At 51.6% G+C, this 70,149-nt stretch overlaps 3 long non-coding RNA genes across 4 annotated transcripts; 1 reads left to right on the top strand and 2 right to left on the bottom strand.

The window, feature by feature from the left end:
- Positions 1-15,182: 15,182 nt before the first annotated feature.
- On the bottom strand, positions 15,183-20,741 carry LOC105101011 (uncharacterized). Of its 2 annotated transcripts, none has more exons than XR_004140072.2 (3): positions 20,515-20,741; positions 19,789-19,915; positions 15,183-15,525 (listed from the first exon to the last, which is right to left on the bottom strand). It is a non-coding gene; the product is annotated as an uncharacterized LOC105101011 (long non-coding RNA). The 2 variants fall into 2 exon arrangements; XR_010382936.1 differs by lacking the exon at positions 20,515-20,741 and adding an exon at positions 20,247-20,508.
- A 12,554-nt stretch (positions 20,742-33,295) lies between these two features.
- LOC135322394 (uncharacterized) lies at positions 33,296-39,414 on the bottom strand. Its single transcript, XR_010382937.1, has 2 exons — positions 38,877-39,414; positions 33,296-38,437 (listed from the first exon to the last, which is right to left on the bottom strand). It is a non-coding gene; the product is annotated as an uncharacterized LOC135322394 (long non-coding RNA).
- Positions 39,415-39,510: 96 nt separating this feature from the next.
- LOC116156323 (uncharacterized) lies at positions 39,511-49,409 on the top strand. Its single transcript, XR_010382935.1, has 4 exons — positions 39,511-39,698; positions 43,761-43,818; positions 47,942-48,003; positions 48,344-49,409. It is a non-coding gene; the product is annotated as an uncharacterized LOC116156323 (long non-coding RNA).
- The last annotated feature ends 20,740 nt before the right edge of the window (positions 49,410-70,149 follow it).

Genomic DNA, 70,149 nt, shown 5'->3' with positions numbered 1-70,149 from the left:
CCCTGAGGGATGCAGTGGGAACAGGTGATGCAATTCTTCCCCTCAAGAAGCTTGGACTAAGGACCCCAGAATAATTTTCCTCTTCTTTTCCCGGCTCTTCACTTTCATTCTGTGTGACTTCCTAACATGGATTCTCTTCTTTCCCACTTTATGCCCTAGATTTTTCCTTCCCTCCAAACCTTGCTCCAACCTTTTCTTCCAGAACTCTCCCCAGATCACCTTGGATGGGAAGATAGCTCAGGCCCCAAACCCAGGGATCAGTCATCTTCATTAACTCTCTTTTCCTCACCGCTCATACTCAATCCATACGCAAATTCTGTCGGCCTTGTCATCCAAATTCCAAATCTGACCACATCTCACAATCTCCACTTGTACAATCCTAGCCAAGGCACCGACTTGCCTGCACTGCTGGCCACAGCAGCCCTCTCACCTGAAGCTCCACACCCTCTCCTGAGTCTGTGTGCTTCTTACTATCCCTGTGCCCTTCAAACCAGTCCCCTTGCTGTGGTCACTTTCCCCCAGGTGTGACCTGTTTTCTCCCCTGTCAGCCCTTGGGGTGGAGGGTGCTGGAGGGGTGGGGCTGTCCTCCATTCATGGGGGCCTTGAGGACCCCTGTTGTAGGTGGCCATCTGCATGGCACTGGGACAGGGGGCATTCTGGGAAGGTCAAGAAGTAAGACTGAGTGTGTCTCTGGAGTGGCCAGGAGCATTCAGGGAGTCTGTCGTGGACTCACTTTTTCTCATTTCCATCTTCTATATTTTCCTGCGTTCTCCCTCATTCTCATCCCTCCTTCCCTGCCATCTCACTGACTGATTCCCTGTCTTTGTATTGGGAGGTGGGAGGAATCCCTCACCAGCCTCAGGATCCTGAGAGAGTCTCCAGTCGAATGCACCCCTACTCCCTCTGCCCCCACAACTCTGGGAAGCTGAGACAACCAGATGGGGGACACTAATCTCATTCTCTCCAGCCTGGCCACTGGGGTCTGAATCATTTCATCCCCAATGCCTAGCACAGCACTCTGCACCCAGTAGGTACTTATTAAATATTTATTGAAAGGATAAATGAATGAATAGTTGAATACTTGAGGCATTCAGCTTCTCTGTTGGGCCCCTCACCTGGCCTTTCTGGTTTTTAAATGAGGGCTTTCACACTTTAAGGTGTACACCTGGGGACCTTGTGAACCTGGAGAATTGGATTGGCTGGGTAGGGTCTGGGCAGGGGCCTCAGAGTTTGCATTTCTAGCACATTTCCAGGGATGCTGATGCTGCTGGTTCTGAGTACATTTTGAGTAGCAGAGCTCTAAGGGGAGGTGTCTCTCAGGAAGAAGGAGCTCCCTGCCTAATTGAAAGAAAGAATGATGATGACTGAGAGAGACTGAGTGCTAGTGACAGATAGAGGGACCAAAGGAAGGAAGGAACCCCACTGCCGCTCATCTGAAGGTCCCAGAGTCCCTCAGAAGCACCCTTTCCAACCATCTCAGGAAGCCTACAAGCACCTGTAGCATCTCCCGTAGCAGCCTCCATCTCCCCAGGGCCCCTGCTGGCTCAGGGTAGTGGGGCTCTGGGGACCTCTGCCACCTCCGTGTCCCTGATTGGCTGCCTTCCTTCTGAGACTGCTGTGAGTCCCAGAAAAGAAAGCTTGGCTGAGAACAGCCTTGGAGTTTTCATTCAATTCCACAAACATTCCCCAGACTACCCCTCAGTACCAGGCAGGAAGGTGAACAAGAGCCAGGAGGCCCATCTCGTGGGGAGGGAGACAACCGACAGGAGTGAAAGAAGGTGGGATTTGCATTTGGCCTTGGAGGAGCGTGGGGAGAGCTTTGGTGAGCATATGGGAGCCTGGGGAACTGGTGGAGAGGGCATTCCAGGTGACAGGGGCTGGAAGCGGGATGGTTCAGGGCTGGAAGCGGGATGGTCCTTGAAGCCTACGGGGTCCAGCAGCTGGGGAGAAGGGGAGGTGATGGGGGAAGGAGAAATTGTAGGAACTCAGTATGGGTCTGTATTAAGGAGCTCTCTAAATGCCAATTTGAAAATCTACCTTCACTTAAAAAAAAAAAAAAGCCAATTTGAGGAGACAGGGCTTTGGTGTGAAGGCAGGTTGATTCTGTATGCATTAGGGAACCATGGAAGGGAGTACCGTGTGTTGGAAGAGATGCTTTGCCATCTATTGGTTTACCTGGCCTACCGGGGAGGGACCCTGCTCTGTGAGTTGTCTTGTTTGTCTCTCTGTAATCACTGGAGGCTTGGGCAGGCTCTGAGGGTGAGAGAGTGGTGCCTGGGATTGGGAGCTGGCAGTGGTGTCGTTTTGTTCCCCACTGCAGGAAAGAGCTAATTTTGTTGTGTGGGAAGTTTGATGATTGACTGCCTGAGCTCTAGGTTCTTTTAACCCCGAGTCCCTGAGGAGGACAAACTATGCTTCAAAAAAGGGAGAGGGAGGCAAAAATGAGGTCAGTTTTTTATGGCGGCCAAGCAGGTGAAGCCTGATGGCTCCGTGCTGGGGAACGCTTGGACCCACCTACCTGCCCAGGATTGAGCTTCAGTTTTCAGCCCCACCAACCATTTCACACACCCCTCAAAGCACTTTAAGATGTTGGAGTGGGTGCCTTGGGCATATCATCAGTGCCATATGCTTGGAAGCTTTCCTCCTTAGGTACCTCCAGTGCTGGCCTGGCGAGGTAGCAGCCTTCCTATGAACCAGCTTTTAAGTTTAACACATGTGTATTTCACCCACAGGCACATACAGGTGTAAGTCCCTTTTTTTTTCTGGCTGCTGGGGAAGGGGCAGCATTTTTGTGATTGTGGGAGGGAGCCCGCCCACCAACCTGGGTTTTTTCCTGATGGGGGTCCGTGTCTTCCCTCCCTGCCTGCCCCTGTCCTCTGTCACTCTCACTTGCAGTCGCCTTTCCCACAGACTAGAAACTGTGCCAACAGGGAGGGCAGATTTTGTTTCTGTGGGAGAGCGTGGGATATTGTTTTCGTCTGATTTATTTTGGTTCCTGATGATCCCCATGCTAATGTGCTAATGAGCAGAAGTAGCCAGGAGCAGCCGTAATCCACATCGCATGCAATGTGGCTAGGTTGACGGGCAGGCAGGGAGCTTGCCCCAAATAGGCCACTCAGGAGAGGGCTCAGCGGCAGGGAACCGGTCCGAGGGCTGCAACTGACACGCCCCAGCCTTGGTTTCTCAGCTCTGGGACAATGCTGGGTGGGCCCTTCCTCTCCCTGTGTCCCGTATCTCCGACCTTTCCAGTCCTCACTGCTCTCCAGCTCTTTCAGCCCACCTTCCTGTCAGTTCTTCTGCAGCAACCGTGCCCAGCACACCTCAGGTAAAACCTCCTCGAGCTTATAGTGAAGGGAAAAGTCTATGTCCTTGGTATTTGTTGATCACATCTTTGATCGGGGCACCCAGTAGGTGCTTGGTCCATGACCAATGAACAAGTGCAGGGATTCTGGTGGAGGCGAGGACGATTTTAACTGCTCCCTGGTTTCATTTATTTTCAGTGCTCAAGAGCTGAGGGCTAAGTATGGGGTTCCTCTGTAGTAACTCTCCATCCTTAGGTTTCCTTTCTGGGGGATGTGCTCTCACCCCTACTTGTTAATCTTGTCTTACTCTTTCATGTGTGTTTGAATGGTTCTGTTCTATCTGTGTTTTACATGTTAGATCATCTCAGATCTTTGGGGGAGGAGAGCGGGCGAAAAACAGTATCTCTGAAGACATTGTCGTATTTCACTTCCACCACCATTTGATCTCTTTTTGGTTGCTACCTGCTATTTAGCCCCCCAGTGAAGGGGCTGCCTGTCATATGTAATCAGACCAGATCCTGCCTGTCACGGGGGAAATGCCTGGGGAGTTGAACAAAAAGCCGATTTGAAGTTTAGTGAGGCAACACAGTTGGAAGAGGAGAATCAAGGGAGGACAAGAGATGAGAGAATAGGAAGAGCGGAGCAAAGACAGGAGAGATCAGAGATGGGGCAAAGGGGCAGGGGCATAGGATCAAGGCCTCAGCTTGTCATCTGTAAAATGGGGATAATAGGGCTGTTGTTAGGAATAAGAGTGTTAGCACACGCTTAGCTTAGCGAGCAGTAAGCATTATAGAATCCTTGATGACAATGACAGTCATAAATGGGGGTGATATTGCCTACATCACAAGGGGTGTTGGGAGACTCGGGCTTGTAAAACACTTTGTAAATTGCAGAATGCTAATGCTTTAGCTGCTATTATTATTATTTCATTCTGAAGTTTCTTTTGGCCACTGTCATATTCCTGCTGATGAAGGGGGAAGCTGCCAGAAAGAGGGGTGGACCCCTGGGTTCTTTTCTGTTTTGGGGACTGTCTCCTCCCTCTTCTCCTCACCCCTGGAGAGCAGAGTCCAAGCCCCTCACCCTCCCTGCTGCCTCGTCTGCCCCAGACATGGTGCTGAGAAGGTGGAGGCTGGCAGGAGGAAGCCAAGCTGAAAATGAAAGCTGGGGAGGGGGCAGCGGAGCAGCGCCTGGAATCACGTTTGCGAAAGAGCTGCACTCTGGCTCTCTGTTTTTCCAGATACTGCTCTTCCTCCTTTGTCTCTCGGCCTGTGCTCCCGTCTCGTCTCTTTTTTCTTCTCTCATCTCTCTTGCCCCTGAATACTCCCCACAGGCCCCTTCTCCCCTCTCACCTCCCTGGCTCCTGCTCTGAGGCTCTGTATATTTGTCCTCCTGATCTTGTGTTCCCCTGTCCCGCCCCCGGGTTCTCCTCTCTCCCTCCATCTCTCCCCCCAGCTCTCCCTGTCCCTCATCTCTATATCTTTCCCTTTTCTTCTTCTGCCTCCAGGTCTCCCATCTTTGCCCGCCTACTTCTGTCTTCCCTTTCCATTTTCTGGCCCCCTTTCTCCTCCTTGACTCCTCTCCCCTCCAACCCCCAGCCTTCACCACCCCCCAGCTCTCTTCCTTTCTCTCCCTATGAACTTCTCTGCTTGGATTTAGGATCCACTGCGTAGCCCTCGTTCCCTTGATGAAATAGTAGTAATAACAAGACTAAAATTTAATGAGCACTTACTATGGACAAGGCACCACTAAACCCTTCAGTTATGTCTGGTTGCATGTAACTCTCTCAGTAACCCTGTGGGGTGAGGAGTATTCTTAGCCCCATTGGACAGATGACGATGGTCAGGTGCAGGGAAGGGAAATATCTTGCTGAAGATTTCACAGTTAATACGTGTTGGAACTCGAAGGCCAGCTTGTGTGACCAGGGAGCCTGTGCTCTTAGCCACAGGATTGCATCAATAGTGGCCTTGGGAGAAGCTATTCTCACTTTCTCCCAAGTGGGGTAAGGAGGGCCCTCTTTCTTTAAACATCACCGTGGCACTCCCAGTTTCCTCTAAAGGTCATATGGTCCCTTGTCCTTTCTCTGCACAAGTCCGGGTCTAACTGAGCCTGGAGAGTATATTCTGTGTAACAGTCCTGCTAACCATATGGTGTCAGGCACTGCTCCAAGCACTGTATGTGTATCACCTCATTTAATCAGCCCCATTTTACAGATGGGAAAACTGAGGCCCAGGGAGATAAGCAACTTGCCCAGGTCTCACAGTTCATCAGTGGCAGAGCCAGGATTTGAGCCCAGGTTCTAGAGAGCTTGCCCTCCTAGGTGGTGACACTGCTCCACCCAGCTCCTGGGAAAACTGGTTTTGGACTCCCGCCCATTGTTACTCACCCAGCTGCTCTGAGAAGTCCTTGTGGTCCGTCCTGTCCCTTGGCTGTAGCCTGTTTCTGTGGGCACTGCCCGCTGTGGTGTAATCTCGGCCACCAGCCCCAACAGCCCTCAAGATCTGGTCAGGCCGCCAGCCCTAATCGGTGCCCAAGGGGATTTATCAGCTGCCATCCCCAGGGAGCAGGGACAAGTGTTTTCCTCTCCAGCCCTGCTGTGCTGCCTCCCGGCCCGACAGCTCCCTCGTTCCGGCCCATCGCGGCAGCTGATTTACCTCTGTGGCTGGGGGATTTAGCTGCTGTCCCGGCTCCTACTATAAATTCTCAGGCAAATAACGGAGCTCTGCATCAAAGCAGCCGACAGGGGAGAGAGCGGAGCAGATGGCCGCTTTGGTTGTGGGGTGCGGAGGGCAGGGGCAGGCGGGAAGGTTCCAAGGGTTTCTCGCCCACCCCTGGCCACAAGGCCAGGCTGCGCCTTCCTGAGGCTCAGAGGTCCTCAACTTTCAGAGGCTTCGACCACCCTGTCCTGGCATCTCCCGGCCGCCAGTGCCCACAGGTTCTGGTAGATGTCCCGTCTTAGCCCCGCTGCCCCATCTGAAGTCTATTTGCCCGACATCACTGGGGAAGGAGAGAGCCGACTACAATCCCTGGGTTTGATTAGGCTTCAAAGAGTCAGGCATGGCCTGGTTTTTCTGGGGGCCTTATGGCACATGTTGGATGTAGGTTCTGCCCTCCCGAGAGAGAGGCTCAAGCTGAAGCCGGAAGTGGTAAGAACTTCCCAGTGGGAAGGGGTGAAAGACCCCAGAATGTAGGTGACCTAGAGCGGGGGCTGAGGGAGACCTGCAAAGAGTAGCCCCGAGTCAGGTTGGGTGAACCCCAAAGGGTAGAGGTACTTCCCGAAAGTGAAGGAGGCTTGTGGTAGCCGTGGTCAGGGCCCCGAAACCTGCCACACTGTGGCCCAGACTCAGGATGGCTGCCTGGGGTCCACACTGGAACGGGGGGGGGGGGTGGGACTGGATGGGGTCCTCCCTCTATCAGTGTCCCTCGGCTTCCTTGTGGCCTCGCCTCTCGGCCGCCCCTGCCTGCTCCCCTCTGCCCCTTTCCTTTGCCTTATCTTTCCCACGTGCCATGTCTTACACCAGGAAAGCACTTCTTTCACTCCGCTAACCAGCTGGTGGTGGTGGTGGGGTTGGGCTGAAGCTTGGGGCTCTGCTTCCGCTCCCTGGAACCTCCTTCAGCCTGGAGTCTGTCCCTGGTGTCCGTGCCATTTTGTTCTTAGACTCCTCATCCATCTTCCCTGGCCCCCCTCCCCGCCCCCTGCGACGGCCGCCTCCGCCTGGGAGATTACAGACACTGAATCAGCAGCGAGCGCCAGCGTTCTGCTGACGGGGGACTTTCTGCCTCCGAGGACTCCTTGGTGGGATAAGGGCCCCTCCTGGGGCCTGGGGATTCGAGGTGGGGGAGAAGGAAGGGCCGGGAGGAGAACAGGTGGATGGAAGGAAGAGGTGATGGGCAGAAGGTAAAGAGGGAGGAAGGAGGATGGAGAGAGAGGTGGGGGGAAGAGGAGAGACCTGGAAGAAGAAAACATTGGCGAGAACAGTGAGGGAAGCGGAGAGAGAAGCAGAGGGTGGGGATATGGGAAAGAGGGTGAAGACGGGGAGAGGGAGGGTGTGAAAATGACGTGGGGGTGAGCCCATTTACCAGCTTGAAAGCCCAGGCCCCAGCTTTCCTCTCCCCTCCCCTAGTGCCCACCCAGGCAGGCCCCTGGGAGGCCCAAGTTCATGGAGACCAGGCCTTGGGGTGCAGGTTGCGGCCCGCTGGCCCTGGGTCTGGGGCTCTGCCTTGCACCTCCCTCTCTCCCTCTCACGTGGTGGTTTGCACTTCATCTTGTTTGCGGGGCGGCTGGGCCTGCTCTTGGGGTTTAATGATCTGTGCCATTATTTATAGCTTTGCGCGCCGAGAAACACACTGAATTTATCGCTTGCTTCTATAAATAACCCTGGCAAACGGGTGCCCAGGGAGGAGGATGGGAGGGGGAGGGAGAAGCAAGGAAAGGAGAGGTGGGGGGCAGGGCAAGGGACGTCTCCGTGGACTCTTTCCCCAAAATGGGGTGACGCTGTGCTCAAGGACAGTGGAAGCTGGAGGGGACCGTTTAAGTGTGGGTGTGTGTCTGAGGGCAGGTTCACCTAAAGGGGACAGCGCAGTCCCCTGGGATGAGGAGAGTGACTGTGCATCTCCAAGGGCGCGTGTGAGCTGACTGTGTGTTTTTGTTTGTCTCTGGTGCTGTGCTGGTGGCTGTGAGGTGACAAGGCAGAAGGCAGCCCCAAGGAGTGGCTGGTCTATAAATGGATGTCCAATGGGGTGAGAGGCAGCAGTGACTAGAATCAGGCTCTTTCTTCATGGTTGGGTGACAGAAAAAGGCATCAAGGAGATTCTTTGCCCCAGGGTTCGAAGGCAGAGGTGGCAGGAAGCGAGGCCTAGGAGGCAGGCTGCCTGTAAGTTGCCCAGTGTCCAATGGAGCAGGAGCCAGTGTCACCTGCTCCCAGACCCAGGGGCACCCTGGCTTTTGGGCTTGGTGGATGGAGAGGAGGTGGTGGGGGTTGTGCATTTGTCTATAGCCCTCCTGAAAGGCCCCTGCTGGCAAGTCCTGGCCCAGGCAGTGCCAAGTGCCAGGGCTGTGCCTTCTGATTCCGCTTTGCCTGCCCCTCCATGGGCTCCCCACCACCACCCCCAGGACTGCCTAGGACTGGGCTTGGCATGGCTCAGTTAGAGAGCAGTGGTCCTGCCTCCTCCTCTCCCTGAGCCAGTCTCCTTCTGCTCAGCGCTCCCACGCAGAAATGGCTGCAGCAGCCATTAGCTCTGGGAAGCGCTCTGCATCTCTAATGAGGACATTTGCATATATAACGAAGAACCTTCACAGGTGTTGGGGAAGCTGCCCCTCCTCTCTTTTCCCATTCTTCTCTGCTGCCACCACCAGCTGCCACCCTGACCTGTGGCTTTGGGAGTTGGGGTGGGGACCCCTACCCACTCAGCTGGGGGATGTGCTGAGGGGTCCCAGGCGCAGGCAAGTTGAGGGGTGGGGGGCTCCCCTCTTTGGGTCAGAAACAGGCAAGGTGAAAGCCCATTGTGGCAGTGTGTTTGGAGGGGCTCAGCTACTTGGGACCACATGTGAATAGGAACCAGTGCGCGCTCGTGCACGCGCGCGCACACACACACAAGATCAAGGTCAACACGCCCGTCTCTGCCTAAGTGCACTGCAGCACGTGGGGAGGTACCCACTTCAGCGCAAGTATGCAAAACACGTCCCGGGCTGCACCCACGCGATGCGCCTGCACACGGCTGCCAGCACACGCTCCTTCACACTCACGTCCTGGCACCAACACAGGCAATTAGAGAAAATGCACCTGCACTAACACTTCCTCCATCCAAACATGTCCCCCCTCCCTCCTTTCCTTTCTCCCTTCAAACTGCAGTATTTCTCATGGAGTCACCAGCCCCTCTTAGGTCAGAAAACTGCCCCCTCCCACCTGCACATGCTTTTTCAGACCCATTAAGCACACGAGAGGCCATTTTCCTTAAAAAAAAAAAAAAAAAAACGAGTAGGAGGGGCCTTGGCACCCTAGGTAAGTGGTACTGAAGAAGGAGAGTAAATGCCAAGGTCAGGGCGGCTGGGAGGCTGTAGGCCAGGACCTGGGGGAAGGTGAGGGGTGTCTAGGGATGAGCTGAGACTGGGGGCTAACGTCCCGACAAGGTCATTCTCAGGTTATCCGCTATAGCCCTGACTCTCCGGCTACAGAACAGCCAATCCCTGGCCCCCATGGCCTCCCCCCGCCCTCCTGTTGGTCCTGCTGGGCCACGTGACCCTCCGCTTCTCTGGCAGCTGCCCCTGATGATGGATGCAGCTGCTCAGCTGTACCTGTTGGGGGACAGGGACCGCACAGCTGCTGATTACCTCCTTCTGGAGCCTGGGCTGGGCTGGGCTGGGCTGGGGTGTACGACGGCTCCCCGCTTGCTCCACTGGGGCTGGGGCCGACATCCTGATCTAGAGCCAGGCCTGGAGGCAGGCCTTCCCTGAACTGCTCTGGGGTGATGGGCGTGTGGGGGCCCTGGCCGGGGTTGTGGAGTGGGGAGGGCGCTTCTGAAAGCTGATAGAGGGAAAGAAAGCACATCACAGTTATAACATCAGTGACCTGGGAAGCTGGGATAGAACTTTGAATAAGTGACCTTTCTCCAAGTCCTTCCCACTGAGGGAAAGGTTCAGGTTAAATACGGAGGAGCACTTCCTGGCAGTCAGGGACGAGGTACACTTCGCAAAAGACAGAAATGTGGAGGTAGAGGTTTGGAAGACTTCTTAGAAGGTGAATCAGATCATCCTTTTCCTGCCCGGTGGGAGGCTCTTAGCAAACAGCTGCAGAAGAAGAAGGCTGGAGTCAGAGTAGCAGGGCTGAAGGTAGAACTTGGAAGGTTTCTTGGAGGAGTGGGGTTGGGTGACCCTGGAATCGGACATTTGAGAAGCTTGTCAGAGAACAGTGTGGGAGGCTCCAGGTCTCAGCTGGCTTGGGGAGGGGTGGGGATGACCTCGGGGTTTGTATAGATGGCAGAACTTATCCAAGCTTCTCCACAGTGGCACCGAGGTCTTGGGTAGACCACGTCTTTAACAGTTCACCAGTGCGGGGGGTGCCTGCTGGGCGGGAGTGCTGGGCTGGGAGTGCCGGGCTGGGAGTGGGCAAACAGCTGGTTACAGAGGGAACAGGATCTCTCCAAGATTTATTCTGATTCCTAGATCCTGTGAATCCCCAAATTAGGATTCTCCATGGGTTTCAAGAAGGGAAATCAGAGAAGAGAGAGCAGGGTGCTGGTGAACAGCAGCAGGGGTCCTGCTCACTAGCCCCCTTCCCCTGGAGGCAGTGGACGTGACAGTGTGGCTGTGATAATCGCTGATCACTAGTAATCGACACTGCAGGTCTCAGTAACGACCCCCCCCCACCAGGATTCATTAGTCGCAGTCCCCTCATCACTGGGGGCCTCTCAGCAAAAGGAAGAGGGGGAAGGGGTGGCCTTGAGCCGCTGCGCACCCTGGGTCCCAAAGGAGGACAAAATAAAACAGCTGTCCTGGTAAGACAGTTCTTCGCCTTACTTCAGTCAATGCCTGCAGTGAGGACAGTGAGCAGGCAGGCGAGGGGCAGGGGGGCTCCCAATGCCTTCAGGGACCCCTCTTCTGAGAGGTCTCTGCTTCCCCTTCTCCCCGTGTTTACATGGGTCCCGGTTGGCTGAACTTGAGTCCCCCTGCCCTTCTGAGCTCATGGGCTACTGAATGGTCAGCCGTCCCCGGCCCCCACCCTGCCCTTTCCTAGTGCCCTTCACTACTGTCCTGAGATTTGGGGGAGGTGTTAAGTGGGGAGTTGCTCACTCTGATCCCAGGTGCATGTCTCTGCTTCTCGAAGGGTATGTTTCTTCCTATGCCTCTGGGGCACAGGCTTGAGGAGTGTCTGGGGGAGGTGGCAACGCTCTTGCCCATTCTAGGTGGTGATGAGGGAGACAGAAGGGGCGGGGAGCTGGCGATCCATCATCTCCCCCCTAGAGCAGACAGGGGTAGTTTTGTGAAACCAGGTTTTCCTGATCTTAGCATCACACACACACACACACACACACACACACACTCTCACCCACCCCAAGAGACGACACACAGATATACCGACATGTTTTCTCCCTGGCAGTCTGTCCTGTGAGTACTTCCAGGGTAAATTCCCTAAGTAATCCCTTTGCATGAGTCCCCCTCCCACCCTGGATGAAAACCTTCCGTGACTCCCCGGTAGCCACAGGGTGAGGCTCAGACTCTCTAGCCTAGCATTCAAGGTCTTCTCTGATCTGGTCCCAACCTGACTTCCCAGCCCGGTCTCCCATAGTCCTCCTAAAGAAAGACAGCTGCTATGTGCTTACATTTCCTCCTTCTGCCTGAATCACCAGGCTGTGCCCTCTTCCCACGCACATCTCTACTGAGTCAGGCCACCTCCTCCAGGAGGCCTTTTGGACTGCCTCGGCTTACAGCAGCTTCTTCCGTAGCATGTCCTTGACATTTGGAGGATAAGTCTTTCTACAGATTGCTGGGAGGGCCCTTTCCCCCCACTTCTGAGCTTCTCAAGGCAGGGCCTGTATTCATTCATCTTTGTTTCCCGGGTGCCAACATGGTACCTGGCATCTGCATGTGTAAACAGCTGAGCACCGGGCTCCAGAGAAGAGCATCCGTCTGAATTGGGTCAGGCCCCTGCTCTGGCTCTTCTTGGCTGTGTGATCCTGAGCAAGCAACTTATCCTCTCTGGGTGTCAATTACCCAGTTGTACCACAAGGATGTTAGGCCTCCCTGCTCTAAGATGCTGTATTTCTGTGGTCATGAGGATGAAGACAAACATCCTCAAACAGATGCACAGATAGCCCCTTTCAACATAGAGGGTGAGGAGGCTGGGGATGGTGACTGGGTCAATGGCAATCAAACCCAAGGATCCTGAGAGCTCCTGACTCAGAGAGAAAGCAGATTGGTGTCAGGTCTAGGCAGATCCGGGTGACCTTGGACTACTTCCTTTACCTCTTGCACCCTCAGTTTGTTTATATGAAAACTAGGGTGAATGTTTCAGGCTACCTTGGGGCACTGGAGAAGATTAAGTAGGTGGAAGCTTACATCATGCACACAGTCCATCCAGCGACTCAGTTCTTTGGGGAGTTGTGTGTCTGGGAAACCTTCCCTTCTCATGTCTCCTCGTGGGGGCCCTGCTCTGTTTCTTCTCTCCTGGATTGCTACCTGGGAGAACCCACACTCACCTCTCCTGCAATCAGCTGGAGGGGTTTGGCAGCTGGCCTTAGTGGGGTCCCTGCTGGGAGGTCTGGGCTGCAGAACGCCTGGTGAGCTTCCAGTTTGCTCCTCTGGGGACCTCCTGTGCAGATGCTGCTCTGCAGGGATCACAGGATTTCCCACACCCCAGGCTTGCGTGTTGTCCATTCTATCCTGCCCCCCATCTGACCTGACCTCTGGGATCTCTCCCAGCCTGAGACACAGTCCCCTGGCCTCGTCACCCTTCCCTGGGAACTCTGAGGCTGGAGTTGTCCACAGTGGCCAGGAAAATTCCTCAGAAATGTGAGGAGGGGGGAGGGGTCTTGAGTGAGGGGAGACCCCTGTGGAAGACCCCTGTCCTACATTATGGCCTCTCGCTCCCCTTCCCTTCCCATGTCACCCCTGGGAGAGGGTTGGATGAAGGCCCTAGAGAGCACCCCCAAATTCCTGGGCCCCAGCCACCACAAGACCTTAGAGTCAGGAAACTTTCTTTTCAGGGAGCTGAAGGGGACCTGGAATATGTTCAGGGGACCCGAGGATCTGGCTTCCCAGCCCCTCCGCACCCCGTGATCTCCAAGGACCCTGGGGCATCCAGACCTGGGAGGAGCTTCTCTGTTTCTGGTGTGGGAGGTTTATTCCTACTGACGCCTCTCAGCCCAGGGCTCTTGAGAGAAGAGGGGACAAACTGTGGGAAAGTTGAGGGAGAGGAACTAAGCCCAGCTTGGGGAGGAGGTGGGCTGCTGGGTTCCCTTCCTTGGAACAGTTGGGAGGATATGATAAAATCTAGCGCTTTCTCCTAGGGAAGAAGGACCCTAGAAAACAAGTGGGGTTTGGGGACCAGGAGGGAGAGATTGAGGACAGAGAAGGGCCAGCTGCTTGTTTGGGGCCTAAGTGAGAACTAGCAAGAACCCAGAACAGAAATGCCAGTCAGGATCCGGAGAGATTGGTTTGGTTGTGAATCGAATGGAACATCCAGGTCACTGTGAATAAGTCTATGAGGGCTGAGTCACAATGTTTCATTTTTATGACCGGGATTGGCCTCTGCTTGTCGGAGGCCCAGAGAGGGCAGAGGGCCGGGCAAAATCACACAGCGCTCGCCTCTGATCAGGCGCTATCCTGACCTGGCTTTCTCTCGGTCTTAGTTTCCCAGCCACGCTTGATCTGATTTTAAAAATATATATTCTCCACTCTCCACAATCTCCCATGCTCTCTCCTACCCCTTTCCCCCCTAGATAGTTATGTATGAACTTTGACCCCGGGAAGCCGCTTGGGGGGAGAATTTTGGGAAAACATGATAGAGCCTCATAAAGAATTCCAACAGCTTGCAAACAGCCTGTGCTAAATTGCCCCTTCAAGTGAAAATTAAAGCAAATGTCTGTTTTATGGCCATGTTTTCTTGGGCTGCAGCTATGGCGGGAGTGCAGGCGGCTCAGAGCGGGGAAGCGTGGAGAGGGTGGAGGCGCTCAGGGCGCTGTGTCCCTGCGCAGGCCCTCTGGTCCACTCCATCCGTCCGCTCCTTTTCAGTGCAAACATGATGTAGAAACAAGCTTATCCCCGCAGTCTCTCTTCAGGACCATCTTCTCTCAGTGGGACTTTAAAGCATTCTTGCTCTTTTGGGGGCACCAGCCTCCCAGAGTGCCAGTGGCAGAAACCCTGAGGTCATCCCGGCTAGGGGCTTGACCTGGGGTCTGTGACGCCCTGGTTTCTCTGGCGGGCCTCCAAGGTTGCTGCTAGGGTAGAAGGAGGGACTGCTGCTCGGGCTCCAGATCTGCTCATACCACACTATCTTCTCCAGAATAGTCCACCTTCGCCTTTAGGCATATTGTTTGAAAAGAGCTTCTAAGGCAATAAGAATAATAGTAATAATTATAGTAATAATTATTATAATAATAAAGAAATGAAACCACTGGTCTACTCTGATACCTTCATTACATAAAGGAAGACGCTGAGGACCAGAGGGGATGTTTGGGGGAAGATCCCTGGACTGGGTAAAAGGAAATCTGGGCTCTAATTCTGACCCAAGTCACTTCCCCTCTCTGGACCTCAGTTTCCTCATCTATAAAACTGGATGCTCAGATTCCAGGAACTCCAAGGTCCTTTTCAGGCCTGTGAAGCCCTAGATAAATAAGTACATAATTAATGTACTGGGATGGGCCAGGTCCTAAGTGCTGTGCATTTTCCATGGGTCGTCCCTTTTAAGACTCCATAACTTTATGAGGTGTCATTACTCCTGTGAGATCACTAAGGCACAGTGAGGTTAAACAACTTGGCTGAGATCCTTCAGTGGCAAAGTCAGACTGGAACCCTGACAGTCTGTCTCCAGGGCCAGGGCACTCAGTCACTGCTCCCATGTGGACAGGCTCCAGATCAGCCAGCTGAGGAGTGGGAGCCCAGCCCCCCATTCAGCTAGGGTGGTTCGGGCCTCACACTACTGCCTGGAGGCTGCTGGGGTCTGCTGTACATGAGCGTAACACTTGGAGAAGGGAGCTTTGGGCCAGAATGGGGCTTCTTAAAGGAGGGTTTGAAAGGCTGAGAGGAACTTTCAGATTTGTTACAAGGGACTCCAGGAAGCTATAAGGGTTTTGTTTTTTTTAATGCTATTGTGTTAGTTTAAGGTGTATAGCAAAGTGATTCTGTTATACATATATATATCAATATCTATATTCTTTTTAAAAAAATTCTTTTCCATTATAGTTTATTACAAGATGTTGAATATAGTTCCCTGTGCTATACAGTAAACCCTTGTTGTTGCTATAAGGGTTCCTGATCAGGGCAGCAACTGTGTAATATTACAGAAAATCCCCTCCCTGGCCCTGACCCAGAGGCCTGCCCACCTAGGAGAGTCTGCAATAGGCAGCCAGACTGGCCCAGCCTGCAAAGTCACTCAGTGAGCCCCCACCCTCTACAGCGTCCCTTCCACCCTGGTTATTCCAGCCTCTTCTCAGAAGCTTCACCGCTAGAACTGGATGTTGGATCTGGCTTCTTCCTCAGAAGACAATTTATGGCGACATGTCGGAGACTCTGTTTTAATGAAGTTGCAAAAGTAGGTTAATGGGCTGTGGGTGTTTTTCATTCCCCTCCTCCTGCCCCATCTCCACCCCTGGGCGGATGAATGATGCCTCTCCCAGCACGATGCAGAGTCGGGCTGAGAATCTCAGGCCCGGACTCAGGCGCTCACACAACTCTTGCTTGGTCTCCAGCGCAGCTCCTCCCTCCCTGCTGCTGGGAAGGTGCTCCGCAGTCTAACCCCAATCCCTCCTGTTGTAGCTGGGGCCCAGAAGATGCTCCAAAGTCTGCCCAGAGGAAAAGAGTGTATTTGAGTGGCAGGGACTAGGGCGAGGGCTGGGGCAGAGATGAGACCCTGGGGAAGAAGGAAGCTAGACTTATGGGCAATGGACATCTTTAGGATTGGAGAGGCGTGGAGATATAGACACTTGGCTAGCATGGACCTGGAGAACTCTGCAAATTTGGGGAGAAGAACCAAGTTTCTAGGAACCTCTCCAAGTTGCTGTCCCTGCTTCCCTAACTCATCTCTGTGTGTCCTGTTAGCATGCCTGATACATGGCTGCCCTGGCAAGTGTTTGCTGAGTGAATGATGGATACAGGAGTGAATGACTCTTTTCACCCCAGCCCAAGTCTCTGGATTCCCCCTCATCCTCGCTCACCTCTGAAACGGCCTTCAGCCTCTTCCTGCTTGGGACCCCCTCCCTTCCCACCTCTCTGCCAAATCCGTGCCCTGAACTCCCATCTTTCAAGAAGTTTTCCATCATTAAGCTGCAAGAGAATTCTCCATTTATTTGCCTGAGTCCAAGTGAGGGTCTTGGACCCTTCCGGGTCATCCCTGGAAGACTGGAGTCTTCAGGGAGAAGGGTCTCTATTTTTTCCTCCAGATTCTCCCCTGTTTCAGCAATCCCCAGGCAGGGCTCTAAGCCTGAGGTGGGAGCTGTTGGGAACACACACCTAGGAGGGCCATCCTGTAGCCTAGGCCCCTCTCCCTGGTCCTTCCTTCCTCTCTACTGAAAGCTGGGACCATGCCCAGTCTCTGGCCAGCAATCACTCCCAGGGGAGTAAGGATCCTTCCCCACTCCTAGCCCCTTGCTGTCAACAAATGAGGCTGTTGGCCAAAGTTTGGGACCTGAATACCAAGATGGGGTGAACAGGGGCTCCCTGCCCTGCAGCCTTAGATTACCCCCCTCTTCTGGAAACCTGGGCCATCTCTGCTCCCCACCCCCAGCATTTTGTCTTTGTTTTATTTTTTACAGCCTTAGCTCTCTTCCCTGTCTGAGCTCAGGGAGCACAGGCTTCTAGACTAACCCTATTAAAATTCCAGAAAAACCCTACCATAAAGCCCAGAAAACCCACCACAACATCCAACTGCACAGGGATATCCTGAACCTTACACCAGCATCCAGGATCTAGAATAACATCCCCACAGCCTATAGTAACGCCCAGGACTCCGCGGCCCAGGCCGTGCTGGAGTGCCCCACCCGGGCTCCCTGCAGGAGCACCTGACCCCCCAAGCTGGCTGCTTGCCCCCCTGCACTTGTTTTCTTTCCTGACCCAAACAGGACATGCTTTTTGAAGACTCCAAAGCCCTCCCCCGACCTTACTCCCACTCAGTTTCATTGTGGCAGAGGGAAGGGCGGGTGCACAGGGCACGGATGTGGGTTGGGGGGAGCACGGAGGATGTCAGTCAGGGCCCAGGAGAGGGACCTAGTCATCTGCCAACTTGTCAGGATGTCCGAAGAGCTCAGGCAGGGCACCTAGAGGTTAGACCTTGGGAGGCCCTGCCTGAGTCGGCCAGGTTCGTTCACAGATGGGTAAGCAAAGTGAGGATGTGAGAGATGTGAACTTCTCTTTTCCTGGGTCCCAGCCAAAGGGCTCTCCTCACTTGAGATGCAGGGGAAAAGAGGGGTGGGGTCTGGGAGGACAGCAGACCAGATGGCCCCAGAGGGCCAGGGAAACCCAGAAGCCATGATAGTTTACACCTGATGTGGGAATCCTGGGGCTTCTGTGGAAATGTCCACCGATAGAAAAGGAGACAGGACTGCTGGGTTCCCAGGACACACATCTATACACACATCTACTGTACAGATCTGTTCTGGGCCTGGGTTGGGGGTGGGTATGGGAGAGAAAGGTGATGGGGTGTTGGCAATGGCAGTTCAGAGGGAGGACACGCAGGCCCATTCTGTTAGTCTGATGAGAGAGGAGACTTACAGCTAGAACCTGATTTAGGAATAGCTGGAAGGGAATAGATATTCAGAGCACGGAGAAACAGAGGAAAAGAACTGAGGGTTCCAAATCAGGAGGGCTTTGTGGAGGACGAGAGTGGGCAGCGGGGATGGAAATGAAGGAAGGGGCAAAGGGGCAAAGTTGGGGAGGGCTCTGGGCGGGGCTCTGTGGCTCTCACAGTGGGCGAGGCAGGTTTCCTGGCCAGGCTGAGAGTCCCACCTGCAGAGTCACCAGAGGTTAGAATCTGGGGGTAAAATTCTGAGGAGAATGAGTGTGAAGGTAGAGGTAGGAGGTGTGAGGCCTCCGGTCTCTGCCCTTAACCCTGGACCTTGAGCAATGCACACATACTTCTAGTGTCTTCTTTTCCTAATCTTAGAGTATAAGAACATGCATTCTTGCTTTTTAAAAAAAAAAGCTTCTCTGGTGAGTGAGAACACCGCTTGGGAGGCTGCTATTTGGGCCCCAATTGAATAGGTTTCACCAGTGTCAGGCCCTCCTGCTATGAGAAAGCAAGTTCGGAGGGGGCTGGGACAGCATTCCAGTCCCAGCTCTGCCCCTAGCCAGTCCCTTCTACAGCCTCAGTTTCCCCATCTGTAAAACGAGGGGAGTTGTGCTGGCCGGTCACTCAGGGCCCCTTCCTCCTTCTGATATTTGTTTAATAATTTTCAAGAATTTATAAGAATCAAATGAGATCTTGGAAGCCAAGAAGCTTTGCCAAAATATGAAGCATGCTCTCCATGTGAGGGGTGGAGGGGCTGCCTGGGGCTGGGGAAAGGTGCTTAGAGGCGTGTCATGGGCCAAGGTCCATCTAGGCTGGGACCTCTGGAAGGGAAAGGCAGGGGCCCCTGCTGGGTTTATGCCCCTCCCTTCCCACAGCCTTGCCGACACTGCACCACTGCCTTCCCCCTTCCCAGCCCAGCTCCAGGCTCTGGGGACCCAGCCCTGCTCAGGATGGGGGTGGGGCTCCCAGGGGCAGGGGCAGAAGGGTGGGAGCCTCCCCTCCTAGTGGCTCCAAGCTGGAGCACAGCAATTACGCAGGAGGATTTATGTCCCTTTGCCTTTAATCGGAAACTCTGTGTCAAGAAGAAAAATCTGCACTGTCCTCCGGCCCGGCTTCCTGCTTTATCATTATTATTGGAGGAAGGTTGATTTGGAAACTTAAAGAAAAGTGGGGTGGGGGGTGGGAGCCACCAGGGAAAGGGAGGTGTGGGGCAGAGGGCGGCCTTCCTACTGTTTGTCCCAGTTCATCACAAGAAAAGGACAAAGAGCAGGACAGGGGCTGGGGGTCCTGGAGGCAGGTGAGAAGAGACTAGAGGTTCACTAGGGGAACGTAGGGGCTGGGGGTCACAGAAGGAAGGGGCGTCTGGGAGCAAGAGAGACACTGGGAGGGAGGGAAAGGGTGGGTGACCATAGAGGGCAATCAGGGGTTGAAGGGACTTGGGAGAGAGGATGAAGAGAACTAGGGCTCATGGTGGAGGGAAGGGGCCACCAGGGGCTGGAGGGACCCTGTGGGGGGAAGGGGAGGGTGGAATAACCAGAGTGGGGAGCAGCACCTCTCAGGGGGGTGCTGTGGGAGGAGAGTGTGGGGTAACCAGGGGGGGACCCAAGGTAGAGGGAAGCAGAGGACTCGGGGAGGTTAGGGTGGGGATTGGCGTAACCAGAAGGGATACCCAGGGGCTGGGGCTGATGGGGATTGGACTGGGGACTCTGGGACTGTGGCCATCTGGGTCTATACCTGCTGAGCTTTCCCCATGAAGGCTGTTCCTCCCCTGGCCCACCCAAGACCCATTTCTCTTGGTCTCCTGAGTGGAGGGCACTGGCCTCCTACAAAGCCCCAGGTTTCCCCTTCCACTTTGGGAGCAGTTTCTCTGGGAAATGGGGCATAGTGACTGGGAATACGCTGTGGGAACCTTGACTCTTGGGCACTGGGGAGAGTGGAATAGAAGTGTTGGAGGGCGAGAGGCCTGCTCCCTGGAAAACAGGAGGGACCCAGGAGAGAAGGTCTCTTAATGCCCCCCACACCCTTGTTTGGAAGTCCCCGTAGAGTCTTACCTGTTGCCAGGATTTCATTCTCTTGTGTGGAAAGGCACCAGCTCTGAAATTGGTCCCTGGAAACAACTCCTTGTGTGCACCTCTGTGAGTCTCAGGTTTCGCATCCGCGACACAGTGACCGTGGTATCTACATGACAGGGTATTGTCAGAATTAGAGGTGATTAGGTAAAGGAGCCAGCCTGTGGTGCACCAGCACCCCCGGGGGTCGTGCCCAATATATGCAACCTTCTTCCTTTTCAGAGCATAGGTTAATTCTCTGTGTGTTTCCTCACTGAGCCTGGGTGGGTGTCATTAGTGAAGGGAACCATGGCACAGAGCTGCTGAGTGACTTGCCCAAGGCCACACAGCACATCATCGGAGCAGCCAGGTGGAACAGCCCCATAATACCACCTGAGGGGCTTGAAGATATCCCCCTGGGTCTCCTCCCTCCATCCTTCTCCTGAGGGCCCCACACTCACCCCCTCGTCCCTGGGATCTGGGGTTGAGTTTGGGGTACTTGGTGCAGCGCCTCAGCTTCCAATCCTCTTGCAGCTTGGGCCATGCCCAACCTCACGCACCTCCTCCCCAGCTCAACTGAGAGGTTTTATAGCCGTTTACAAGCAATTTCTGTCCATATATCACCGGAGATATATAGCCAGGCAAATATTAGGGACCCAAGCGGAGGTTTTAAGAGGTGAGTTTTACTGCTGCTGAAAGAAGGCGTGATAGGCAGCCGCGGCGACCCACCTCCCTCTCGCTTGCTCTGTGTTGGCCGGGCGGTGGCAGCATGGACTGGGGTTCAGCCAGGAAAACTGTCTGCAAGCCTGAATGTCAGACTGGCACCCAGGGGTGCCTGATGGAGGGCAGTGGTCAAAGGTAGGGCTCTGTTCTTCAGAGAGCTGTTCGAGTGCGAGGAGGTGGGGGGCACAAAGGAGACCAGAGATCACGGGGCCGGCTTGGACAGAGCACCCACTCCAAACCTGCACACTGAGTTCCAGCGGATTCCATCCACAGATACGTGGATTGGAAGGAGACACCAGGAAAGTACTGATCCACAAGGCCACTGGAAAAGGCTATGTATTGCCTTTCTTTGGAAGCCCTTAAAAACTGGATCTGAACAAGGAAACCTTTGGCCAGAGGCAGAGGGCTGGACACACGGCCTCTTACCCACTTGGGCCCTGCCCCGGTGATGCTGGAGGAGGGCCTGCAGGAGGTCAAGCATGACGTCCTCTGCTGCTGGGTCCCAGGTTTGGCCCACGTGGTCCCTGGCCTGTGTTTGGGTGAGCGCAGCAGGGTGAGGAGAGCCTTCTTGGCTTGCGGCATATGGTGAGAAGATGTCCCGGGGAATCCTCGCTCCTGATTTAAGCAGCTCCGACAGCTTTATGGCGCCTCCTCGAGTGAGCCCCCAACGTTGGCCGTTTAACTTTTTAGCGACGTTTAACGCTTAGACTCCGGCGGACAGGCAGGCCCCTCGGCCCCAGAGGCAGCAGCACTAAATCAGAACACTCTGAGGCCCCGATAAATAATTTTTACAGGGCACGCAGCCCATAGATCACCCGTGGGGGTGGGGGGAAGAGCGGCTGTGATATTTCAACCAATTGTCATATATGACTACCCCGTGCTCTGATCCAGGTCATCCACATGGCAGCCGGCTTCATAACCACAGTCAGTTCCAGGGCCCTCCACGCGGGGCATGGGAGGGGCACGGGGAGGGGCATGGGGGGATGGTGCCCTCCATAACCCCACAGCCAGCGGGTGACCGGGAACGCGGGGTCTGCTCAAACTGCCCTTGTCTGCAGAGTGTGGGCTCCTCCAGCCAAGCTGCCTCTAGCACTGGGAGAAGGAAGGGCTGATGGCCAGGTGGACAGGGAGGAAGAGAAAGAACTTTCTGTAGCCAGAAAGTCACTTTTCAGACCACCGTCCTGGTTCCCCATTCAACCCTAAGCCTGGGGGAAAGGCCAGGCAGCATGGCTGCAGCCAGAGGGAAGGCAGAACTAAGGGCTGGAGGGAACAGGAACTTCGTGTCAGCTGCACACCATTTACACCTCTAGTGAAGAGAGGTGGGGGGAGTGGAAGGAGAGAAGGGAACAGAGCGGAAGGCGAGGATAGGGAAGGAGAGGGACAGAAAAGTGAAGATGGAAAGACACATGAAGACTCAGAGAGAAGAGGCAAGAGGAGACAGACAGGAACTCACCCAGAGAGGATGCTCCAATAGACGGGGTCTTTTCCTAAAGCCCAGTCCCAAGCCAGAGAGGCGGTGGTATAGATGGCCCTGGGGAAGTGCCCTCAAAGGGCACCTCCGACTGGCTCCGGGCTTGTCTCCCAGCATGAGCTCCTCGCTGCCCCCTCCTCATTCCCCTCCCACCAGTGCCCTTGCCCCGTCCCCTCATCTGTAAGATCCTGGGATTTGCGGGGACACTTAATCCATATGGAGCTGATTCATTCCCATCTAAATCATCTCCATGAGCTTCCCTAAGAGCCCTCTGATGTGCCAGCCGCCATTCCTCTCCCCTGGTGATAGCGGGTGATGGCGGGCTGGGGGCTGCCAGTAAACAAACCTGAGCCGCCATCCATCCATCCGGGTGTCGTCAGTCAGTCCAGTCAAGACCATTCATCTCTGGACCCTGCTCTTCAACCCCCCTTCACTCCTCCAGTCCCTTGATCTGTCTGTCTGTCCCTCTGAGTGTCCCCTCCCCTTCAAGCCCCTCTACTAGAACCTCCACCTTTCTGCCTTGTCCTGGGTAAGATCTTGAAAGGTCATCTCGGCCATGCCGCTGCCTGCAGACTGGAGCTGAACCTCACCCCTGGCGCGGCGAGTCTGGGCTCTTTTGGTTCACTGCCTTCCAAGAGGAAAGGTCTTCTGATGATTTTACCCATGACCACCCATGCTCTGGAAAGTTCTTTCTTCCATCTAGCTCGTATGTCTGAGTTCCACATATGATCACATGTCTGGAAGGGGGTGAGGGTAAGATTATGGGGTTCTGTACAAACATACGGTTCCAGTGTTTGTAATATGTACCTCTCTGGGTTAGTGTGGTTATGGAGTGCAAGATCAATAAAATGGCCTTTCCCCACCCTGCTGTCTCCCCTAGCCAGAGTCAGGCCCATGCCATGCACATAGTGGGGGCTCTGTGTCAGTTGCTTGCTGGCCATCATCTTATCCATCAGCTCCAATGAGTTCAGTGGCCTCACACACACCCCGGGGAGGTTTTCAGTGGAGTGACCCACTGGGTCTGACACAGGGCCCAGATAGTGGCATCTCTAACCTGGCAGGCTTTGCAGGAAACACTAAGAAAGTGTCTCTCCCTTCTGTCCTCCCACCCAAACCCCTCAGCCCCACCCTGGGGGTCAGCTTGCCCAGACGGCTCTGTCACGGCAATGGTAGGGCTGAGGAGGTGGAGGGTGAGCCGCAGGCGCTGGAGGTCTTCCATGGCCCTGAAGCAGAACCCTCACGTTTGGGGGGAGGTTCTTAGGTTTACATGCGCTAATAAGGAGAGAGTGGGGGCCTTGCTGCGCCCCGGGTCTTCTGCATGGCCCTGCCCCTCTTAGGTTCCTCATGCCAGCCTGGGAGTGGTGATCCTGGGAATGGGCTAGGGGTCTGCTGGCCCCTCATGAGAGGAGACAGGAGCATCTCCTCTGGTCCCACTGCAGCTTCACCCACAGCGCCAGTGGGGGTTGGGGAACAGGTCTGTGTTTGGGGTAGAGTTGGGGTCAGACTCTAGTAGCCCTGCAGGGGGATGATCTGCGCGTGGGCAGAAGGGTTCAGGGTGGGGAAGTGGAGTCACAGGGAGGGATGAGGGCAGCACTTGTGACAGGCGTGTCCTGACTTGGCTTCCACAGTTACAGCAAGTGGGAGAGGCAGAGGAGAGGCGGGCGGGGAGGCCGAGTCTTTAGATGGCTTGAGCGGGCAGTTGCTTCACCCCGCCAGCGCCTGCCTGAGACCCAGGACGCCTTGCTGAGCATTTGACCTCCCCCAGACCAGACCAGAGCAAACCAGGTAGAGAACCCCTCTTCATGAGCCCCCCTCTCCCCACACGATTTCCCAGTACCTTTCCCCCTTGTCGTTGGTCCCCTCCAGGGAGCCACTGTGAGTGCACAGAACAGGTGGGACTCTCCCAGCTGTTATCCAGCTGTGTGGATCCCTGCCTACACCCCTCCCACCTCCCTGCAGGAGAGAAAGCTCTAATTCTAGATGGAAAGATGAGAAGGGTGGTGGGGGAGAGGGGCCAGAGGGGGCCAAGGGGAAGCTAACCACTTGCCCCAGTTGTGTGAACATATGTGTTGGAGGGGAGGGCCTGCAGGTGGCAAGGCCCAGCTTAAGAATGATGGAGTGTTTCTTCATTCTCTGAGCTACAGACATATGGGGTATATAAGACCAAGCGAAACGAGAAATTATTGCTTAAGAGAGAGAGGACATGGGGGAATAAGAAAAAATTCAAACAGAGGAGACCCAATGCCACCTGCCCCCTCATCATCATGACTCGACCCATCTGTGCTTGACTAGATCAAAGTCCAAGGGGAGGACAAGGCCTGAGAACTGACCCTCAGGGCCTCCAGGGGAAAAGCTGATCCCCAAAACATGCATTCCCCCGTGTTACACAGAGCAAGGGGAGCAGCCGCCCCAGTTCTCCAGGTGGGACATTATGTGGAGTTTTCCCATCTTCCCACTTCCTTCCTGTGCCCGCCTCTCTCTCCATCCCTCCCCTCTCCCTAATCCAATAGGGAATCAGTTCTCTCTTCTCCCACTGGCCTGTCTCTCACGGTTCCCCCCAGAACTGGGTCCTCCTGGTCCACTCAGTGGCTCTCACCCTCTCTTGCCTCCTCTGAATCTCCCCTTCCTGCAAGAAGCCCCCCAGGATTTGTCTCTCCCCATGTAGGCCCCTCCCCCTAAGACAAATCCACTTACCCAACCTTGTGGCCAATGCAAGTCCTTTAGGGTCCACTTGTAGGCTGGTACCTTGGTCCAGCAGGGCTGGAGTTTCTTTGGTCTTTCTGTCCTTTCTCATTCAACATCCACATGCCCGATTAGGCTGTGACCTCCACAAAGCAAGCAAAGACCCAAGTGAATATGTGGTCACCAGCACAGCTCCAGGAGCAACCTAAATTTTGATGGAGTTGACAGCTCTTCTTTTGATTCCATAAGGCAGAGGTATCTAGAAAGATGCTGAGGGTCTTAGAGGACCACTGAGTGTGACTGATGCACCTTCCCTGGGGAAGCCACCTGCTGCTACAGCAAGCATTGACTGAAGCTGGACAGCAGGAAGAACTTCTGAAGACTCTTAAGGTTGAAGGAAAGGTTTCCAAGGTTTTAGTGAAGCCTTTGGGGAGGGATGGCCTTAAACTTTCCAAGTTTGGTCGGAGCAGAGGGACCTGTGAGTCTGGAAAGTTTAATTACACCCATGTAGGGTTGATCCAACCCTGGCTACTTCCTCTTTAGGAGCCCTGACTCATCACTCTCAGTGCAATTCCATTCACAATCTCTTAGATAATTGTTTGTTCCTTGGCCAGAAATCTGGTTCTTGAATTCCCTCTCCTACTCTTCCCCATGATCTGGGAACCATCTTTGGGAGCCAACTCCAGCTCCATCTTCTGGAGCCAGAAGAACAGAGAGGTAGAGCCATTTCTGGACAGTGACACAGCAAGCCTACAAGTTTGGGAGCTGGGAATGCCCCCTTAGGGCAATGCCCTCTTCTCGTCTTTGGATATGAAGGGAAAGGATGTGATCCTTGGAAGAAAGGGCAGGGGTGTTGAGAACAGGGGTGATGTCAGCAAGATGAGCACCCCCACCCAGTTATCCCAGTCCAAACGTGCACATGACGGAAATGTCTTCACAGCCAAGGGCTCCTCCTCCCCAAGGAGAAAATCCCACAAGTGGGGAACATCTGGATCAAACCGCAACCATGAAAGCACAACATCAAACGAAGGTTTTTGAGCGACCCTCCCCACAGGCCCTGCTCCAAGAGAAATTGCAGATCTTCCTGCTTGAAGCTTTTAAGTGTCACAGAACCACTGAAGTTTGGGATAGCTCCTTACTCACTGGAGACAGATGTCCCCAAGTGAGCACGATTGGGTTTCCCCCAGCGGGAGAGGGTATGTGTGACCCGATCCTGGCCGTGTCGGGGGGTAGCCTGGGATTTAAAGCTGTGATGAGGGGCTCCAGCAGTTCAGGCTGGGGGCTGGGAAGAGAGGGGACAGGTGGGCTTTTTAAAACGTGCCTACATCAAAGGTCTGAGTAGGCTCCCTTCCCAGCTTTGGTGCCTCAGGGCAGGAAAGCAGTGATTTCACCACATAACTGCACGTAGCCGTAGGATGGAGCGCAGTCTGAGAACTTCTGGGGAATGTGGTGAGGGGAGGGAGGCTGCTCCCCAGAGGGTAGGACCAGGCCAGGGGGTTTCTCACTTCTAAAATAGCCCGCCCAGGCCAAGGAGAATGGGGCCATATGCTGCCTCCCTCCTACTCTGCTCCCGTGGAGGGATCTGGAGGAGGGGTGCGTTCTTCCAAGGTGGAGAGGAGGGCTTGGCTGCAGCAGTGGGAGGTGGGAGCTGGATCCAGACAGAGGATGAGGGGGAAGCAGGGACATCTTCCCCAAGGGCACAAAGGAGGGGGCTGCAGAGCATGTCATTCTAGCAGACGGCAGGCTCTTCCCTCCCTGCTCCCCAGGCTCTGTTCAGTCCTGGGATTCAGAGGACACCCGGCCGTGATGCTGGCAGGATGGGATGGACTGTGGGGTAGATGGGATAGGGAGGCACCCAGAGCCAGCTGGAAGCCCAGTTCACATCTGAATACTCTGTCCCGAGGGCAGGTGAGAGTGTGCTGGATGGCTGACACCCCATTGTGATCTTGGTTGAAGAAGCCAGTGGTTTCTTCTCAGGGTGAAAGGTGACCTTCCATTGGGAGGGGTGTGGGGTGAAGAAGGGATACCACTTGCTTACAGTTTACATTAGCCCCCCTTTCAGGATGCCTTCACTACCCCCTTCCTCTCCCCTTTCCCATGAGAGGTTTATGTGTATGCACAGTGCTCCCATGATGCCTGGGGGCTGTACCTCCGGTGTTGGTCCCCCCCTCACTGCCTTATAAAGATCTGTTTACAGTTTCTCTTCCCATATAGACCATCAGCCTTGAAGGCATGGACTCCCTCACTCTTCCCGGGTTCCTAGTGCCCAACCCAGTGCCTGGCAGAGAGTAGGTGCTCAGTGATGCACCCCTGCCCCAGCTCTCAGCTGGAGCTCATCTTCCCATGGCCAATGTTCTAGGAAACAAAGGACAACACACATGATGACTGCTCAGCAGCCCAGAGGCCTCTGAGAGGCTGCAAGGGCAGCTCCTACCTGACCTGCTCTGGGAGTCTTTTGGGGAGACCCTAGTAGACGGCACCTTCTTCCACCTCTGAAATGTATTGTCCATAAGGCTCACCTCCATGGTCAGGTTTATTATTGTTATTTATTAATCTGGCAAGAATGGGTCTTTTTTGGCCCTATGAGACCTGATGCTTTTGGAGACCAGACTCTTCACTCCTACTCTTTAATATGGCCCGCGGCGCCCTGCGTGGAGGAGTCCCGTCAGGGCAGGCTGGCTATTGACCGGCTGACCCTCTCCTCGGAGCACTGGAGTCTCAGCCTTTGATGTGGTGGCTCTCCTGGGGCTCTGAGGGCTGAGCCTTGGGAGCTGTGAGTCGGGGATGTCCTGGCATAACGGGGTGAATAGGACACACAAAGGAGTGAGGTGAGGGCTCAGGGTCTGAATGACCCTGCAGGCCGAGGGAATGCTTGAGAGGGATGTTGTGGAAATAACCGAGGCCAGTGTGTTTTTTCAGAAAGACTCTTTGGGAGAGGAACGTATGAAAGAAGTTGAAAGGAGAGAAGGGGCGGGCTAGGCAGAGGATGCAGAAGGGTATCCAGGTGGGATGGGCTTGGCAGCGGGTGAGGAGGCTCAAGCAGCTTTGCCTGCTCTGGCGGGGCCAGGAGGGAGGGGCCTGGGCAATTGTAAACGTTCACTCTACCCTCTGAGGACCGTGACTACCTCTCCACTACCCACTCCCATCCCTCCGCGGGCTCTAGCCCAAGTGGGATCCATATCTCGCTACTATTTCTAGCCCAGCCTGAACTGTGCTCAAGCAACACCACTGCCTAACATTGAGCTTGGGTGGGATCAACTTTGCTCCAGACCCTGGAGGTCCTCCCTGGGGCTGGAGCTGCCTTTGAAGTTGATGGAGAGAAGATTGGTGAGCTGTGTCCTGAGCCTAGATCTCACAGCCGTCACTGACGGGAGGGGGTCTCCTCTTTGAGCCTCTTTTCAGGGACTGAGGTGTTGACACTTTAGTTGTCAAGATGTAGGTTTTTCATCCGTGAATGCTGCACAAGGCGGACAAGTTGCCAGCATCTCTGGGCTGCAGGGTGGCAGCACCACTCAGCTCCAGGGACCACCACTCACTGCACTCCTGGAGCACAACTCTAGGTGGTGCCATTCACATAGAATTCGGTGTGCATGCCCACCCCCTCCACCTTAGGTTGTGTGATGGTGGCCACCATCACACCCTTTTTGGATCAGGGTTCTGTTTACCAGCCCAAGCTGATCAACATGAGAACCAGGAATATTCAAGTGAGGCTTTGCTGGGGGACAGATAAGTGGACAAAATGATCCCCAAAGTTAAGTCTTCTTGAGACGTGGGTACCAGGAAACTGGAGTGTCTCCCAGAACAACAGGTCCACGGAGCATCCTGCAGTCTTAGACTAGGTAGCAGGGAAAGCGAAAGACAAATTCCATCCATTGGGGAAGGAAAACTGTCTTAAATTCCCAGGCTGAAAAACAGTAACCCCTGTGGAAAGACCCCGTGGCACTGAGTAGGTCTGCAGTTACTAGGAGGTGAATCAGAGTCAGCTCCGATATTCCTGTCTCTAGGTTTGGGCTTCTTGGAAGCAGAAAGGTTCAGCCACCCTGGTGACACTTGTGCATGGGAATTTGCTGAAATCTGAAATGGGATCTTGACCCAGATGGGGGTCAGGAATTTGTTTCCTTCCCTTTTTCTCCTTCTTAGGGAAAGCTTAGTTCACTGTTTAGGATGAAAAATAACAACCAGGTGAAGGAAAGAACGATCATCAGGAATGATAAATAATACCCTCCAGATGTGGCCGGACAGAAACGCAGCGGGAAGCATGGCCGCCTCCAAGAAGTCACCTTGGGGGGACCCCCTTCTTCCAGCAAGGCCGCCACGACACAAGTCTTGTAACTCCTCTTGGGGAATTGTCTTCAGTGACACAATTTTTGAATGTCCTTATCGGTGACAAATCTTTATCCTTTGCTTTTCTGGAATCAGTCAAAAACTAATTCCTAGCTAATGACAGTTGTCTTGAGTATTTCGTGAAATGGCTATAAAATCCGTTTTAAAGGAGTCTTTGCAGAAATGGTTTAATCAATAGAGGTACATATGGGATAAGCAAATGGCCTCTTAAGGTGATTGCTCTGAAGGACGATCATTGCTTGTTTAAAGAAGCTAATCGCAGGTACACCTCCCATATACTATTCTGTATAATAAAATAATGTATTACCATGTTGAAGGCTATGTGCTGCTTCCTCCTCCTCCTTCTGTTATGACCTAATGCCCCTGACGATGTACAGTGCATTTGCTTTTGCCGAGGGAGGGAGGGAAGAGAGGCATGGGGCAGACTCAAGTGAAAAATTGGTATGATTATCCAGGGTGGGATCCCCACCTACCCTCGGGAGTTGCCTGACTCTGCCCTTCTTTCTGGACTAGCTCTTTGTTCATTCTTCCAGAGGGTTTGGTCAACTGGGCAGAGTGTGCACAGCCCTTTTTGAGTGAGGGGAGGAGGATTCATTTCTTTGCCTGGTTCCCTGTCATTTACCTGCAAAAATCAGCACAAGCTTGAGGGCAGCTGTCAGTTGGTGGATTACGTGCAAATGTATTTTTCACAAAAACGGGGAGATCAGAACGCACCTACGCAGCAACCTGCTTGTAACAATTATCAGTTAACCTAAATGAAGGACTCTCCAGTTGAAGAAGTTTCCAGGACGTCTTCTTTCCTGAAGAAAGACCTGGAAGAAATGGGTGGGTCCCAGATCAGGGAGACTGAGGATCCATCTTAGCAGTGGCTTCTCTGTCCCTTTTGGAGAGTCTCTGGGCTCCAGCTGGGTGTGTGGGGTGGTAGTGGGTGTGACTGTCAGAGCCGGGGGTGCGGGGAGGGATGGCGTGACCTCCAAGAGGCCTAGCCTGGTAGAAGTCTCAGTGCTCTCACTCCTTTGCTGATAGACCAAGCTGCAAATCAGGAATTTATTAGGAGCTGAGACTCATTTTCCCACCCTTTATAGCCCTGACGACTCAGAGCCAGACTCTGGCAAGGGGCTTCCTCGTGGTTTTAATTAGACAATTAATTTTTTATTGGGTCGTTTGATTTCCGGAGCTGATTCCACTCTCCCGCTTGCCCCCCACCTGCCTCCCAGCTGTGAACAGCCAAGGGGAGACCGGGGGATTCGGGGAGGGTGCAGAGGAAAATCACACTGTCTGCCCTGGAGCTGATCTGGGAGTCAGTGAGTGGGGAGGGGGCGGGAATCCCTCTGTCCCCCTCAGCTGGACCAGCCCCAGAGACACTGTCCAGAGCTCAGTCCTGGGCTTTTGGGGCTGCACAAAGGCATTCCTAGCTATTCCTCCCAAGCTTCTCCCAAGCTGTCGGGCTAATTAGTAACATGGGGTGGGAGTGGGGGCAGGGAACTGTGCCCAAAATACCTTAGCGGCATTTCTGTTGTTAATCCTGGCCGTGCTCGGAGGCTGTTTACCCTCTACCCAGGGATTAGAAACCTGTTTGAGTTAGAAGGGCAGAGAGAGGCCAGGCCTTGGCTCTGTCCCCCACCTGCTTTTAGGAGCTGGGGCGGGGGCGCTGAGCCAGCAGAAAAAAACAAGTGTGAGAATTCTGTCTCCAATCTATCTCCCTTATTGATCTCCCTGCCGTCCGGCTGCTGGCTTGCTTTTGAATCTTGATCCTCTCCACTCCTGTCTCACCCCTCCACACTGCCCTTGTCAAATATCAACCTGGCTCCGAAAGCTGGGGAGGAAGGAAAGAGGCGGGGGTGAGGTGTTTTAGCAGCGGAGAAGTGCTGGGTGTATAAGGGCCCCCTATATGTCATATATGTTCTCTTGGAGGAGGGGGAGTCCCTCCCAAGATTCCTGACCATCTCCATCCTCTGCCCCAAAAGGCAAAGAAGGCTAGACTCAAGGAAGAACTTACACATGCTCAGTAGCAGAAACAAGCAGCTCCTTCTCTAGAGTTCTATGATATGGCAAGGCCCATTTCTATTGAGAGCAACATTGTTCAGAGGCCTTGAAGTGAAATTGTGGGGAGTGAGCGGACTGTTTCCTCAGGTGCCCTGTGGGTGGGGACATTGTCACTTGTTGTTCCAGCACAAGGACTCCTGAAGGTGTGCTGTCACGCACACTGACGTAGCCACTTGGAGCCAAGCTAACAAGAGTCTGCAGACACAGAAGTGGGCTCTGAGGAGCCTCTTGGGGACAGGCCTCTGGGGTCCTCATGGGTGGAACCAAGCCTCCCCAGAACAAGCCAGGATGCCATCCAAAGAGGGGGCCTCTGGTGACCCTTCCCACCATCCACATTGTCCTCCTGGGTGGGCGCAACACCAGCACGGGGGGACATTGGCCCTGTCCAGTGCCTCCCCCACTGGGGGCCGAGAGCATGAACACTCCCTGGGGCCCAGGCCTGGGAGGCCTAGGAGCACATATTAATACTCGGTTGTGAGGGATACAAAGATGAAAGGATTCAGAGATTAAAGGGCTCCCAGAAGCCCCGTGTGCAGACCTCTAGATCTGGGACTTGTTCTGTAGACGATTTTCTTCTCCGTCTGGGAAAACTCACATTGAGTGATCCCTCAGTTAGGGCTTGTGGTGGTTCCACGCTGGGAGCAAAGGGACAGCCCAAGGTGAGCCTAGTTGGGACACAGGCCTGCCTTCTGCTTCGGCCCATCTCCAACAGCCTGTCTGCAGCCTCCCAAGCCATGCAGAATGCCACAGAAGAAAGGGACAGAAAAGTTGTGTGTATAGGGTGGGGGTTGAAAGGCAGAACAAGCCCAGATCATCCATTGATGTTTGTGTTTCCATGTGGCTCCAAGGCGGAGAGGATTCAGACATTCCAGGACTGGGAGTGCTGGGTTAGAGGGGCGCAGTACATGTGCATGGGGATCCCGGGCTGGGCATCTCTGGGGCAGTGAGAACAAAGGGGCTGGGGCGCAGGCAATCCTCCATCAGAGAGGTCGTGTGTGTGTGTGAGTATGCGGGTCAGCGTCCATCTGTAGGGAGAGGGGAGAGAAAGAGAAATGGTGAAGAGAATAGGAAAAAGAGAGGAAATAAAAGTGAAGGCACTGAAACACTGAAAGAGAGAACAAGCCCGCATACCCACACAAAGAGAGTCAGAGAAACACAACAGGAGCCTAGAGGACAGGCAGCGGGAGGCGGGGAGGGTCGAGCCTCGGGAAGGTCAGCAGCCCAGACAATTGGCAGGGCTTCTGCCCAGGAAGGTGGGCAGGGAGGCAAGGAGGGGAATGGGCTGCAGAGGAAGCCCCCGCTGGCCGGGCAGGGCAGAGGAAAGGGGCAGTGATGGAACCCGCGTCTCCCAGCTCCTAAGCAAAAGCCTTCTCCCCCTGCCCTCTCCCTGAGCCCAGGGCTGAGATTGACGGGACTGCAGCTTCTCTGGGTCCTGGGTGGATTTGAATAATTAAGTCATCTGGATTCTTATGATTTACCATTTTCAATGATAAATAGACAGCGCCCAAGCCAGCCAGTTGGCAAAACTCTGGCTGCTAGTTATAATTTGTCAAGCTGCCAGTAGATTCATGTTTTATGCTAATGGAGAGAGACTCATTGACTGAGGGGAGGCGGTGACCGGGTCATCTCTTTCCTCAGGCACCCCAGAGGTCGCGAGGTCGGGGGAGAAAGGCCGAGGCTCGTATGGATTTTCTGTAAGGGTCAGTGTAATTTTATAATAATTCAGCGGGTACACACGCTCTCTGATACACAGAGGATCATGTATGCAGAGGTATGTTCAGGTCTGTGCACCGCCTCGCCCCGCCCCCACCCCATGCACCTGCTCCAGTCAGGCGTCTGGGCCCAGTGCACACAAGCCTGGTACAGGGACACTCATCTACCCCCCTCAGCTCACTTGCACACACACACCCTTGCAGTCACCTTCAGGCATGTGATTATGCCAAGGCAATCCTGCTCAGAAACCCACAGAAACGTATCAGCCCCCCATGCTGACAATGTACACCTCAAAATGGGAAGGTATCTTTGGGGGACCCTTCTGCCCACTATCCCCAAATCTGTGTTTCAGGGCTCTCATGTCTGCTGATCCCAGTGCAAGATTCTTGCTCCCTTTCTAATGTTTCTGCAGATGGGGAGACAAATGAGCCCTGGAGCCATCCTGTTTTCTTACTGACTGGGTCTAGCTTGAGCTGGGAAGATGGGGGCTCTGAGACCGGGCATATGGAAGACGGCAATCAAAATCCAAACTTTCTTTTCCATTGATTTGTTTATTTACATATATTTGTCCACACACACTGAAGCAAAAATCTCATTACTGATCGTCATGACAAACTGAGGTAGGGACAGTGTTTGCACATAGCAGGTACTAAATAAACATCAGTGGAATGAACAGTGGAAGCTACTGACTTCTTAATTTTTAAATTGATTTTATTTGAGGGGGCTGGAGAGGTAATTAGATTTATTTGTTTGTTTGTTTGTTTATTTATTTATTTATTTTAATGGAGGTACTGGGGATTGAACCCATGACCTCCTGCCTGCTAGGCACACACTCTACCACTGAGCTATACCCTCCTGCTGGCTACTGATTTCTCGATAGAGCAAACTGCTCATTTCCCTTCTCTTCCTCCACTTCAACAAACCTTTACACCATTAGTGGTTTGAGAGGCCAGAGAAAAGGCATGGGTCCGGCGGAAACCCTCCTATTCCTTGATTTGAGAAATCTCAGCCTTTGGTGTGATAAAAATGCTAATTTTATACCAACTGAAGCCATCCAGTCTCAATCTTGACCCACACATGCCCTTCAAATGGATCAATGAGCAAGGGAGGATTGAGGAAGGAGCATCTGTCCTTCCTCCTGCCCAGAAGAGAATCTGAATTCTCTTTGAGTAGCTTCTGAGCAGGGCGGGAAGCTGCAGTCCATTATTATCTGCAGCTTTGAGGTTTGGTGGGGGCATGGGGAAGGACTAGGGGCATGAAGAGAAACATTTCACTTCCCTGTCCCCAACACCCCTAAATGAGAGAGAGAAAAACACAATAGCCAGCTGAACAGAGCAGAGGCTGAGGCAGCAAGGAGAAGCCAAAGGCAGAAGCTGCTTCCGGCATCAGGCTCCAGGATACAGCCCCAGCGGTCGGCTCGTCTGTGTGGAGTTTCGAGATTCCGGGTCCTGTGAATTGGGTTCCCTCCTTCCCAGCAGGGGCCAGGATGGGGTCAGGAAGCTGCTCTGGGCAGACAGTCTGCATCCCCTCCAAGGCCTGGAGTGAGTGGCCTCCCTTCTATGCTGAGCAGATGGGGGGTGGAGGTGGGCCCAGCTAATCAGGGGCACTCCTTAGAGAGATGGTCAAGAGCCAGAATCCACCAGCTTCTCCATCCAAGGGAAAAAGGACCCCTAAAGGACCCCATTGGGAATAGGGAAATAGGCTTTGCTTATTTAACAGTTTGAGGCTCTGACCTGGCATCATTGACCTCATCCCACCTGCACCGAGGTGAGCTCTCATTGTAGGCCCTCAGTCACTCCAGGAGAGCAACGACCTTGGGGGCACCAGTAATGCCATCCCTATGAGCAGAGGCAGACTGACTGTGGCCTGCAGTAGGGCGAGATGGGGAAGGGTTTCTGGGGTAAGCCACAGGGATGTGACGGCATTAACCGTGATTGATACAGAAAATGAGTTGATTCACCCGGTACTCGATCAGCAAAGCTTACTCCCCATTTTGCCTCTCACCTTCCAATCCCCATATTTGTATCCAGGTAATGAACTCCTGAGGACAAGGCACGTTTTCACTTATCTGAAGATCTCAGAGCAAAGCCTTTGGGTGCGAAGGCAGTACCGGAGCCGCAGCCTGGACTAGATGAAAAGGGAAAGAGAGCGAGAGACAGACAAGGAAAGAACAAGGAGAAGGAAGGAAGGGAGCAAGAGGTGGAGGGTGGGGGTGGAGAAAGAAAGATAAAGGAAGGAAAGAGGCAGCTTGAGAAACGGGAGAAAAGCTAAAATCCACGCTGGAAGTACCAGGCGGGGGCCTCCCTGAGATGTACTGCAAAGATTACTGGGGACGCGGTTTTCCAGCCGCTGGTTTCAGGGTCCTCCAGCCCACCCTCAAGGCTTACGCTGCCCTTGGAAGACATGCTGACCTCCGTGACCTGCTCCAACCCACTTTGGGGAAACAAAGGAGTCATCTAACTGGGTTTAACTGAGCGGTTGCCGCTGGAGCACACGGACAGGGTGTGGGAGCACCGGCCCAGGAGGCTGCAGACATACAGCCACCTCCGCTTAATCTCCACAGGCTGACTCTAAAGCCATTTTGCCAACTAAACTGTGTGTGTGTGTGAAATACACTGCAGACCTAACGTCCGCTTGCTCTAGGAAGGCATGTCCTCAGTCTCTTCCCAGAGTAAGATGTTTCCTCTGGCTCCTCTAGCATCTGCAAACCTCACACCAAACCCTTTACAGATTAATTCAACCGCTTCTGGCCTGGAGAAATCCCCTGTTCTGGAAGGTAGTTTTCTGAGCCAGGGATGGTGATAAAGATGGCAAAGGAGGAAGATTTTCCTTCTCACCAAAGAAGAAAATGAAGATGCCCTTCCCAGAATGGACCAGGCCTTATCTTCACCCCTCTCTCACCTGCACATATACAGGCGGGCTAACCAAAGTGACACAAGAACCCTCCAGTGCAAAGGGCTCATTTGACAGAGAGACCCAACCGAGGGCCAAGATCGCAGAGCCAGAGCATGGCAGTACAAAGCGGCCCGGTCCACAGACAGCCTCGGCCAGCAGGGTCAGAGGGGAGGCAGCTCAGGAGACTGAGCCAGGGTGGGATGAGAGATCCGCCCCTCTCTAAACTGTTCCTTCTGCTTCTAACACTGCTTCTGGAACCAGTTCTTGACCTGCGGAGCCTTAAGGCCCACTTCGGGCAGGTGTGAGTGCCGGAGGAACTCCTGCTACTCTATCGGCTACTTCTTCAGCTGCTTGGGCAACGTCAGGGAGAAGCGAGTCTCAAGAGGCTGGCCTCTGCCTCCACCTCCCCTGTGGTGCCGGCTGCAGCCGCCTGGGGTGGGCACTGGGGCGGGGCGGGGGCAGTGGGGCTGTGGTGGGAGGCCAGGGTCCGCACAGCCTGGGTACTTGGGAGCCCCTGCTGAAGCCTCCACTAACCCTCCTCCTGGCTCCTTCCCTCCCGCTGCTCCTCAGGAGTCTGGACCCCTTTTCTGTTAACCCGGTTCCCTCCTTGTTTTCTTTCTTTTTTTCCCTCTCTCTATATTTATCTCTCATTTTTCCTTCCTTCGTTTGCTTTCTTCCTGTCCTCCCTCCACTTTTTTTCTCTCTAGTCTTCCCTTCCTTTACTTTTCCTTCCTTCTTTATTCCTAGCTTTCCTCCTTTCCCACCCATCTCTCTCTTTCTCCCCTTCATTTACTTTTTCTTTTCCTATTTTCCTTCTTTCTTTTCTTCTTTCTCTTTCTTTTTCTTTTCTTTTCTTTCTCTCTCTTTCCTTCCTTTCTGCTTTTTTCTCTCATACAACAAACTAATCTTGCTGCTTCATTCTGTCCTTTATCAATATTCCTCTATTTCATCTGTCTCCCCTGCCTCCCTCCTGGGTCCCTTTCTCTGCCCCCAGCACTGGGGCATTCTCAAGTATTTTCTTCCCTCACCAGTCTTTTCTCTTTGTTGCTCTTGATTTTTCAGTCCTTTGTGCTGTTTCCCCGACCTCCTTTCCATCTCCTTTTGTTTCTAAATTCTCTCTCTGCAACAGGCATATGGCGTAAAACTGCCCCCTCCCCAGATCAGGGCTTCTGTCCTTTGTCAGCCTAGCCACCTTCATGCCATTCTCTCTCAACTTCCCTCCACGTAGGGGTCAATTTCAAGGGCCCAGGAATGAGGCTGTTCCTCCCTAGTTGAGAAGTCAGGGCTGGGTCCACAGCTGCCCACTACAGGCTTAGGGGACGCTTGCCAAACTGTTGTCACTCCATCAATCCTAGTAAAAGGGAAAGAGGAAGAGAAGAAAAGAGTAAAAGAGAGACAGCTCCACAAAGTGTATGTGTGTGTGTGTGTGGGGGGGGTGCGTGTTGGGGAGTTGGGGGCAAAAAAGACTGGATTCATCAAAGAGGGAGAGGCGAAGTCCAGAGCCAGGGGCCCGCTCTTCGTGCACCCAGAGCTGGGGGGGGGGGCCCACAAAAGAAGCCCCAGCGGGCTCCCGTGTTAATTTGGGGATTGGGGCAGGACGACCTCTTCCATCCAACTCCTCTGCGCTGGAGAGGTGCACAGGGCCACAGGATGCGAGGAAAGAAAAGGGTGTAGATTTGAGTGTCAGTTGCCTTCACGCCTGCCTCTGGACATGTCCCTCCCAAGGCCCATGCTCCCAGAGACCGCTAGGCAGTGCCGCCTGGGGCCCTCCTGGACCTCTCAGCTAGGTGGGCCCAGTTGCAGATCTCCCTCACGAGCAGGTGCCAGGCCAGCCCCTGGATTATTTGCAGGGAAAACAAAGGCCTGCGTGATTTGGGCGCTTCTGAGATGCAGGCCAGAAACACCAGGCGATCACTGTGGGAATTTTCCCTCCTGGGATCCACTGCCCCTCCCGGTCCTTCTGAGAAGTGGTCCAAGTGCAACGGCTGCCTTCTGTCCCGCTCCCCAAGTCAGATCCGCAAACCTCAGGCGCTACAGAGACCCTCCACCCATGCCAGGCCTCCCCTTTCGGGAACCCCACGGGACTCCAGATTTCCCCTGGCTCTGCCAGTGCACCTGCCGCGGCCTGCATGCTCGCCCTCTTTCCCAGACCATGCAGGCCAGCCCCGGTTCCCTGGCGTGCCCGCTCCCCCAGCTTTCCACCTGGGGCCCCCAAGTTCAGTCAAGCCCTCTGAACCCACCCTTTGTCCTTGACTCCCTTTTGAAGAGCCTCCTCCGTTTCTTCCTCCCAGGACTTCTCTTTGAGGTTGGGGTGGGTTATCTCAGCCACGAGACGGGGTGGGGGCATGGGGTAGGGGGGGTAGGAGGCTCTTTTCCCTGCCTTCCTGCGTGAGCTGGAGAAAGTAGGGAGGTGGTTGTGCTGGGGGGTGGGGAGGAGACCTCCCTTGATTCCAATTTAGGGAAATGGGTCTCTGAGTCAAATTGGAATTAAAAGGAAAAGAAGAGGAAGAAATTTGGGAGTTGTTTCTTCTCTTATGTCACTCCTAACTTAAAATCAGCAGAAGATCCCGGGGCAGCAGGGGCTGTAGAAGGTCCCGGGCTGAGGCTCTGTGGCGATACCCCGCTCCTTTCCCCGCAGAGTTGAAAACTACTATTTTCGGCTAGTGCTTCTCCCGCTTCCCCCGCGAAAGCCCTTCGGGGATCTCCAAGCGTTTCTGAGAGCTTGTTGGGTGAGCAGGTTCAGGACCTGGCCGGGGTTTTCAACATGTGTAATCAGTCCTGATTGGGAAACAAAAAAATGCATCCGTTCTTCAGGATAAGGAGCAGGGGGGCCTCCCTCCCACTTTAAACCTCAAAACTCCTACTCTGCTCTCTTCTCCATCTCTCTTCAGAAACTTTTCTGAAGTTCCTGCAAGTTGCGTTTGATTTCCCTCAGACTCTATGGGTCTCTAGACCCCCAGTTTCTCTTGTTGTCTCCAGTTTCCGAAGCAACTCTTCTTCCTCTGCCAGCTGCCACCTTAGTCCCCAAACTTACAGGAGGAAAGCTGCTCTCGTGCCACTCATCTGACAGCTCAACCCTAGCCCAAATTCCTCTGAGGTCGGGCAGATTAGTATCTGCCGGCAGGGGAGCCGGGATGGAGTAAAAAGGAGAGAGACAGAGATAGGGAAAGACAGATCGTTTTCAGGCTAAAGCGCACCCCTCCCAGACCCAGCTCACCTGCTCCGGGTGGGCTCCTCTTCATTTTTCTCCACTCAAAAGTTTGTCCTTCTCTCAAACTGTCTCAGGAGGGGCGCAAACTCCACCGTCGGGGTGGGGAGGGCGCCCTGGAGAGCGCAGGCGCCTGATTCAGAGCTCGCCCTGGGAAGCAGGACTCGGGTGCATGTGCCCCAAAGTGGGGGCCGCAGCAGTGATCCGGAGAGAGGAGCGATCGGGTTACCGGGTCAGGCTGCCCGGGGCAGGTTGGGCGCTATAGAGGGAGTGGCCAGCGGGGCCGCGGGGCTCAGGGAACTGGAAGGAGAGAGCCCTGGGTCCCTGGCGACGTCTCTCGCTTCCTCCAGTATGCGTCTTCCCCCGTGTGTCCCAACCCACAACATTCCCTCAGCCCCTTCTGGGGTGACACTCAGGGCCTAGACAAGGCAGAGAGGGAGGGTGAGGGGGCAAAGAGATCCCCCTCCTTAGCCCCTCCCCTGTCCCCTTGCCACCGCTCCCCCCCTTCCTTGCCCAGAGCCAAGGGACTTACAGAGAATTGCAACTAGAAATTCGATCGATTGGTACGAGAGACCACGTGGTCCGGGTTTGGCCAATGACCAGGCCGCCCGGGATGAGCTAATAATGGAAGCAATTTGTAACTTTCAGTAGCTCTCTAAGGCCTGGGTGCAGGAGGGAGGGAGGCGGCGGAGGTAGGGAAATGGGTACCCCTAGTCTTTACACCCTCCTCATCCGTGCATGGCAACGGGATCCCTTAATTCTTTCCCCCAACATGCAGGATTTTGCGGGGTCCCGCACCCTCTTCTGTCCTGGCCGCCGCTCCAGAGCAGGGTAAGTGGACAAACACCCCTCCCCCATCCTTTCTGGCACCTGCAAACAACGTCCCCCTTCCTGTCCCATTAGACGATTTAAACCTGATTTTATTTTTCTTAGTTGGAAAAAAAAAACCCAAACCTTTTGTATAATTTCAAATTTGGGAAACATTAAGTTTAGATTAATATACCTTTTTTGGAGGGTGAGTGGTACTTACTAGATCAATTTTATATTCCGTTATTTTGGAGAGGAACCTTCTCCTTAAGGAGAGTTTCCTTTGGAGATGAGTTACACCTTATGTTTTTGAAAGTTTCACTTTTCTGATGATGCCAAGTTTGTGCCTTTCTCCATCCCATCTTCCAGTTTCAATATTTACAAATAATCTGTTAACATGTTTCAAGTTTATTCGTTTGTTTTTCTCCTCCCTCACTAGTTTTTCAGCTGTTACTGCATTGCCAGGATGTTTCTTTTTTTCTCCTTGTGTGGATCAAGGGTTAGTTTTGTATGGATTTCACTTTTTGTTTTGTAAATGAATTTATTGTTTGGGAAACTCTATGGGGGTGTGAATGATGTCTCTTTTGATTCATTCCAAGTCTTCCTCTTTTGAAGAACAATTTACTTGAAGTGTTTTATGCATTGTCCTCAATTGTAGTTTAATCTTTCCATTTTGATGTATTTTATCTCCTTTTAAAATCTGACCTTTTCTTAAAATTCAATCTTTTGTATGTTAAACCATCTTTAAAGTTTATATTTTATAAACTTCACCATATTGTACATTTCCTTCCCCTTCCCCAGTCCCCTTTGCCCTCCTGCCTCCTCCATCTCAGAAGTCTTACCCCTCAACTGCCACAATTCCCAGCTTCAAATCTGACTCACCCATCCAGCCAAGGAGGGATGCCTGGGAAGAAGAAAATGTCCTACTTGGGTCAGAGCTTACACTTGGGGTTCTGGTTCTGGGCACCTCTAGCGCCTAAGCCAGCAAAACCAGGGAAAACAGAATTTCTGTTTGCCTTTTAAATTAGGACTAAGCTCTTTCTCCTTGGCTCTATTCTGGGCAACTCTTTGGTACATAAAATTGAGTTTTCAGTTCTCACCTTGTCCCTAAATTCTAAGAAAAGTACAAGCAGATTCCCCCCCCCCCCCTTAAATGTAAGCTGTTAGCTTGAGGTCAGCCTGTAGGTTCTCTTACCTCCTGGGAGAAGATTCCCAAAAGAGAGAGACAATGTTTTGTTCCTTTTCCTTTTACTTCTGATTAAGGTGGAAGTGGCAGGGACTGGGGGACCCCATTTTGATCTCCAGCTCTGGCTTTGAAATGACACAAAGAAGGAAAGAGAACTGGCCTGGGGATGAGATCGCTTTGGGTCAGTGGCGTCTGGTTTAGCAGAGTTTAGGGGTAAATCTCAGCTCTGAGGACATTCTTCCCTAGCGTTACTGTGAAGTAAACCATCAAAATGATGTGATACGGTTTCAGTCTATTCAGATGCATTGCAGGTACAAAAATCAAACTACAGAGAGATCTGTTTCCTAAAGATCTGCCCCTGGTGACTTTGTCTGTTCCTCTGAGGCAAACAGCCCAACTCGGCAGAAGTAACACTGCCACTGCCCCTCCCACTCAGTCTCCAGCGCAGGCGTCACATTGACATTCTGGGCACATTCGGCTCAGCCCCTGTCCCTGCTTCTCCCAAGTATGAATCTAAATTACTATTAATAAGGGGCCGCTCCACGTTAATTGGCATTAAAAGAATTCATTTCAATTTGTTAATATTAAATGAATGCTCTGCACTTTAGCTCCCTTCTTCGCCCTGGATTCCCAGATGAGTGATGGGAAGTAGGGGTGGGGAAGGAGGAGGAGGATTTTATTTCTGACTCCAGCATAGCCACTGCCAGGCCTCCCCGAGGCAGGCGTGAGATCAAGGCACAGTAGGGGCCTGACTGGGGGCCATCTGAAGGTCTTTTTAGGTGAAATTCATTGGAATCAGCTGGGGATGTTGGGGAGGGACTGAAAAGGTTTGGTGGGGGCGTTGTGGGGAGAGGAAGGACTAGGGGTCAGGGGGAGGGGAAGAGAGAGAAATGAATGGGAGTAGTTGGGGCACAAGGTTGTGCGCTGTGGGGGTAAAGAAGATTTGTGAAGGAAAGGGCTAATAGTTCAAAAACCCACCTAGAGAAGGAGGAGCTGGTGGGGGAGGGTGGAGATGTGAGGCAAGGCAGCTCAGGGGGCTGTTCTCAGTTAGATGAAATCCATGTACTGTGTTCTCCACAGTGCTTGGCACCTGGAAACTACCAGTACATGTTAGCTCTTAGGATAGAATAGTGGTTAAAAGCATGGATTCTGGAGCCAGACTGCTTGGTTTTGTATCTCAGCCCTGCCTTATGCCAGCTGCCTGACCTCAGGCAAGGTGCTTAACCTCACACACTGCGGTTTCCTCATCTGTAAAGTGGACTTAATTGTACCCAGCTCGTAGGCTGTTGTGAGGACTAAGTGAGTTAGTATGTGCGAAGTGCCTAGAACAGTGTTGGTCTTGTAGGGAGTGCTGGATAAACATCAGTTGTTATTGATGTTGTTGCTTTTCTGATCTGGGAAGTTTGGAGCTGGGGCACTGAACCTCTTAGAGGTTAAGAGCTCAGTGGATTCTCTGAGCTTGTGATGAGATCAGCCCTCTCACCCCCATCCCTGAGTCTGGTCTAACAACTGGGGCGCATGCTGTGAGGGCAGGGGGAGAATGAGGCATGGGGGCCCTGGGAGCTGGGACACCTGAGTTCTTCCTTGGCCTCTGCTCTGGCTCTTGGGTTGATGGTTCCCTCTCAGTGACCACAGACTTCAAAGGAAAGTCAGTTCTTTTTCCCTGGGAGGGCCGTGCTGGGGGAATTACTTTCTTGGTCTAATATCTCCCTTTGATAAAGAGTCAGTCTCTGGAGTGTGGGCTGGGGGAGACTGGGTAGAACAGAGGAGATTAACATTTACTAAATACCCTCTAACTATGTACCGGCCCCCAGACCTGACCTCACTCGAGAGGTTGTAGAAAGTGGAGAAGTCCAAAATGATGAAGTAACTTGCCAAAGTCATAAAGCTAGAAAGTGTCACAGTTGGAATCTGAACTCTGATCTACCTGATGACAAATCTTAACTCCCTTCCATTGCTGCACACTTTCTGAATGGGGAGGTGGGACTTTCTGAAGGGTGAGGCAGGACCCATGTAGAGTTGGGACAAGGCTGAGGCCAGGACCATGGGGCAGCTGGAAGATGGAGGTGGGGGTGGTGAGTGAGAATGTTTCAGTCAGCGAAGACTTCCTGGAGGAGGAAAGTACAGATCAGGGTTCAGATAAGAAGGTAATGAGGATAGGAAGTAGAGAAGAGGGCAGGAGTGGTGCATTTGCAAAGAAGGCGATGAAAGAAGGGCCATGCAAAGGCTAGGTGAGGCCAGAGGGTATGGATCAGATTTACTTTGCTGTCACCCAGTAAAATCAGTTGCCATTTCTTGAGGGCCTACTGTATGCCGGGTACATCCATTATCCTGATTCATGCCCATAGCAACCCTGACAAGTGGTCCTGTCTTTCCTATATCCAGAAGATTCCGTTGAGGCTCCGAGAGCTCAATCCCCACTTCAGGTCACACTTCTGGTAGCTGGGTCTGCCTGCCACCAAAACCACACCTAGGCTACCTGCAAAGCCCAGCTCCCCGGCCCCGTTTCACCTTCCATTCCTAGTTCAGGTCATCCTGCACCCTCGTATTTGTAGTCACGCCTAGTGACTGGGGACAGGGGTTGGAGAATGAGATGGGACCAAGAGAGGGAGTGGCAGAGGAGCAGTGGGGATGGAAGCTTTTCTCACATCCTTGTGAAGAAGGTAGATGGAAGGGTATTCCCTCTGGAAGAGCCTCCAAGTCACTTTTCTGGGACTGCTGATCTTGGGGTATATGGCTGGACCTCATGGGGGGGTCACACTATTTTCTGGACTGTGGGTTCTATTTCCCCTCCTCTGGGAGGGAAAGAAGGAGAAGGTGGCTCAGCTGAGTTTTTGAGTCCTGGATTAAGACCGCCAGTTGTCCACTAAATCCCTTCTCTCTTTGTTCCCTGAGGGTAGAGAGCCTCCCAGATGGACACTCCATTTCCCAGCTGCCATCAGAGCCTTAAGACGTTGGGTAAGTTCTCCTTTTCGTGAACTGGACCAGATTTGCCTGAGACTAAGCTTTGACTGTGTGGTTGAGGAGAAACCCCTAAGAGGGGGCAAAGCAGTAGTAGGAAAGGAACAAGTTCCTGATTGACCAGGTGGAGCAGAGCCCCCGCCATCTGGGACTGCTCCCTTCCAGAGTGTTCTGTCAGAAATAAACTTGTTTTCTATATGTGACTGTGTTTGGGGTCCTCTTTATTATAGAAGTTTTGCCATCATCCATCTCAATACACCTTCCCACCTGAGAGATGGAGGGGACCTTGGAGATCATCCTATGCTTGGCCAAGCCCCTTCACGTCACCACAGGGGGCCTGGGTGTCTCCCCGCGTCACCCTCGCTTCAACCCAAGAAGCTCAGCAGGACACCCATGTTAGATGTGTTGCTACATCAGGTTTTATTTGAAGAAAAAAAAAAAAGGTTAAAACCAGTGTGAAAATGCTTGAAAGTTCAATCCCCTCCCCTCCTTTTTTTAAATTACAGATGAGGCCCAGAGACTGGAAGTGACTTGCTTAAGGTTGGACACTTAGTTTTTCTGTCATTTTCTGAATCCAAGATGAGTCCTCTAACCACCAAAACATCAAAGGTTGAGGTTGCTGCCTCAACAAATCGCAAGGGCAGAAATAACCCAAACCAGGCAGGGGGCCGGTGTCTCCTCTGATAAAGCTTTGGGATAGCCAAACCGTGTTTCCTTGATTTCCCCTGAGTCCCTCCTGTTGGATGTCTGCCTGGGAGACCCGCCTGCCTGGGAGACCCGCCTCCCTGGGCCTGGGAATGAGCGGGCTGCACCTTTGCTCCCGCCGCCTCCTCACCCAGATGGTCAGAGCAGAGCTGGGGCCAGAGCCCAGATCCCTGACTCCCTCTAGTCTTTCCACATTTATATCTCCCTCCGCCCAACCCCCAGCCCCTTCCTAGTAGCCCACCAGGGAGGAGAAGGGGAAAACTGTCATAAATTTCCCCTATTTATACAAGAAGACAGAATGTTTCTTGTGCCAGAAAAAACACAGAGAGGGAGCTGTCAGGGGAGAAGGGACCCAGCTCCATGCCTCTGTGGCCAATTTATCTTCTCAAGTCACGGCTTGGGGGCTACCATAACACTGCCTGTGTGACATGCAGGCTTTGGCTTGGGGGACGGCCAGAACGGACAGTGCCTGGGCTTTGTTCCTGATCACGGCCCTCCTGTTCCATCTCAACTTCTCTTTTTCTCCCTCTCTCTTTTAAAAACAAGTTTCTTGAGATATAATTCACACATCATACAATTCGCCATTAAAGTGTATAATTCAGTGGTTCTAGTATATTTACAGATATGTGTGACGATCACCATGGTCAATTTTAGAACATTTTCATCACCTCTAAAAGAAACCTCATACCCTTTAGTTACTACCCCAGGCCGCTTCATACCCCAGCCCTAAGCAAACACTGGTCTGCTTTCTGTCTCTCCAGATCTCTCTATTCTGAACTTTCATATGAAGGGAATCACATACTGTGTGACATTTTGTGATGGGCTTCTTACACTTAGTGTATTGTTTTCAAGGTTCATCCATGTTGTAGCGTGTATCAGTGCTTCGTGCCTTTTTAGGGCTGAATAATATTACATTGTGTGGATACACCACTTTTGTTTATCCATTCTTCAGCTGATGGATATTTGGGTTGTTTTTTCCTTTTGGATATTATGATTCTCCCGTAACTCTTGTGTCTCTAGACAGCCTGGATCATGTCAAACGAGGTCTGTGGGCAAGAATGGGTATGTCTTAAGTGAGGAATAGCCAACATCTGGGAAAGCAGGGTCTTGGGAACATGCCTCCTTTTGTGTTAATTACACATGCTCAGCTGGAATGTTCCTCCCTCAGTGAGTTACTGAGGGGGCTACCCCCTCCATTCTCACCCATTGGCATTTGGGTCACTTGCTGTGCTCCTCAGAGTGGGGGACTCAAACCCTTCTCCGGGGCTTTCAGAGACACAGAGATGAATGGATGCCTTCTCAGTGCAGAAGAGGTTCCCCAAGTCTGGTCTCCAGTGATCCGCCAGTATCTCACAGCTGAAGGAAGGTCGGTGGAGGCTCCAAGGTCAAGGGAAAGTTTTGTTCTCAGGGGTGTGATGGAGCCTAGAAGCCAGGCCTGATGCCCCACCTCCTTGCCTAGCCCATCCCAGTGTTGCAGACAGGCTTCGAGTTCCATCCTTTCACTCACCTAGCAAGTATGCACAAGGCACCCAGGTTACCCAACAGACGCTGGCCCTGCCCTTGTGAGCCTCGCAGTTCTAGTGGTGAGAGTAAGAAAAATACAAATGAGCAAAGTAATGGCGAGTTCTGTAAACATTTGGTGAATGAATGAATGAATGAACAAATGAGGTCCTTACTACATGCTCCAGAAAGAATACATAAAAAAGCAGACTTGTACATCACTTTCTGCTGCCACCACATTTTCTAGTCTGGAAAGCAGCGCTGCTTCTCCCTCCCTCAGAGGGAATGGTGTGCAGAGAATGCAAAATATCAGCTAGTGAAATCAAAACTACAATGAGGTATCACCTCACACTAGTTAGGGCGGCCACAAACAATGCTGGAGAGGGTGTAGAGGGAAGGGAACGCTCCTACACTGTTGGTAGCAATGTAATTTGGTGCAGCCATTATGGAAAACAGCATGAAGGTTCCTTAAAAAACTTAAAGTAGACTTGCCATATGATCCAGCAATCCCACTCCTGGGCATATAGCCAGAGAAAACTCTAATTCAAAGAGATGTATGTACCCCGATGTTCACAGCAGCACTATTTACTGTAGCCAAGACGCGGAAACAACCTAAATGTCCATTGATAATTGGATAAAGCAGCTGCAGTATATATATAGTAATGGAATACTACTCAGCCATAAGAAAAAATGAAATAATGCCATTTGCAGCAACATGGATGGACCTAGAGTTTATCACACTAAGTGAAGTAAGTCAGACAGACAAAGATACGTGTCATATGATATGACTTACATGTGGAATCTAAAAAAAAACACAAATGAACTTATTTACAAAACAGAAAGAGACAGACATACAGAACAAACTTACTGTTACCAAAGGGGAAAGGGGGCTGGGGAGGGATAAATTATAAATTAGTTTAGGATTAGCAGATACAACTATAATATACAAAATAGATAAACAACAAGGTCCTACTGTGTAGCACAGAGACTGTATTCAATAGCTTGTAATAACCTATAATAAAAAAAATAAAAAGGATATATACATATATATTTGTATAACTGAATCACTATGCTGTACACCAGAAACTAATACAACATTGTAAATCAACTACAATAAAAAAATAAGCTAGTAGTAGCTACCGTGTATTGGACTAGCCATATACCAAGGGATTTATATATCTCACTCATTTTCACTCTTTGAATTAGGTAATATCATCCCCATTTTGAGGATGAGAAAAACTGACTCAGAGATTAAGTAACTATTTGAAATCAATCATGCACATTTGTACGGACTCTGGGGTGTGGATTTGTTTTCATCCCCTGGTCTCCGCAACAAAGACAAATTCATCTCCTTCTGAGGCCGGGAAGCAGAGGACCTGGCTGCCCTCCCCTGTCCTGCTCTGGCTCATCCCCTCCCCTCCTGCCCAAAGGCAATGAGGGCTGAGGTGGCGGCGCCAGCTCTTCTCTCGAAGCCTGTGTCCGCTGTCTACACCTGCCTCGTGGGCAGGAAGGGAATGATCAGTTTTGCTTTCAAAAGCCTTTTCCTTCCAGTCCTTGCTGTGTGGGAGGGACCACGAGAGGCCTGGATGTTGTCAACCAGAGGCTTGAACAAGCCAAAGGCTGATGACATTGACAAGAAGGGGACCGCAGCAAGGCAGATCAGCAGCAGCTGATGATTGACAGCCCTTTAGCATCCCCCCACCCCTGCTAAATCAAGACACGTACTCGAACTTGATGACAAATAACAAAACTTTAACACGTTATAATTTTCATATGCATTTGTTCACTTTTTACAGCAAACATAAAAGGTATCCAAGGCTGGGCTTATTATTATAGGAGAAAAAAGTTTGTGAGGCTAGAACCCGAGTGTCCTGCTCAATTTTATGTGATGAAATTTATGTATGGCTTACTGCAGATCATGGACCCTGTTAAATATTTCATGGTGATGAACTCATCTGTTTTCCACCACCATATGAGGTAGGTATTAGTAGTCACCACATATGTTTTTTAAGATGAGGAAACTGAGGCCCAAGGTCTTGGCCGAGGTCACACAGCCCACAAGTGGCGGAGCAAGGATTGTGAAGCCAGCCCCCCGCCCTAGAGTCTGTGCGTCATCACTGCACCAGGTGGGCTTGGCACTGGGACTCCACTTGGGAACTCGAGTGTGTTTTCCTGGCCACCCCCGCTCCCCTTCCCCCTGCCTCTCTCAGTCTTTATGGCCCATTGGAAAAAGCAAGGCAGAGCTGTGGCTCCCAGGGTGACGATCCTTCAGCTGCCTCCTTGGCACTGTCATTCTCGCCTCCCATCTCTTGCCAAGGGCTCCAGCCGGGAATACCACAGACGGTTTGCCATGGATCGAGACTTCTCCGGAGAAAGCGCACAGGAGGGCTGCTGTGAGCAATGAAGGAACTTGCTGTTTCCCTGATTCCCTCATCAAGAGGAGCCCAATGAAGTCACTGCACGTTTGAACGGGTGCTATCCAAGCGCAGCTGCTGGCCAGTTCAGAGGGCTAGGGCGGCCAGTGACTGAACGGCTACATGGAAAATCTGAGGTGGCGCATGATGGAAATAAAACTCCTGTAGGAGCTGTGTGATTCACTCATCAGTGCTCCCAGATGTGGGCCCAGCATGTGCACGTGAACAGTGTATAGGTTTGTTCATCCATTTACTTGCTAGCCCTTTATTTATTCAACAAGTTCTGATCATGTACCTAAGAGGCACCATGCTGGGTGTCCTGGATGGACAAGACCAGATCCCCGCCCTACAGGGACTACGGTCTAGAGAGGGGAGGCAGGAGCAAGGTGACAGTGATTTGTACCAAGTGCTGAGGTGGGAGAGTCATCTTATATCTCCATTTGATGTCACTACCCTCCTCGTGCTCAGTGCAGCCCCCTTTCCTCCAGCTTCTTTCTGCCTGGATCCCATCTTCCTTATGAGCTGGGTCACTGTTTGGCTGCAGGCAGCGACAAACGCGGCAATAAAGCTGCTGAGATAAGGCTGTCAGTTCTAAGGGAATCCCGGGTGGAGTGGGCCGGGTGATTTGGTTTGCTGCCTCTGTTCTCTGGGCATCCCTGGCCCTGGAGGCTGCCCTACGCAGACTGCATCACCTGGGCTCCTGAATTCTCCTTTGTGGTCGGACTTGGCCAGCAGGGGTCCTGGCAGGGAAGGGAGAGAGGAGCCAAGGTATTCGGTTCCTCGTCTCTTGCCCACCTCCTCCCTTGTCTGCCTAAAGTCCTAGCAGGGGTTGTGTTTCCGCAGTGGCCCTTGGCTGGGTGGCCACTCTCCCCAACCCCAGTTTTACTGGCACCGTTTCTACCCTTATTGATTCCCTGAATACTATCTATAACTGGAAAATCGTCATGTCATTAAACTCTCTTCAGTGAAGCCCTTTTGAATATCATGTGTTTTCTGTTGGGACCTTGACTGGCCCACCTAGGTCTACATGGGGGAGGGGTGACGGGCAGTTATTACACTTCTTCTCCAGGGGTTCCCTGGAGGAAGAGAGAGGTTTTGGACTAAGAAATAGGGGATAACTCCCTAGGGATTTTCACTGAGGAATGAGGAATCACTGCCTGAAGCACCCTGGAAAGCAGAATCGAGAGGTGATGCAGAAAGTTGCAGCCAGAAGGCTTGTGCTTAGGCAAAGGGAAGGAATAATGACTGAGGACGGACCCCATGATGGCCACTCTGACAAGCTGTCACCTGAAGCCTTCCTAGCCCCTTAGTCCCTCCAAGTGCCTTATCCTCATTTTATAGATGGAATCTTGTGGCTCAGAGAGGGAAAGAGGGAGCAGAAAGGAGCTTCACTCTGCCTCAGTTGCCCTGACAATCAAAGAGAAGGCTCACTTTGTGATCAAGGGATTGGCAGGGTGACAGACAAATCTCAGCTTAAGGGACAGCCTAGGCAGAATCTGGAGCCAGACTGTAAGGATTTGAATCTTGGCTCTACCTCTTATTAGCTGTGTGATCTTGAGTAAGTTACTTGACCTCTCTGTGCCTCCATTTCCCCACCTATAAAAAAAAGGAGCTGATGATAATGACAAAACTACCTGGAGACAGATGAGCTTACGGTTATGAGGTCCTTAGGACATGCAGGCATATTGACCACTCTGTGTAAGTGTTATTAAAAAAATGGACCCTCAAGCTTTGTTCTTATTTTCTACCCCCACCCTCTTCTTATTGCCCATCTTCCCTGCCTTGTTGCCAAGGTCCTGAAAACAGGTGACCACCTACAGGGAGCCCTATGACAGGGCCCTATGTCGATCCCCAAGCCCTCTGTGAGCATGACTTGCTCTGCCCTGCCCCCAGAAGGCACCATTTAGAGAGAGCAACAAGGACTGGAGAGACACCCAGTAGGATCATTGTCGCCAGATCCCTCCTCCAGTGGGATCAGCCTAGATGCGTGCACAGTGGCTTCTTCCCTCCAGCTCTCCTCGACTTTTGAAGCGGCAGGGGGGCCAGGAGCTCTCAGTAATAGCACATTAAGCCCCTGTTTTGTGGGAACTTTAATTTAAACACAAATTAGAGGAGGCAAATGACGCTGGCAGCCAGATAAGCCATCCCGGGAGAGCAAAGAACCAGCCAAGAGAATCAGCCGAGGTAAGGCCTGAATTTAAACTTCTGTTGATACCCAGAGGCCAGGAACAGGTGGACGCTGGAAGTCCTCGGTGAGGAACCCTGGAAGCCCCACCCCCTGGCTGCCCTGCTCTGGGCTCCGTGCCAGCCCCCTTCTCCTCCATTTTCTTGATTTCCTTTTTTGCAAAATTCCAACCCGACTCCTGATTCCATCCCTCCCTTCTCCCACCCCACTGTTTTGGAGAACTCCATTCCTTTATTTTTGTTTCTCATCCTTTTCTGTAGATGACTATTCTGAGAAAGTTCTGCTTGTTAGCTCACCTCCGTCTCCTCTATTACAGTTGGAGCCTTATGTATCCTGCTTAGTGGTGGCGCAGGGGGACTCTATTCAGGAGGCAAATGTGGGGCAGTAGGAATAACCTGAATGCTAAAAGGCCTGTGTTTATTTCTCTGGGTCTAGTTTCCTCATCTGCACAATGAGTATATAAGAGGCTCTCTAAGTCCAGGTGAGCCCTGATTTTTCACAGGAGAATTTGAGGACAAGAACATCCCAGAAATCTCTCTTGTTCTATAACCCAGGAATTTTCCACTGTTCTAGAAACCTTGTTGAATATTGGGGGTAGGGGAGGGAGAGCGCAGGCAAGCCTGTCTGTTCCTCAGTGGGAGGGGCCTCCAGGCTTTGTTTCCACCCCTCGGCACACAAGCCAGACCCAAGCCCAGGCCCAGGCTCAGGCCCAGGAGAGAGGCTGCCTTTCCAGTTCTGTCAAGGCCTGCTGAGCCCAGCTCTGTGGGGCTGTGGCTGCTGAGACGTTGTCACTGCCCTCTGGGGTGGAAGTGACATATGTTCCCTCTGTCACAGCACCTGTGAAGGTGGCTGAGGGATGGCAACCCCCAGGAGGGTGGAGTTCCACCTTCTCCAGCTGACCTTGAGAAAGCTTCTTATCCTGCTTTTCCAGAAGGTTTCAAGTGAAGGCAGTGGGGGCCCGTCATCACAGCCCCAAAGCCCCCACCAAATGGGAAGCTACTGCCTTCGGAGTGTAAAAGAGCACATCTTGGCTACAGCAAAAGGGAAGAGAGTCAAACCAGAGGTAGAACTTTCAGGTTGGATGCTGGAGCCGACTGTGACCCCAAGAAGTCATCCAAAAGGGAAAACCCACAGCCCTTGGTCTTGGAGGATGTCTGTGACGCCTGGGTCACTGGCAGGCGTGAGGACAATGACCTCAAAGGCCTGTGCCAGCCTGGAACTCAGGAGTCAGAAAGTCCCCATGATTGGCATAGAAGGACCTTGGCATTTTCTCTGGCCCAAGGCCCTTAGACAGAGGTGGGCAGCTGCCACTGGGGCCCGTGGCCCAGCTGTGTCCCCACCTTGCCCACTTCCCCCCTCCCGGGTGCCTGGCTGCCCCTGGAGCCCCAGGCCTGCCCGCCATCTGGGCAGCTCAGAGGAGAGCCCACTGCCAAGGGAGTGCCAGCGTTGATTTATAACCCACAACCTTGGCAGCCTCGGCAGTGTGCCCAGAACCTCCTTTGCTCAGGAAAGAGACGTGCCTCTTAAAGGGGCCGTGCAGAGGAATGTGGGAAGTCCAGGACAAATGCTGAGGCCATCAGGGGGCTGGGGAGGACGTGCCCCACTCCTCAAGACTCTGGGTGACTGACTGTCATTCCCTAAGGAAGCCTCTCCCCCAACCATCTCACCCCTCATCGTGTACTTCTCTGTAGACTTAGCCCAACACTAACAATTTAGTTTGTTTAGTGTCAGTCTCTCCTGATAGACTGTAAACCCCATGAAGGCAGGAATCAGAGGCATTGTGTTCATCCCTGTGTGGGCAGCACCCAGCACAGTATCTGCCGTGTGACAGAGGCTCAGGAAGAATTTGTCAAGCACAGGAAAGAAGAAATAAATGAAGGTCCCTGCCCATGAGGTCTGGGGAGGACCATAGCCTTCCTGTTGCCCACCATAGTTTTTAAGACCCTGCAGCACCTGTCCCCACCCCCAGGACCTCTTCCTCCAGGGCCCTCCCCCACCCGTCATGGCAGCTGGGAACAACAGGGCCAACCTGTTACCCAGATGCACTTGCCTCCCCCTTTTCCTTGTGTCATATCTCCCAAGTCTTTCGTACAATGTTCTTTTCCTCCTGTTTTCCTTCCTCCAAAAGCTTTCTTTAATTGTCTATGATCTCAGCCCCTCATTCAGAGACTCTTTTCCACACGACTTCTCATCGTGGAAGTTCTTCATTCATTCATTCTCTGAGGAAGCAGAGAATTGGGCTGAGATTTGAAGGGCGAGAAGGAGCCACGTGAAGATGGGAGAACAGCATTCCAGAAGCAGCTCAGTGCTCCGGGTGTGCATAGCGGAACCTCCAGGGTTGGGAGAGGTGGTGAGAGAGGAGCTTTTCCAAACTGTACACTCCCACCTCCTCCATTCTCGCCCCTTCAATATGGGAGGACCATTGTTTAAAATCCTGGGAGAAGCTGTCTCACTTGGGAGCTGATTAGAAAAACAATGTCCAGTTCCAGGCCAGATTGACTGAATGGGAATCCGCACTTGAACAAGATCCCCAGTCATTTGTAGGCACAGGGGTGTTTGAAAAGCACTGATCTAGAGATCACCTCTAAGGCGGGACAGTGTGAGGCCAGCATGGAGGTGGACAGGGCTGGGGGCGGTTGCTGAAGAGTCAGGATTTGAATCAGAGATGGAGTGTCAGAGTGTACATGTTTGTGGATGTGTGTGTGTGTGTGTGTGTGTGTGTGGAAACTCCAGCCTTAATGACTGTGAGCCATCTGAGGCTTTTCACCTCCAGGTCATTCTCTTCCCACGAATGTGGATTACCTGGGGATACATCTTTACCCCACTATGGCAACACCCCCTCTGCTACCTGCAGCTGCAAGTCACATGGAATCTGCCGGCCTCTGGGGGTGGGGGGACACCTCTGAAGCCAGTCTGGGCGAGGAGATCCCTTGTTCCTGACCTCCGGCAGTCCATTTATCTGACCTGAGTCTCATAAAGGCGTCCTGATGAGCCCAATTGCTTGCTAATGGTTATGCGCTGAGACCTGGGGATTTATGGCAGAGGCCTCAGTGGCCACAGACAGGAGCAGGGCTGTGTGCAGGAGACCAGGCTCTGTGTGGATTCAGTTCATGGAGTTCAGTGCCCAAGATTATAATGGAGACACTGCTACCCCTTTCATTTGGGGCAAAGAGCACTGCCCTGGGCAGGGGAAGTGGGCTGCAGAAAGAAATGACCTCTGGCTGCAGGTGTCCCAGGAATGAAGAGAGTCCAGCTTGACTTGGAGGGGGGGGCAGTGGGGGGGGTGGACACTGGGGAAGTGAGCACTGGAATTGGAGCTAGTCAAGCTGGGGTTCAAATCCTGGATCTGTTGTTTGCCAGTGTGTGACTTTAGACAAATCACTAATTTCCCTGAGCCTCCTTTTCCTCATGTGTAGGTAAGAATTATAATACAATTCCATAGGTTTGTGGGAATTCAATGAGATACTGTTTGCAAAGGCACTACAAATTCTAATTGTGTGCATTTAAGTAGGTCAAGAGATTGGGATTTGAACTCTGCCTCTAACTTGCTGCAGGTCCATCCATCATTGGCTTTGTCCCCAGTGGTCTCACATAAATATGCTTTCTGGGCCTCAGCTGCCCCAGAGATATTAAGAGAGGATTAGACCCAATGTCCATTCATACCATCCAGCTCTGAAGTTTCATGGTTCTAACAAGGAGTTGGAAATGGAGAGTTGGAAAGGACACGCTTCATCCTGGCTGTGCAGATAGTATCCCTGCCACACGGCTTCAGGGACCAACATGGGGGAGGGAGCTGAGCAGGAATGGCCTCTCCCTCAGTGGTGCCTTCCTGTGAGTACAACCCCTGGCAGGGTGCTGGGCGCTGTGGTGGGGAGGTCCGGGCCAAGAGGGGTCAAAGTTCTGGAAAGACCATGCAGAGGTAGGGGGCCAGAGGGGATTGACGGAAATGCCTAAACCAGTCAAGCTTTTTGAACAAAATAACCTCCTCCCCTCCTCTTTTGTCCCCCCTTCCCACTCAAGACATGCACGCACGCGCACGCGCGAACACACACACTCAGGCACTCACAATCACACCTTAACAGAATTCACAGTAGAACCAGACTCATACAGAGTTTGACCAAATGGAGCAGAGAACCCCCCCTCCCCCAGCTGCATCCCAAAGGATGCAGGTAGAGACCTAAGGATTCCTATATCGTCGTTCACCACAGGGTCCTCAGCCCTTCCCCCACCTCTTCACCTCATTGTGGGAACATCCTGGAGCCAGTCACTATAGGAAACAGACGTTAACCCCAGCCCACCCTCATAGAGCCTGCCCCTCTTTCATGCTTTGCCCCCTGCCCCCAGGTGCTAGCATCCTGGTTTGGAAAACCTGGAGACCTCTAGGGATGCAGACAGCAGCTAATTCAATGCCATTTATGGGGGTGGGTACAGCTCAGTGGTAGAGTGCATGCTTAGCCTGCATGAGGTCCTGGGTTCAATGCCCAGTACCTCCATTGAAAAAAAAACAACAACCCAAAACAAACAAAAAAATCAATGCCATTTACTGAGCACATATTATGTGCTTGGCCCTGAGCCAGGAGCAAGGATTAAGAAGGGAAGTTAGACCTGATCCCTGTCCTCAAGATGTCCTAGCCTAGCAGTGGGACAGACTTTCAACAGTAATGAGAACACAAGGTGCGGAAGGACAGTAATGTTCAGGACAAGAGGTAGCCAGCTCAACTTTGTAGGAGATGGTGGAGTAAACACTCAATCTGCTTTCTAAAATTTTTTTGGTGGAAGATTGAGAACATAGACAAAAATGGAACAGTATAATAAGCCTGTGTGTCCTTATCACCAGCTCACTTCCTGGGCAGTCTTGGTGACTATACTCCCACCCACTCCACGCCATGGGGCACCATCTTTGGATGGAACTGGGGTGGATTTCATGGAGGAACAGCAAGTACAGGATTGACATCACAAACAGAAGCTAACGCGGTGCACAGAGGCACCAAGTAGTCCTCAGGCCGAGGCATCAAATCCCGACTGGACCAGTGGGGCAAGATGCTGCATCCAAAGTGCGCGTGCCCCTGAGCCCTCTTTCACAAGTGTGAGTTGTCACGCTATGGAACTAGCTGTCTCTCCAGGCAAGGCTTCCTCAGAGCCAGGGAAGCGCAGAGCAGGCCCTTTGAGAGCTGGGAGTGAGGCGAATACAGTCAGGAGGCCTCGAGGAGGCCGCAGGGCCTTGGCCGCCTGGAGCGCAGGGGACAGGCGCGCACCGGCACCCACGGGCACGGCGGGCGCAGCCGGGCCCTCCACCCCGCGTCGGCGCGAGGCCTTAAATATTACCCCGGAGTTTTCAATTATCTCTTCTTAATGGATTTGCAGGGGCTCTTTCATCAAGCGCGGGGTGGCTGGGTGTGGGGGTGTGGGGAGCGCGCGGCGAGGGCTGGAGCTGGGAAAATGGCCCATATTTCAATATTAAAGCCCTTTACGATCGTCAGCAGCATGAAAGATGCTGCAAATAAAACGGAGCCGCCCGCGCCAGCCTCTCCATCTCGCAAGTTTTAATTAACGCTGAGGGGGAGGCGGTTGCCGGGCGGGGTCGGAGCCCGGCCAGGGGCGGATCGCAGAGCCTCGTGGATCTGCGTGAGCGTGAGCCGCAGGGATCTTGTCCGCGTGGAGGGCCTGGCCAGGCTGCGGAAGATGCCCGCAGAGGTGGAGAAGGCAGAGGGGTCGGGGAAGAGGTGGGAAGGTTTCTGAGCGTCCGAGCAGGAAACAAACGTCGTGCAACTGAAGGCAAATGGCTCTTTTTATTAAAGGGGAGGGGGCTTTTGGCCAAAGGACTGAGTTCTTCACCCCAACCCTCCTTCAGGGTCCTCCCTGCAGTCTCCACCCCCCTCTCCTCCCCCGGCCTCCCCCACGGTTGTCTACCCCCCCCACCACCACCACCCCCTTCCCCGCTGGCATCCAGTGGCCCTTGTTTCGAGGAGGCAGACGTGCTTCCTGTGATCCAGCGGCTCTGGGTTCCCGCCCCTCACGGCTCCTGCTTTGGGACGTCTGCTTTCTCCATCACTCCCTCGGCTTCCCGGGAGGCCCGCATTCTCCAGGCGCGGAGTACAGCGCACAGAAGCGCCACTGTTCTGCCTTGGCAGCGGCCTGGCCTGACAGCTTGTGCCTGAGCAGCAGACCCATCCGTCAGGCGGGGAGGATGGAGAGACGTCCGGCTGCCCGCCCTGAGGACTCCCCGGGGACCACCTCTGGCCTTGGCCCAGACTGCTCTCTTCCCCTCTCCCCGCTCCCCCAGCCCTGCCGGAAACTACCAGCTCAGTATGTATGTTTTGTCCCTACTCACCTCCCTCCCACCATATACACACAGCCTGGAGCCTGAGGCTCAGGAGAACCACCTCCTCTCACGAGTTACATTTAAAGGTCCTTCCCCTACCTATCTCTCCATTGCAGGGCATAACTCTTTGACTTAAGAGGATCCAGGGATCTTGGTGGACAACAATCCAAACCTAAATCATCCAGTTAATACTCAGGGTTTAAACCAAGGACTTTAGGCAAACGATAAGGAGTGAAGGAATTAGAAAAATACAATAACTGAAAAATTGTGCTCTACACTGGAAATTGACACAACATTATAAACTGACTATAACTCAATAAAATAAAATAAAATAAAGAAAAATAATACAAATAAAAGTCATGATCTTTATTCCTGAGTATTTATGTGTACTTTATATGTCCTGAAATATTTTGCAGAAATCAAGTGCTTTTCTCATTGTACTAAGGAGCTTGCAAGCACCAGGTAACAAATTATAGGTTAAAACAAAACAAAAAAAAAAACAAAAAAAAAAAAAAGAAGAAGAAGAAGAAAAATCCTCTTCTGCTTTCTTTTTGGTATGTATTGTTTTCTTCTTGTCAATTTGTGATGATCATCTATCAAACCTGCTGAAAATAGTGTGTGATTATGCAGTTTGGTTAGGGAGACAGAACTCACACAAACAGTATCGGGAACTAATACAAACTTCAAGTGCTATTGGGATATAGGGAAAGGGGGTGATAATTAAGCATGTCTGGCTTAATCAGGGAAGATTTCTTGGAGGAGACTGGATCTGGAAGTAGAATGGCAATACAAATGTGAAAAGAAAGCTACAGGTGAGGAAACTTACCTAAAGTAGAACAGATTATATGTTTTATGTCTAGTTGAGGAACTGATACATTTGGCTACAACACATCTTCCCTAAGAATAGAGTAAGATGAAACAAGACTTGTGTGGTTTTCAGGAAAGATTCAGGGTAGACAGTAAGCTCTTCAATGATGCTGGAGAATGAAGTGAGTGGAGAGGGCCCCTGAAGCACCCCTTCTCCAAAGGAGTCCACCCATATTTGAGTCTGTGGGAGAGATGCCTGGATCAAGGCACTTAGCTACCACTTCCGGTTGTACCATTTAAAGGTTTGTATCTATGGTCATTGAAGGCAGGAAGGGCCCCAGAGCTTCAACCACCAGCCCTGACACAGTTAGGGGAGGAGAGCGGTTCTCTCCCCACCTTATAAGGGGAAAAACCAAGGTCTGTCCAGTCACCCAAATCAGGAAATACTTATTGAACACCTACTATGTGCCAAGCACTACACAAGGCACTGAGGATCCAGAGATGGCCAGGACATAGTCCTTGTCAGCAACATGCTCACAGTCCAATGAGGGAGAGAATTCATGCATTCCAAAAAAGTCTTGGCTGGAAGATGTAGTTCAGTGGTAGGGTGTGCGCTTAGCATGCATGAGGTCCTGGGTTCAGTCCCTGGGACCTCCATTAAAAAAAACAAAACAAAACAAAACAAAAAAAGAGTAAAAAAAAGTCTTGAACACCTACTATGAGCCAGGCAGAGCTGCAGGTGCTAGAGATGCAATTGCAAACGAGACGGGCGTGATCCTTGCCCTCTTGGAGAGCAAGACTTGATGCAGGAGGCAGGTACATAACAGGCAGCTGGAATTCAGGGTGATGTGTGCTATGAAGGGGAAAGGACATTTGCTGTGGGAGGGGACCAGAGGAGGCATAGGAGGGACACTTACCCTGATCTGTGAAGGGGGGAAGCAAGGATGATGTGGGAGAGGATATACTAAATCTATCCCAAAGGATGCATAGACATCAGGGGCAGAACGGCACTGGAGGATGTTCTGGGCCATTCTTTGTGCCTGTTCAGCGTCCCACCAGGAGCTGTGGTCAAATCAGGCTCAGACCGAGTTTCTTCCCTCTAGGCACAGGATGGCACTGGCCTGCACTAAAGAAGCTCTTCCAATAGCAGCAGGGAACGCTCAACAATAATCCTTACAGAGCCAGATCAGGGAATGAGGTTATCAGCTTTCCTTATTCTGCTGGGAATCCTCTGCCTCCAGGCTGGGCTATTTGGGAAGACTGGAGGGTGGGAAGGCTCTGTGGAGGGTCTTACTCTTTCCATCTCCCCCTCACTGATAACAGTTTTGAAACAAACCAGATTTTAAATAAAAAGAAATAGGTGATCTGTCTCTCTAGCCACAGGTGAATACAAACCAGGACAAGAAATTATTGTCCTCCAATAACGTTCCTACTTCCCTTGTCCTAACCAGCTCCCTATAGCAGCCACGGGGCAGAAGTCAATTAGCAAAGCAGGAAAGGGCATTCGAGAGAAGAGAGCAACCTGGGTAAAGGCCCAGGGGCCAGAGCAGCTGTGGCATTTTTGGGAAACCGCCCGTATTCCGTGTAGAGAGGAGGTTGGCAGAAGCTCATGAAGGCCCAAGCTCATGTCAGGCTGAAGGGGTGGGGACACTGAGGGACCCCTGATTTTATGGTTTAAATTTTGACAACTTTTTCTATAATACTAAAAATGGAATAATGTCACTCTTGTACCCACTCTCCAGAATTAAGGTTTTATCAAGCTACTATTAACATTTCGAGAGTTTGAGATTTACAAATGTTAGCCACTGTATATAAAAACAGATTAAAAAAAAATTTCTTCTGTATAGCACAGGGGACTAAGTTCAATATCTTGTAATAACCTTTAAGGAAAAAAAATCAAAATGAATATATGTATGTATATGCATAACTGGGACATTGTGCTGTACACCAGAAATTGACACATTGTAATTGATTGTACTTCAATTTAAAAAAATTTTTAAAAACATTTCATCAACTTTGCTCTGGAGTTTCTAAAAATAAAATAAACAGGTAAAATTGAAGTGCCCTTTTCCCCCTCCCAGTACCATTCTCCTCCCTACCAGATGCCCCACCATCATGAATTTGTTTTTATATACATAGATCCATGAAAAACATATTATATTGCTTTAGTGATTTTTTATAAAGTTGTTCAGTTTTTATGATATAATTTACAACTTGATTTTTCACTCCAAGTTTTTAAAAATGAAGTCTTCATTTGACGTTTTTGGCAGAGCACGGACAAGAGTAGATCTGGGTTTGTAAGATCACTCTGGTGACTAAGCAGAGGATTCCAGGTGATGGGGAGGACCGAGGATGGTAACAGTGGGAAAGAGGGTAACAGATGTCCAGAAGGTAGAACCCACACATTAGGTCACTGATCTGCAAGCTGGAGAGGGCAGGGAGTTGTCTTGTTCTTCAGCACCATGAACAGGGCCTGCATCATCGAATAATAATAAATTTCTGTTGACTCAGAGAGGTTGATAGGAGTGGAGGAATCCAAGATGACTCCCAGATTCCCAGCCCAGTGTGACCGACCCAGTGATGGTGTCAGCCTCCAAGATGAGAGTCCCAGAGGAGAAGCTGGATTGCAGGGAAAGATGCATCCAGGAGCCATCTTTTTGGGCCAAGGCAATGAGGCTGTGGCACACAAGGTTGTTAGGGAGCAGACCAGACTCCCAGTTCTTCAGCTCTAAGGCTATAAAGGATTTGGAAGGACTCAGAGATTGGAGGAGGGAAAGGTTCATTCCTGCTGGGGCTGAAAACACAAACCAAATTTAAAAAGCAGTTTCCTCAGAAGGCCAGGAGGGCAGGGCCGAGCTTCTGCATTACCCACGATGAATGTCTTGCTGCCCTCTGCGCGGTGGGTACCCACAGCCCATTAGCCAAGGCAGAGGAGGAGGAAGAAGGTGTAATAAGTGATTCTAGAATCATAAAGACCTGTCAGACGCCCACACTCCTTACTTTGCTCCCACTCCAGATTCATCAACAAGATGGACAGGCGGGGTGCTCACAATTGCTTCCTAGGGACTTATTCTTGACCAAATCCAATCTCTCTATTCAGCGAAGGAAGTAAAATATAACCTGCTTTCCTGCTCTTAAGACCCAGAGTTCTGGCCGTCACCTAGAAAGGTTGCCCTTGGCAGAGAGCTCCCCCAAAGCTGCCGCCACCCCTCCCTTTCCTCAGCCCCCAGCCCCCTGTCCCAGGCCCAGCTATCACCCATCCTCTGCTGCCAATTCACCTTTAAACAGTTTAAACATCTCTTTTTTCTCCTCCTCAGACACACCCCCCTCCCATGGAAGCCTTCCCTGTCCCACACTTTCCCTGTCCTCAGCACTGATTTCCTGAACTGAGTCTGGCAGCCCATGGCTCCATCCTTATCTGTCTCTGTTCCTCTTTCCAGCCCCTCACCTGGCCTAGGAGTTCTTTGAGTCCTGGGTGTGGCTAAGTGGCATTTCCCCACATCATTCCTGGATTTGAGGGCAGGAATGCTTTTACCATCCCCACTGCTCCTCTCTTGGGAGTACCAGGGGGGGCACATTAGTTTTGTCTAATCTGGCAGAGTAAGGCATTTCCTTCTCTGAGAAATTGAGCTGTCATGAATCTAAGTCACTAGACTCCCTTTCCCAAAGGTACTTGCAATTTAGACTTGTTCTTTATTCAGGGAATTTTTACTGTCATGAAGTAGTGGAGTAGGTGTAAGAAAAAATCTTGGAAGGGCTGACCAGGATCCTGGCAGCCCACTTCTCCATGAGTTTGCCTTTTGAAGAGTGGTAGGATCCATTGAAAAGGTACCCTGTTCCCTGGATCCAAAGCCGAGAGTCACCCAAGGACCAACCTAATGATCCTCCAACTGGGCTGTGACCAGTCCCCTTCCACCTTGAACCTGGGCAGGTTTCCGATTTTTATAAGAGCAATATACCCTGCAGAACACCACCTCCCTGAATCCCACACTGAACAGAGTCACATCATGTAGACTTCCACCTTAAAAGGAGGAGACTCAAAGTCATGTGCCTTGCCCAGCTAACCAAGGAGCTTCCTTAGTGGGGAAACTCTGGGGACTTTTTTCTTTCTCCTTTTCAGCTATCTAGACTCAGATTTCTCTGCAATCAGCGTATATTACTTGTACCATTAAGAAGAAAGTAAAACTTTAGAAAGACCAGAAGACAGCCACGGTGGTGACTGCTGCTGGGTTGGTAACAGAGCATTAGGGAGGTGTGTTTTGTGGGTGTTCTAATGACTCAGGGGCCACGCCAAGGCCCTTTGAGAACACGGAAGCCTTGAGCCCTGGGCAGCCCCAAGGCTGGGCCAACAAAGGGCACCTGCAGAGGACTGTGGGGTGCGGTCAGGAGAGGAATGGGTCCACAAGACCTGGATGGGCAAATTCCTTCCTCAGTCATAAAACTTAAAAGCCTTTCAGTGACAGGTAGCCTCCGGGTTCTTCCTTAAGAATCCAACCAATTTTAAGTGTTCTGCTTTGCCGCCTTCTTTAAAGTGTGACTGTTCAACAGGTTGATAGTTAGTGATTTGGCTAGTAATCATTAAACAGGAAGGACTCGGAAATAAGTTGTCATAGATTTAAATTGAGTACTTCATGTCCTTAATGCTAAACTTGAAGGTTAAACAGCAGGAAGGCGGAAACAGTCGTGATGGTGTTTGTTTTGCTCTTTTAAGGGGTGACTGGGGAGGGTATAGCTCAGTGGTTAAGTGCATGCTTAGCATGCACGAGGTCCTGGGTTCTGTACCTATTCACCTCCACTAACTAAATAAACCTGATTACCCAGCCCCCCTCAAAAAAAGAAATGGAAAGTCTTAAAAAAAAAAAAAAAAAAGAGTAACAAAGTCGGAAATCCTGGTTCTTATCCAGGCTCTGCCTCCAACATAAGGATCCTCAAACTTTTCTGCCCTTTGAAGTTACTGAGAGAAGAGTGAATTAGACCCCAGTGGTCTGGGGGCTCAGCTTGAAGGGCCCTCACTAAGGACCAAATTCTTCTGAAGCCTTAAGTTTTAGTTTTTAAGTTATACAAATTTTGCATTTTATTACATTGTATGTTTTTTATGTCTTGAAATAAAAATGATGTTTGCCGTCAAAGAAGATATAAAAACGATGTTTGCCCTCAAAGAACCTCTGTAGTCCTCAGAGAGGCTTCTTGTGTGTCCTGTGATACTTCCACCAGGCGGCCACTGCAGTGTGGCCCTTGGCCACCTGCACCCCAGGTGACAAGGACTTCCGTGTGTGCCCCTCCACCCCCAGTAGGTCCCTTCTCATTCGAAGCCCTCCAGTGACAGCAAGCTCTTTCATCTATGATCAGGAGAGTCTTGCAGAAGAAATTCAAACGTCCTCTCTTTAGGATCATTTAGTTGAAAAGAATACTCAAGTTAATGTCAATAGTCATGGTGGCGGAGGGAAGTGTGTTTTGTTGTTGTTGTTGTTTTTAATGGAGGTACGGGGGATTGAATCCAGGATCTCATACATGCTAAGCATGCGCTCTGCCACTGAGCTATACCCTCTCCCAGTAAGTCTCTTCTCTGTTTGACTTTTTCATTTGTCAAACTTCTCTGCCACTGTCCCAGGTTATAGCTCTAATGGCTGCATTTAGTGAGCACTTAACATGAGCCAGGCTCTGATGCCAAATGCTTTCTATGCATTATACCATTTTTAAAAAAAATTGAAGTATAGTCGGTTTACAATCTTGTGTCAGTTTCTGATGTACAGCATAATAGTCATACATACACATACATATATTCATTTTCATATTCTTTCTCATTATAGGTTACTACAAAATATTGAATATAGTTCCCTGTGCCATACAGTATAAACTTGTTGTTTATCTATTTTACGTATAGTATCTAGTATCTGCAAATCTCAAAGTCCCAATTTACCCCTTCCCACCTCTTTTCCCCCCTGCTAACTATAAGTTTGTTTTCTATGTCTGTGAGTCTATTTCTATTTTGAAAATAAGTTCATTTGTGTCTTTTTTTTCCTTCTTCTTCTTTTTTTTTTTTTTTTTAGATTCCACATATGAGTGATATCCTATGGTATTTTTCTGTCTCTTTCTGGCTTACTTCACTTAGAATGACGATCTCCAGACCCATCCATGTTGCTGCAAATGGCATTATTTTATTCTTTATGGCTGAGTAGTATTTCATTGTAGAAATATACCACAACTTCTTTATCCAATCATCTGCTGATGGACATTTAGGTTGTTTCCATGTCTTGGCTATTTTAAATGGTGCTGCTATGAACATTGGGGTGCAGGTGTCTTTTTGAATTAGAGTTCCCTCCAGATATATGCCCAGGAATGGGATTCTTGGATTATAAAGTAAGTCTACTTTTAGGTTTTTAAGGAATCTCCATACTATTTTCCATAATGGCTGTACCAAACTACATTCCTACCAGCAGTGTCAGAGGGTTCCCTTTTCTCCACAGCCTGTCTAGCATTTGTTTGTGGACTCTTTAATGATAGCCATTCTGACTGGTGTGAGGTGATACCTCATTGTAGTTTTGATTTGCATTTCTCTAATATGCATTATACCATTTAAATTCTCACAAGTACCTGAAAGTCAGAGAGGTGAAGCAAATTGCCTAAGGTCACACAGCTGGCAAGTGGCAGAGTGAGGATTCCAACACTGCTTGCTTGAAGTCAAGCAGACTGCAGCCACCCGCTACCTTCAGGGGGCAGGGCTGGAGTACTTGGCCAAGTGAGTAACAGCCTCCTGAGGAAGGGGACTGCTGTGGTATGTCTAGGAAGAGCACAGATGCAGTACAGAAAGAGTCAGAAAAGCTAAGTTTAGTTCCAGCTCTGTCCCTGACCAGCTAGATCCTTCAGAGAGCCCCTTAGCCTCTGGATCCTCATCTGTAAAATGGGATGAAAACTATCTGCAAAAGGGACGGTGGAAAAAAGATGAGCTTTAGAGTCAACATCTTAGATTCCTCTCTTGTTCTCCTGCTTACCAGCTGTGTCACCTCAGGGAAGTCACCAAAGCCCTGAGCCTCTGTAGCCTCCCTTCTAAAGTACGGAGAAAAACATTCGTCTCCAAGGACTGATATGGGGATTAAAAATAATATGTGTAAAGCACTTGGGACAGAGTTTGGCATGCAGTAGTTGCTCAGTAAATGCTCCCCCATAGTGGTAAAGCTTGTACTAGTATTAGTGGTAGTGCCAACATTAAGACATCGTGATTATTAAAATGAGGAAAATATGTGAGAGCAAAACTACACAGTGAGGAACTGGAGAAGGGTCTGCCTTAATGCACCTCAAAATAGTTCTGCTGGACACAGCCCTGGAGCTACCTTTCATTGAGAAACCGCTAACATAAGTTAAAAGTGGAGAAGGAACCATACATCATGTTTTGGGGGGGTTTTTGGTTGTTTTTGTTTTGTTTTTTCCGTGTTCTTTTTCTATCTTTTCTCCATGATCCCAAGAGGAAGATGCCTCTAACTCATTCCCACTGCGATGGTGCTGGGCACCCGGAACACATCTGTTGTAAGTCCTTCCCTGGACACCAAAGCCCTCCTGGAAAGGGATGGGGGTGGCAGCCCGGAGAAAGAATGCTGGGGCAGGTCGAGGTGCAGTAGGGAGGACCCAGGCCCCTCTGCCAGCCAATTTGGAGGACTAAGCCCGACCCTCTGCCAGGAGAGACTCTCAAAGTCTCTCCTCGCTTTATCGCTGATCAAGTCTGACTCTGTGACTCGGCCAGTTAGCCCAAATCCCTCAGTGTGGGCAGGGCCCCCCACCACCACGCACCAGCATCTTTGTGAACTTATGCAGCCCCGCCTTGGCAGCCACACACAGGCACTTCCCAGTCTCAGTGACGGGAACTCTCTCTGAAGGGGCTCCAGGCCTTGATCCAGGACTGCCTCTCCATCTCCCCGTCGGTGCCTTGCGGCCCGGCCTGGAGGGAGTTTGCCGAAGCAGGTGGGATGGGTTCTGCTCTCTCTGGGCCTTTTCCCCCTAAGCTGGTGTCCCAGGCACCTCTCCCAGTTTGGAAAGCAGATTATTTATGGTTTATTTTTGACACCAGATCATCGCTGCCCAAGTTTCATCAATTTGTCACTGTTTTTATTGTCAGCAATTGCCCATAACTGGAGCACGTTTAAAATGTCATTGATCTTGGTATTACAGTGTCATAATCTGACAGTAATAGGTGTAGCCAGCACAGGAAGCCCAGGCCCTGAGATTGATGGCGTTCAGCACACCAATTATATTCTGTCCATCTAAGTGATAAAAGAGTACGTAGGAGGCATTCAATAGATAAATTAGATATCGCTCCCAATTATGTCCCTTTATTTTATGGAGTCATGTGTTCCCCTGAGAACTTTTTTTCTTCATTTGGCTGGTAAAGGGGTATCACTTGACCCCCCAAAACCAGGGTTGCTCCACTGCCTGCCCCACCTTAGGTCTGACCCTGATCCCTTCCTACTTTCTAGAAGTTTCTCACCTGACTCTCCCTGGAACTCACCTAGGAGCCTCCCCAGTTCAGTGAGCGGGCATAGATGTGGAGGGAAGGAGGTGGCAGTGCCCCAGTGTCTGGAGAGGGGTTGGATCAGGTCTTTGGGAAGGACTAGGAGGTATAATGGTGCTTTTCTTTCAAGTAACGCTAACCACATAGATGAGATTGAGAGAGGAGCCATTCAGTGGGTTAGGATCCTCCATCCCAAATACAAGCAGAGCCTTCAAATTAGGACAACTCATGAATTGTTATGGCTGGGGAGGAGAAAGACGGTCCAAAAGCTTTCAGTCCTCAGGAAGTGAATTCATCCATCCCTCTACCCCAACTCCAGCCTGAGTGGAGCCAATGCAAACCTCCTTTGCTTGGACAAATGCCCCAGAACCTCCCACACCCCCATTCCTGTCCCGATTAGATGCTTTTCCCAACCTGACTCCCAGCTCTGCCACTGTGGTTGAATGATGCCAGCTCTCCTGGGGAGGCAGTGGGCTCCCTGCTGGAGAACAAGCCTCTGTGGACAGCTCATTTCCAAAAGGAGTATTTGCCCGAGGCAGGGAAGTACCCTGCCAGAAATGAGAGGCAGGAAGTCCAGGTAGAGTGAGGGGGTCACTTTATTTAGGGCCTGGCTTATAAGTACCTTAAACTCTGAGGACAGCCTTGACCTGGTCCTGTTCCTTGTCCCCCCATCCCTCCACGTCCCCCTGAAGACAGCAGGAAACACAGAGGAGTCCGAGACACCAGGTGGTAAACGGTGATGCAGGTTCATTTATTGAGCTTTGCAAGAGACAGTGTCCGTGGGCTGGGCTGTTCCCCGTAGCCTGTTGCCTTCTCAACTGTTATAAATAATCCTGGCACTAAGTGCCCTGTTACACTGAGCGGAAGTTGTTCTTATGGCGTGAAACCTGAGAATGTGGGTCCGGGGGGAGGGATGACGGGGGACAGGAGAGAGATGGGGAGCCATCACCCCGAGGCTCTGCAAGGACACCCCTGAGCTGGTGATAGATGAATTTCTGGAGCCGCAAATGGCATTTCAAGTGAAATGTTTATAGGAAAAGAGAGTGATTTAAACAATGTCTTGGCCAATAAACACCAGCCAGATCGGGAGTGGTGGGGGGTGGGTAGGGCCAGGCAAAGGGTGGAGGAATCAAAGGCCCGGAGGCCCCCGTGTTAAGCAGCTGTCTGAAGCGCTGCTCAAACACACACACCAGCTTTGGTCTTAACGTGTTTTTAAGAGCTGGTTATGATTTCCTTGAGGGCAGCTCCAATGAAGACAAGAGTGGAGCCCCCAGCTGAGTGCCTTCAATAACTGTCCATCACATCCTCTTTAGAGACAGCAACCTCCTCCCCTTAGCTCAGGGAGCCTGGGACCGGGGAGGGCTGTCAGGCTGCCTGCGTGTCAGCCTGTTCCTGGGCAGCACTGAGGCCTGCTGACCTTTGCACGGCCTGGGGCCTGGATGCTGGGACAGATCCCAGGGACAGGAACTGAGCCCCACCCCCAGAGAGCTCTCAGTCTTCAAGGAAAGAGAAAATATACAACCTAGAAAAGGAGAGCATGAAGAGAGCAGAGGATGGAAGCCAAGGAAGAGAAAATTGTGCACAAGGGTAGGGCGAGGCCATCACTGAAAATGGGGAGATTCTGTTGGCAAAGGGACTAGCCTGGATTTACCCCCTGAGTCTGGTGGAAGACTTGGCTTTATGTTGAGATTTCATCATCTCAGTGTTTGTTTGGGGGGAGGGAGGTAATTAGTTTTATTTATTATTATTATTATTTTAAAAAATTTTAATGGAGATACTGGGAATTGAACCCATGACCTTGTGCATGCTAAGTGTGCACTCTACCACTGAGCTATACCCCTCTCAAGCCTTAGGTGGGCCTTCTGTCTTTTGTGTTGAGAGTAGATTGCAGGGAGGGGCTAGGGAAGATTCAGGGAGACCTGCTGAAAGGTTCTGGCACTAATCCAAGTGAGAGGTGTGTGTGGCTTGGATGAGGGTGGCCATGGTTGACATGGTGAGAAGGGCCCGGAAGCTGAAATTCAGTATCTTGTAGAAATACAACCACCTCATTCTTGCCTGGCATATCTCTTTGATATGATTGTCCCAAAGTCCACTTTGGTCACTGACTATACCTCAGTTAAAAAAACATAAATTCAAAAAAAAATTAAAAAAAAAAAAAAAGAATGAGGTGGTTGGAAATGAGGAGTGGATGGGTATTCAGAGGACTTCAAGGTCACAGGAAGGATGTATGTTATTGTATATGTTAGTGGGGGGAGGGAACCGAGTCATCATCTCAAAGAAGATGTTCCATCTCCACTGAGGACAGATGCAACAACCAAGAGCTGCACTTAAAGTAGAAGGAATTGCAATTAGACATAAAGAGAGACTTCCCAACAGTGCAACAGGTAGTAGAGCGAAACTGTGAAGCCTTGTTCTCTGGAGAACCTGAGCAGGACCCAACTGGTGATGCCTCAGCCAGGCGGACACTGAGGGTCCTGGGATGGCAGATGAACACGAGAGCCCTGGAGAGGATTCCTGCCTCTGCCTAGGCCCCTGCCCCCTCCCCTCTCACCTGCAAGGCTTCTGAGCTCCTAAGGCGTGCAACCACTCACCTGGGTGGGAGGGGAAACTGAGAGTATTTGGTTCTCCAAGGCCCCACCAGTCCAGGTGTGTCCGTTTACCTCTCTCCCCAGAACCTCAGTGCTCAACTCAGCTTTGTGGTGACTTCAGGATACAAGGCAAGAGAAATAGAAAATATCTTTGGAGGCTTCTATAAGGCAGTGGTTACCGTAGTTATAATGGAGAGAGGACCAGGTAGCCTGGTAGTTCTGAGGATGGGAGAGAGACTTACTTGTCACTGTGTAACTTTTGGTGCCTTTTGAGTTTTCAATCATGTACATTTATTTCCTTTGTGAAAAAATAAGATAAATAAAATCAGACAGCAGCAACAACAATAATAATAAAAACAAAGAATAGTTCCAGGGAAATGGGAATTTGATGACTTACAATTGCTACCCTGAAGACCATGACCCTTCTTGCCCATGTGTGCCCTCCTCCTCTTCTGGTATCTCCATTCTCTAGAGGCTCAGAGAGGGGCTTGGCTGGTCTGATGTCACACAGCATTTAGGGATGAGAAAAGATCTGGGGGAGACGTGTCCAGACTCTCAGTGCCAACTTTCTCTCTTGGTCTTCAGTGGCTCCATCTCCCCCTTGACTTCTCCAGATCCTTTGCAGGGCTGTGTATATGCTACATATCAACCTTCAATGATATATTTTTAAAGCTGCAGGGTCTAAAATGTCATCTTTTTCAGGGAGTCATCTCTTACGGAGCTCTCTTCTGTCCCCTAGGCTGATGGTTTATTCCCTCCCTTCCTGCCTCCGTCCTCTCCAGCACCCTTGACCACCAAAGTGTCTCTCTCCTGAAATTTGGCCCTGTCCCAATGAGACATGTGACCTTGAGCAAGTCATTTAACCTTTGTGTGCCTCTGTTCCTTCATCTATAATTGAGGATCGTGACCTTCCTCCCACGGCTTTTCATTCATCCGTCTGTACAAGCATGTATTCTGTGCCAGTCGCTGAACCCGGCACGGAGGATCACATGAGACAATGTATGTGGAGTTAATGCAGAGACACAAGAGAGTTATTACCAAGGCCTCCTTCCTTGGATGCTTTTCTGGCCTGGGCGTTCCACCCCCCCTCAGCCAGCATGCCCTGGGAAGAATTGCTTCACTGTCCCAACCTCTCAGCTTCCAGCACTGCTCCTGGGGTGAGACCAACATCTTCCTCTGGATAAAGTGTCAGCAGCTGCAGAAATAGCCTCTTTCCCAGCCTTTTCCACTTGGCTAAGTCCTGAGGGCATCACTTTGCCTTCAAGAAGGAATAATGCTGAAATTCATCTGTTGATCTTTAGTAC

This window comes from Camelus dromedarius, chromosome 11, assembly GCF_036321535.1.
Source record: "Camelus dromedarius isolate mCamDro1 chromosome 11, mCamDro1.pat, whole genome shotgun sequence".
NCBI classification, from domain to species: domain Eukaryota; kingdom Metazoa; phylum Chordata; class Mammalia; order Artiodactyla; family Camelidae; genus Camelus; species Camelus dromedarius.
The sequence above is the reverse complement of the archived record's forward strand: the minus strand, read 5'-3'. Positions and strand labels throughout refer to the sequence as shown.